The 69,318-nt window shown below is 40.6% G+C and overlaps 7 protein-coding genes across 14 annotated transcripts in view; 6 read left to right on the top strand and 1 right to left on the bottom strand.

Moving 5' to 3' along the window:
* The window catches only part of LOC115682202 (uncharacterized), a 1,665-nt gene extending 1,467 nt beyond the window's left edge, over positions 1-198 (top strand). Inside the window, exon 3 of the mRNA XM_030606355.1 lies at positions 1-198. This exon is cut by the window's left edge and continues 18 nt beyond it. Coding sequence (XP_030462215.1) covers positions 1-198 — 198 coding nt within the window.
* Positions 199-18,040: 17,842 nt separating this feature from the next.
* LOC115664799 (uncharacterized) lies at positions 18,041-20,315 on the top strand. The gene is made up of 4 exons (XM_030586687.2): positions 18,041-18,916; positions 19,021-19,089; positions 19,224-19,391; positions 20,217-20,315. The coding sequence occupies exons 1-4, from the start codon at positions 18,041-18,043 to the stop codon at positions 20,313-20,315; spliced, it is 1,212 nt and encodes a 403-aa protein (XP_030442547.2).
* A 3,102-nt stretch (positions 20,316-23,417) lies between these two features.
* LOC115665639 (actin-depolymerizing factor 2-like) lies at positions 23,418-25,829 on the top strand. The gene is made up of 3 exons (XM_030587487.2): positions 23,418-23,557; positions 25,030-25,295; positions 25,377-25,829. Exons 1-3 carry the CDS (start codon positions 23,555-23,557, stop codon positions 25,525-25,527), a joined length of 420 nt encoding a protein of 139 aa, XP_030443347.1. The 5' UTR covers positions 23,418-23,554; the 3' UTR covers positions 25,528-25,829.
* On the top strand, positions 23,432-29,263 carry LOC115665640 (actin-depolymerizing factor 2-like). Of its 3 annotated transcripts, XM_030587492.2 has the most exons (4): positions 27,186-27,264; positions 28,032-28,095; positions 28,542-28,807; positions 28,887-29,263. In XM_030587492.2, exons 3-4 carry the CDS (start codon positions 28,560-28,562, stop codon positions 29,035-29,037), a joined length of 399 nt encoding a protein of 132 aa, XP_030443352.1. In that variant the 5' UTR covers positions 27,186-27,264; positions 28,032-28,095; positions 28,542-28,559; the 3' UTR covers positions 29,038-29,263. The 3 variants fall into 3 exon arrangements, with proteins under 3 accessions (XP_030443351.1, XP_030443349.1, XP_030443352.1); XM_030587491.2 differs by lacking the exons at positions 27,186-27,264; positions 28,032-28,095 and adding an exon at positions 23,432-23,557; XM_030587489.2 differs by lacking the exon at positions 28,032-28,095 and having other exon boundaries at positions 27,113-27,264.
* Positions 29,264-48,027: 18,764 nt separating this feature from the next.
* On the top strand, positions 48,028-51,128 carry LOC115682147 (uncharacterized). Of its 4 annotated transcripts, none has more exons than XM_056313425.1 (4): positions 48,028-48,206; positions 49,396-49,501; positions 50,021-50,354; positions 50,453-51,128. In XM_056313425.1, the coding sequence occupies exons 2-4, from the start codon at positions 49,464-49,466 to the stop codon at positions 51,011-51,013; spliced, it is 933 nt and encodes a 310-aa protein (XP_056169400.1). In that variant the 5' UTR covers positions 48,028-48,206; positions 49,396-49,463; the 3' UTR covers positions 51,014-51,128. The 4 variants fall into 4 exon arrangements, with proteins under 4 accessions (XP_056169400.1, XP_056169401.1, XP_030462151.1 ...); XM_056313426.1 differs by having other exon boundaries at positions 48,029-48,206; positions 49,396-49,455; XM_030606291.2 differs by lacking the exon at positions 49,396-49,501 and having other exon boundaries at positions 48,029-48,206; positions 50,026-50,354.
* A 6,279-nt stretch (positions 51,129-57,407) lies between these two features.
* On the top strand, positions 57,408-61,504 carry LOC115682152 (pentatricopeptide repeat-containing protein At2g39620). Of its 2 annotated transcripts, XM_056312990.1 has the most exons (3): positions 57,659-57,793; positions 57,940-60,901; positions 60,988-61,504. In XM_056312990.1, the coding sequence occupies exon 2, from the start codon at positions 58,008-58,010 to the stop codon at positions 60,087-60,089; it is 2,082 nt and encodes a 693-aa protein (XP_056168965.1). In that variant the 5' UTR covers positions 57,659-57,793; positions 57,940-58,007; the 3' UTR covers positions 60,090-60,901; positions 60,988-61,504. The 2 variants fall into 2 exon arrangements, with proteins under 2 accessions (XP_030462156.1, XP_056168965.1); XM_030606296.2 differs by having other exon boundaries at positions 57,408-60,901.
* A 648-nt stretch (positions 61,505-62,152) lies between these two features.
* On the bottom strand, positions 62,153-68,321 carry LOC115682225 (elongator complex protein 1). 2 transcript variants are annotated; one of them, XM_030606380.2, is made up of 5 exons: positions 68,079-68,321; positions 66,973-67,306; positions 63,575-66,629; positions 62,765-62,866; positions 62,153-62,670 (listed from the first exon to the last, which is right to left on the bottom strand). In XM_030606380.2, exons 1-5 carry the CDS (start codon positions 68,235-68,237, stop codon positions 62,355-62,357), a joined length of 3,966 nt encoding a protein of 1,321 aa, XP_030462240.1. In that variant the 5' UTR covers positions 68,238-68,321; the 3' UTR covers positions 62,153-62,354. The 2 variants fall into 2 exon arrangements, with proteins under 2 accessions (XP_030462240.1, XP_030462241.1); XM_030606381.2 differs by lacking the exon at positions 68,079-68,321 and having other exon boundaries at positions 66,977-67,117.
* Positions 68,322-69,318: the final 997 nt, after the last annotated feature.

The raw sequence follows: 69,318 nt of genomic DNA, 5'->3' as shown, positions 1-69,318 counted from the left end.
TTTGAGCTCCATGCTGGAGGGAGGACGAAGCATCCGTATACTTACATCTACTTGGAGAATGGCAAGACCCTCTACGAAGTTTTTCAGGAGCTGAGGAACACCCCAGAGGATATGCTTTTTGATGCAATTCCTATCGTTGTCGGTTCCGCTTTTAATCGGCCAAATTTTCACCGTTGGAAAGGTCATTCTAATCTCTGACTCCTCTCCAGCGCCCCCTCCCTTCATTAAAATGTCGCACTTCAAGTTGTCGCTTTAATTTGCATATCATTGCCAAATCACGGTTCAGATGCATTTAGCAAGTCATTTAGTTTTGCAACCGTCCAAAAAATGCCAGTCTTGTCTGATTGAATGAAGAAGCGCATCAATCATATTGTTTAAAAATGTCGTCGATTATGTTCCATCAAAATCGACCCATCATAGGATAGGTTGGTGAGGGAAATCAGCCAAAGTAAATGTAAAAACAGAATGTTCACTCCTTTGATTTTTGGCACTAGTAGCATTGCAATTGACAAGCTATATCTTACGGATTTTTACTGTTCTCTCAGCATTATATTCAGCTGTCACCCTGGAGCTTCGGCAAATAATGCAAAGGACCTAATTCCATCAGCTAAGGGACATTAGAAAACTACCTGAAGAAGAATCTTGAGATAGACAGCAGTGCTCGAGGATGCTTGAACTTAATGCTTGCTTTGTACTTTATTGAACTATGTCGTCCAGTTTGAAAATTTTTAGCTTGAGACAATTCATTAAGGGACCTTTCTTCGCCATGAAGGAACAATACCTTTCAGTTGCTGTCAGGTTGAGTCGAGATGTTTCTGTTTTAAGACTTCATTGAACTGCAGGATTCTGACTGCTAGCTTTTGTTCATACTTTGATTGCATTTGTGAATCTGGGTTTGCTTTTGATTGTTTTAACGTGCACATCGGAGAGGGTGTTATATTCTGGTGTACATTAGCCTTTGCACCTAGTTCTGGATATTGTTTCTGGAGTTCTTTGTCAATTGTGGTGATGAGGGCGCTATCTGTTCAGTTTGGGTTCTTTTCTGGAGGCTCCCCAGCGCGAATAAAGGAAGGCTGTACTAGGATATGTTCAGGGGACAAAGAACATGGACAACTCCTGTGATTGAGATTGGAAATTTTAAGTTCTCTGAGGACAAAACAAACGTGGGAATAACATGGTGAAGGGGTTCTATTCTCGAATTTTAAGCCACTGGTTGTGACTACCGTGACATCCCGAATTTCGGCCCATTTTTGGGATTTATAAAACGTGTAATTCGTCAATGTGCTTATAGTAAAATCTTGCCCGGGAACTGATCACTCCCGGTTATTGTTTTAAATTTGAGATTTCGCTAGAATCGCATTCGATCGAATTTTGCCGTTATTTAGAGCCCAAACTTTGATGTCGAATTTCTCGGAGTTTCGGGACGAATTTAATTGGACGGTGTCGATATTATTGTGGCCAGCCTCGATATTACCCGGGATATGTGAAAAGTGAATTTTTGACCGGGTGCAAATTTGAACTAGTAGACCTCTCTTGAAGTAATTTGATTTAATTTGACATTTGTCTCTTATTATATTCTATGATTAATTTGAACCGGTAAATCGCTTTCAATTTTAAATATAGGTCATCGAATCGCAATAATTATTTAAATGGATGTTTATTTTTCTCTCTTTCTCTCTCTCCCCCTCCCTCTTTCTTTCTCTCTCTTCTTCCCCTCTGCCGCGCACGATGGCCCCCCCTGCACGTGTCCCTTCACGCTCATTTCCTCAGACCTTCTCTCTCTCCTCTCTCTTCTTCTCTCTCCTTTCTTCTCTCTCCTTTCTTCTTCTTCTTCCTTCTTCCTCCCGCAACTGCTTCTGCTTCTGCTTTTCCCTGCTCGCCCGACCCATCACTGTCGACCGCCTGAGCTCGCCTGGCCGCCGCGCGCCGCTGCCGTCGCCAGCCAGCTCGACCACCGCGCCGCAACGTCCGCCAGCCGCCGCCACCAACCTGCTGGTCTCTTCCTTCGCGCGCGCAGCAGCGAGCTCGCCACCGCTGCCCGTCGCGCCCGGCACTGTCCAGCCTCGCCTGGTCGTCGCCGCCGTCGTCCTAGCCGCACCGTGCCGCCCCGTCATCGCCGGTTCACCCCCTCTCCCTCAGCCCCAGTCTCTCTCTCTCTCTCTCTCTCTCGCCACCTCCACCCCCGGCTGATCATTTCCCCCCTCAGCCCGTCGCCGCCGTGTTGCCGTCGCCGTCGTCGCCGTCGTCGGTCACTGCCCCGGCCAGCCAGCCCAGCCGTGCCCGGGCTTGCCCAAGCCGTGGCCGGCCCGTTGCCCGCGCATCCTAGCCGCGCGCCCGCTCGCCCGTCCAGCCGGCCCATCGCCCGGCGCGTCGCCCGTCCAACCAGGCGCGTCGCCCGTCCAACTAGGCGCGTCGCCCGTCCGGTCGCCCGTGCGCCCCGGGCACGCCGCTCGGCCACCGCGCCCGCGCACCAGGCACGCCGATCGGCCACCGTGCCCGCGTTGGCCGGCCAGCGCGCCCGTTGGCCCGCGCCCGCGCCTAGTCTGGCACTGTTCACCCGGGCCATTTTAGGCTCGAGCCGATTTTCTCCGGGCCAAACTTAAGTAAGTGACCTCCTAATCCTTATTTAGGACTATGGGTATTTTTAGACTTTTTTTAGGATGTGATTAGTACCGGTTTAAGGGCTAAACGTGGATTATGGTCAATATTCGTATGTGCGTTTTTGTTAAATTAAATTGTGATAATTGTGGGGCTTAATTAGTAGTTAATTATGGTGGGTTAAGTATCCGTATTGTCGTGGCGTGTGTGGGAAATTTACGTGTGATTGTGGCCGGCTTGAATGTTGGAATCGTGAGCTTGTGAATTGGAATTGGGATGATTGTGGGTGCATGTTTGTGGCTATTGTTGGTGGGTCAATGATTGGCTTATCGTGGCATTTGTGAGTGGAATTGATAGCTGAATGTGACCGACTTGAAGGTCGGGTTGGTGGAATATTGTGATGAGCATGCCTTGAGTTCGATTGGTACGACTTGTGTGAATGGCGAATTGTGTGGTGATGCATGTGCATGAGAAAAGCCCGGATTGATCGGAGGGCTGCCAACCTGAGGCGTGATTGCGCGGGTGTAGCGAGAAAGGCATGACCAGACCTGAGGCGCAGGTTACGCGGGTCATTGGAAGGGGAAAAATGTCCTGAGGCGTGGTTACGCGGGACCGAGCCCGGCTTGATCTAAGGGCTGAGCCTGAGGCGCAGTGGCGCGGGTTGTGAGATTGGGCCTGAGGCGCAGTGGCGCGGGCAGTGTGAGAGGACCTGGGAGGTCGTGGAAAGTTGTTCGACCACGCATGCGAGTGGAGTGTGATTGAATTGATTGAACTGATTGGACTGGCTGATTGAATGTGTGATTGAATTGGTTGGATTGATTAAGTGCCAGTGTGGTTAGCGTTTGATTGATTGTGATATGTTATTAAGTTAGTATTATTGTCTTGTCGCGTTTAACTAACGTGCAGAGCATGCGTTTGATGGCGAGGTAAGTACAATGACGTGAATTCTCTGTGTTGAGGGTTAGATTGCTTGTACGACTTGTTTGGGTACGCATTGGCCTACGTGGGGTTTAGGGTGTTGCTTATTGAGACTCGTTCTCACGGTTATTATATAACCACTTTCAGATCCGCGACCGTGATCGATTCGAAGATGCCGCCAGAGTACTACAGGGATTGAAGAATAGATCAAATTTACCCTGTCTTTTGAGTACCCTTTTGTAGAGAAGATAAGCTTGTCAACCACCGCCCCCTTTTGAAAAGCGTGGTTTGAAATTACTAGCCCAGTTTATCGTTCTGTAATAATGACTACTTTATGATGTTTTGGAATTATTGTTTTGCGCTATCCTTTCGTCATCATATTAGTTGTCTGGGTTGTTTTATTTCGCTTCCGCTTGCATAGTTCGTTTCGATCGGCGACGCGTCCTGGGACGTCGCGTTCAATTCGACCATGGACGGGATGTAGCGGGCTTGGTGGGGTCCGGGGCGTGACAACTATATAGCATAGAAGTCCCGGGTAGGCTGTGGAGCATTTCCGTTGGGAGGGAAGAAGAAGAGAGCGAGTAATCGGGTTTGGCAGAGAGTTAGCAAACCCTTTTTTGAGAGTTTCTTATTCTTTTTGCTGTGTGAAAAATGGAATTTGTCCCAGCTAAGATCTTTAGCCCCAGAAGCTGACGCAGATCAGCATAATGATCCCACTTGAAGGGTTTACCGAACTGAAATTTTCTGCTGCTCTGCACAAGAAAGTGGCAAAGTGTATTTCACAGAATTTTGTGATTAGAAGAGAATTCACAAGTGTTCTATCATATCGAGGGGCATAATTACGGGAATCCGTCTGTTAGGATTTGGCAACCGAAACTTTGAAAGGTCACAGAGATATTGAAGGCCATATCTAAGAAATATTGAAAAGCAAATTCAAAGGGTAGTGTTATCTTATTATGGAATGAAAAGATCGTGAAATATTAATGGCATTAAAAATGTTCCAATTTTAATACTTCCTGTAAAATTCCAAATGCATGAATACACACATGACAAAACTGTCCTTACTTTTCAAAAGACCTAAAAAAAAAAACATGAACTTCAAATTTAGGGATACGTGAAGTTGTCCATCCTGGCAAATTGATGACATCGGTTTGGAGCACTAACATTTGGTTTTGGGGGCAAAAAGAATTCGGTTCACTAACCCTGGCTCTTTCAATTTGGGGCTCCTCATTTTTTTCTTTCTCGTTGAAACAAACGAGTTCTTGATTGAAAAAACTAAAATTTAATACAACAAAAAACCTCAAATCGATATATCAAGGGAAAAGTGTCAATTTAGTCCTAAACCTTTTGCATTAGTGCCAATTTAGTCCTAAACCTTTTTTTGGTGCCAAGTCAGTACTAAACCTTTTGGATTGGTGCCAATTTAGTCCTAAACCTTTTTTTGGTGCCAATTAAGTCCTAAACCTTTTAAATTGGTGCCAATTCAGTCCTAAACCTTTTGTTTTTATGCCAATTTAGTCCTTCCGATCAATTTTGAATGGAATTTACCGACGTGGACACCTGTCGGCCGGCGGCCGGTCACCGGCGCCGACGTGGCGCTGACGTGGACAACTTTAATAATATTTTAATATTTTTTTGAATTTTTATTTTTTTTCCTTTTTTTTCTTTTTTTTCCACTTTTTTTTTTTGTCCCTCCTTCCTCTGGCTCGCCGGCCACTGGCAAGGGAGGCGGCCTCGCCCGGCGAGGGCGAGTCGGGCCTCGCCGGCCACTGGCGAGGCTCGAGCCCTCGCCGGAGGCCGCGGCGAGGGCTCGAGCCTCGCCATGGTCTGGCGAGGCCCGACCTCGCCGGATCTAGCGAGGTCGAGCCTCACCCGACCATGGCGAGGCTCGCCCTCGCCACGGCCTCCGGCGAGGGCTCGAGCCTCGCCTTGGTCGGGCGAGGCTCGACCTCGCCGGTGGCCGGCGAGGCCCGACCTCGCCGGATCTCGGCGAGGTTGAGCCTCGCCGGAGGCCGCGGCGAGGCGAGCCTCGCCATGGTCGGGCGAGGCCGGGCCTCGCCCGATCCGGCGAGGTCGCCGGACGAGGCTCGTCCTCGCCAGATCCGGCGAGGTCGGGCCTTGCCCGATCATGGCGAGGCTCGCCCTCGCCGCGGCCTCCGGCGAGGGCTCGAGCCTCGCCAGTGGCCGGCGAGGCCCGACCTCGCCGGATCTGGCGAGGTCGAGCCTCGCCCGACCAAGGCGAGGCTCGCCCTCACCGGGCGAGGCCGCCGCCCTCGCCAGTGGCCGGCGAGGTCGAGCTCGCCGGCCTCTGGCCTCTGGCCGGTCGCCGGTCCGGCGACCGGCCAGAGGAAGGAGGGGGGACCAAAAAAAAAAGTGGAAAAAAAATAAAAATTCAAAAAAATATTATTAAAGTTGTCCACGTCAGCGCCAGTGACCGGCCGCCGGCCGGCAGGAGTCCATATCGGCAAATTCCGGTTAAAATTGACCGGAAGGACTAAATTGGCACAAAAACAAAAGGTTTAGGACTGAATTGGCACCAATTTAAAAGATTTAGGACTTAATTGGCACCAAAAAAAGGTTTAGGACTAAATTGGCACCAATGCAAAAGGTTTAGGACTGAATTGGCACCAAAAAAAGGTTTAGGACTAAATTGGCACTAATGCAAAAGGTTTAGGACTTTTTTGGCACTTTTCCCGATATATCAATGACACATTTACCCGAAGCTAATCAGTACACCAGTGTCACATTTAACCAATTTAATTATTATGTCACAAAAACTCCCAAACTGGTACACCTATACCACATTTACTCCAAACGAGTGCACTCATGCCATATTTACCGCCCAAAAATCTCAATTTTACCACAATTTGGGGTAAATGTGGCAAGAGTATATCAGCTTGAAATTTTTTAAGACACAAATATTATTTTGGGGTAAATATATTGCACGGTTGTATAAATTTTGAAGTATTTGTGACACGAAAATTAGTTTGGAGTAAATGTGGCATAGGTATATTAGTTTGGGATTTTTTTGCGGTTTTATCCCAAAAACTAAAATTTAATGCCATTTCCTATTCGTGATGAACAACATCATTTCGCTTACCAACATGTCTATTCTACGCGTTAATGTCGTTAGTAACGTTTTGATATTAGCTTACATAAATGAAGAACATAACAATGAGCCTTTCTGTCCCATTAGTAAACTTTCAGGCATTTTTTTCAGGATCCTTCAAAATGTTGGGATATTTTTCAGATTCCCAAAATATCCACGCTTTAATTACTTATTTGGTCCTTTTTTTTTCTTTTGTTATTCTGTTTTGGCCAACAATATTTTATTTTTTTCAGTTAAGCTTTTCCACTTTGAAAATCCTATCAAGTGAAAATTTTAGGGTGCATATGGCAACGATTCTGTGCCCGAGAATTGATTATGCTAAAAAATGATTCTTTTTAATTCCGTGCCCGAGAACAATTTCTAAACATTTGAAGGCATTTGGTAACTACCCAAAATTCATATTATTGGAATAGAAAAAGAACAGAAATGCATTTGGTAACTACACAAAATTTCTTTTTATTAATAATATTTTGAATTTTTTAATATTTATTTCTTTTTTTTCCTTTTTTTTCTTTGTTTCCCTATCACGCCCCGACCATCAAGGGCACGACACCCTCTACTGGTCAATTCATGCGACATCCCAGGGTATCGCCGACCTCAAACCTATTCCGAACCCCTAACGCTAGCCCCTACGCCCCTTACTCGGCGTCCATTCTGAGTCCGACTCCTCGTCTTCTGAATCCGAGCTCTCCTGAACGGTTTGTTCCTCGGAAGACTCCGGCTCTGCCTCAATCTTAATCGGGTGATTGATGTCACTCGACTCAGCTAGAGCTCCATTCTGATACTCCTCAGCTAGTACATCGAAGAAATTGTACTCAGGCACGAAATTGGGATCCATATATCGCTCATATGGGAGAATATACTCTGGTTCCTCCTCAGGCTGCTCAGACTCGTCAGGCTCGTTCTCAGATTTTATCTCGGGCTCCACTTCCTCTGGTTCCTCTTCCTCTGGTTCCTCTTCGGGGATTGGTTCTAAGTCTATGTCCATCGGGTCATCTTCCGCTTGCGATGCTTCGGGCTCGGGTTCATGCTCCGCCTCTGAAGATCCTTGTGCTGCGGATGCTGGGTGCAACCCAGACTGAACTAAACTAGTCTCCACACTGGTCAACTCTCCATCTATAGGGGGTATGGCAGATGGGTCCCAATCCCCAACTAAGTCAAACGGAACATCAAAACCCCTGACAGGCCCGAACTCATCCCCGACCTGATCCCGGAAGAACCAAGCAGTATAAACATGGGATTCCCAAAGAGGTAGTCCTACTTCTACAAAAACGGTTGTGGTTTGCTTGATCCAGGTCATACCATCTCCCATAGGAAATTCTGCAACCTCATACTCGGTGTGCACTTGTACCCCAAAACGTTCTGGTGGTGGTGGCGGTGGGTTCATGGCTCAGGTCGGGGTTCTGAAAATTGTTGGTTAAAATAACCGTGAGACTACATCTCAGTAAGTACACCCCTAAACCCCACCTAGGCTACCACGTACCTCCAGATAATCACACAAAACACAATCACACACATACCATTATCACATAGCAGGCACATCATTACAATCACAAGCATGCACAATTCTCATGTCATGCACTCATTCCATTCTCATTATCTCTTTTCCCACATGCCTCGCCAGTGACCTGCGTTACCGTACACGCCTCAGGTACACTGCGACCTCTTTTCACAACACTTCCGGGCCCGCGTAAACGTACACGCCTCAGGCCATGCTTCTTGCCCGCGTTGAAATACACGCCTCAGGCTCAACATCTACCACCTACTGCGCAACCCGCGTTGAAGTACACGCCTCAGGCTGGCAGTCTTCCGGTAATACCGGGCATCGTCCCGCGTAAACGTACACGCCTCAGGACGGCACAATTTCCACGAACTCATGTCATACCACATCCACTTTTTTATTTATGCACATGCTTAACAAATATTTACCACACTCAATTGGCCAATCACACGTGGCCCGTGCACGCATCAATTCATTCACAATACATGCTCACTCAGCATTTGACACGGCCAATTTTAACAATTAAATCAATCTGGCCCAAGCGTGCACCCAACAAGCATATTCAATCATTTAATTAGACAACCACGTACTCAATTTTATCACCGCAATTCAATCACAGTTCAAACACACAGTAAACGCACAATTTGCCATTTTTCTCCAACCAAATGGCGTCAAATCAATTCCGACCCTTCACGGCACTTTCTCACAATTAATTGCCGGTTCTAAAAATCCAACTTGCGTCCCGAACGGCCCATCACAGCCCATGGAACAATCACTCACAGCCACTGTTGTCCTTGAAATTTCCATTAAAAAAATTTCCGAAATCACTCCAAGGCCCGCCAATTGGTTGTACACCTAATCCGTGCAATTCCATACCCAACTAAACCCGATTTCCACAACAATTAACCGTCGATACCCAATATCCTAAATCGGGTTTAGGGCGCGACTTACCGAGTTCTAGGCTAAAGCGGCTAGAACGGAAAGCGGTGGCAAAATAACCGGGGAACGGCGGCGAACGGCTTAGCACGGCGGATGGCAAGCGGCGGCGGTCTTCCTTGGCCGACCAGCCCACGGCCAAAGAGAGAATCGGGAGGGAGAGAGAACGGCGTGAGGGTCGGGGACGGCTCGGCGGCGCAGTACGGCGGCGGTGACTCGCGGGCGTACGGACGGTGGCGTGGCGCGGCGGCGCGGCATGGCGGGAGGGAGAGAGATGGCCGGAGAGGGGGGGGAGATGCTCACGGTGGGGGACCGAATGAGGGGAGAGAGGAGAGAGAGAAAGAGATATACTTGGACCAACTCTGATCAATGTGGCTATTTACCATCCTACCCCTCTCTCACAAACTAAATCGACGGCTCAGATTCTATCTTATCTTGAAACCGACGGCCGAGATCGAATCCTACCAAAAATATCCAAGGGTATTTTAGGAATTTCATAAAATTCCAAGGGCAAAATTGTCCAATCCAAAAAGTTAGGGCAAAATGACCAAAATGCCCTTGCCCAATATAACTAACCCTTTATAAGTCCTTAGGGGCAAAATGGTCACTTTCTTCATTTCTCATCGAAATCCAATTTTCCGAAGGAATCGGGACCATCCAAAATTGTACGTTCCATCCGCAACGTCGTCCAAACGTCTCGTTGTGACTTCCAAATTTTTCCGATGTCCAATTTGGGCTAAATTAAATAATCAAATTTTATTAAACGCAACTCGAGCGTTTCTCAAACTAACGGGCGGCTTGTTGGGGAAATTCCAATATTCGACTCGTGACTGACAATAATTCAAGTCACGTGCAAGTTCATCCGGTTCGTGACGACTTCGGTTGTCATTAAAATCGTGAGGATCAATTACTAGATCTGAGGGGCACGATTGTTTGGTATAGGTTCAGGATCATTCGTTAAGTCATTTCGTGGTCCGGCGGAATCACCCGCGATCCACTACTATGACAGTGGCGAGCTGACCCCTGACTATCCTTGGATCGGCCAACAGTGATTCAAAATATCACCTCGACGATTTTATGGTCGAAAGTCCATTCACGATCGAATTTTCTTTAGTCGTACGAATTTATTTCCCTACTGGTTAGTATCCCAGGAATGATCAGTTCCGGGTGAGAACCAACTGCGAGTACATTCATAAAACTCAGTATTTTATAAATCCCAAATGGACTAATTTTCAGGATGTCACATTCCCTTCCCTTCCTTAGCCATGGCCGGTCGCCGGTGCAGGCGATCGGCCATAGGCCAAGGCCGGCGAGGGCGTCGCAGCCCTCGCCGCCGCCCTTCCGTGTCGCGACGGTGAGGTCGGCCTCGCCTTGGCGGGCGAGGCTCGACCTCGCTCGGATCGCCGAGGTCGAGCCTGCGCCCGGCCAAGGCGAGGCCGACCTTGCCGTCGCGACCCATCTCCCTCGTCGTCACCTAGGTTGCGACGGCGAGGTCGGCCTCGCCTTGGCTGAGTGAGGCTCGACCTCGTCGGCCCTGGCCTGTAGCCAGTCGCCGGTGGCCGGCCGACGGCAGGCCAGGAAGAAAAAGAACAACAAACCAATAAGGAAGAAGAACAAACCAAGAAGGAAGAAAAAAACCAAGAAAAATAAAAAATGGAAAAATTGTTCCCAGAATCAAGAAACTACTTTTTTTTGCTTCTTGATTTTGTTCCAAAACTGATTCTATGAATAATTTTTTGCAAATTTTGGCTCAGGAACAGAAAATTTAACAAACGGATTTCTATTCCCAAACTGATTCTAGGAACAAAAAAACAGAAATTTTCACTGTTTTGGCAACTTGCTAAACGGGCTTTAGCAACAACACTAGAGCTTTACATTTAAAATATGTTCTCCCTACAATACTGGACACCCAGGTCTGTCACATTAGCGAGAGTGACGGAGCCATACCCTGCTCATTTTCCTATTTATTGTGTGATTAGACTTTGAAACCGCACCAATATATGAGGATTGCTTGGAGCAATTAATTGCTCCATCAGGGGAGAATTGCTCTTGCCTTCTCTCCTGCCAGCAAAAGATGTACAATATCCAAGACCCGAATCTATACATTTTTTCCATTAGCTCGACTACTTCATACTCGTTTCTTGTTGTCGTGTGAAGCAGGACTATTGTGACTAAGTGGAGACGATGAACATGAGTCCCCATTTCCATGGCAAAAGACGTGCCAAGCTTCTGAGAGCACCACTATGCAAAAGAGTGCACAGGGCTTTTTTAGAGCGCCTCCTGGCAAAGGGCACACTGGGCTTGTGAGAGAACCACCGGGCGAAAGAGTGTACACGGCTTTGGAGAGCATCGACTGGCAAAGGGACGGGATGGTTCGGGCATCTTAGAGCACCATCGGGCAAAATAGGGACATACACGACTTTGAAGAGCACATCCTCGTGGATTACATAAAAAAAAAAAAAAACTGAAATCCTTTATTGATATGGTTGCTTGATTAGTCTTAAGAAAACACATCTAGTAAAATGAATCCATACGAAGATTGATGTCTGTGAGGGTAAGAAAATTTTACTCACTCAGATGATCCTACCCTAACTTCCATTTTGCCCCAATGTAGAGTGGTTCTTGGCAGGGTTCATTTTGGAAAATATCCTCCATTTTTAAGGCTCAAATGGACTGGCAAAGGTTTGTTTGCAATGATTGGAGGTAGAAAAACAAGATCCGCGCCTGTTTAGGAACGACTGAAACATTCTTAATGATAAAGGAAGAAGACGTGGAAGACAAAGAAGTACATATGTGAGTCATGGGAAGAGAAATGCCATCACCCACAGTGAGTTGTTGTGAGCATGTATAAAGAGTGACATTGGTAAGGCAACTATATTATCAGTAATATGATGGATATAGCATCGGAGTCAAAGAATCAGCTGGAAGAAACATGAGCAAAGAGAGATTGAGGCGGAAGAACAGAGGGGTATTAGACTATAGGTAGTGGTAAAGAGCTATAATATGCTTGTGGAGATATAGATAGAGCACGATATTGAGGTGGGTAAGTTGGAGTATGATAATGGTTTTGTGGAGCATGTACAACATAATGAGCTTGAGGAGGAAGTATGGCCACAAATTAGAATTATATTGTTTAAGGCAAGTGCAAATATGACAAAAGGGAGCTCCACGGCGATGACCCTTTCTACTTGGGGACGGATACGTGATCAGCGATGGCAAGGTGGGTAGAAGACTGGCAGATGGCGAGCCACAGGTGGGTGTTGATTGGCGCAACTATAAGCCCGAAAATTGCTAATTTTGCCTTGAATGTGTGCAAAAGTTTTTGATGTACCATAGACAACAAATGCAACCGGTGGTGGCTCACCGGCACCGAAAGACGAAAGCTATAGATGGCTCTCATGAGACAGTAATAAATAGTGTAGCTCATTTATGGAGAAAGTAGAGGACTGGGTATGAGTCGAAATAGCCAAGAGGGCAATGGCCAAAGTGAAGTATTCTAAACCTAGATCATGGAAAAGGTAGGTTTAGTATTCTCTAGCATAAATAGTTTCCACAATAGCTAGCAATTTATCAATAATCTGGATAGCCTCCTGTATACATTCACCCACACTCCTATTGCCTTTTCTCATGAATCAGAATTGCATATGGACGGAAGAGCAGCAAGCACTGGAATGAAAAGCGTATGCTTTGGCCAGGTAGGACCAAACTGATGCAGAAGTTTTGTGGCTAGTTAGTTGTCCTACATTGGGAGTTATCGCTGTATGTAGAAAGATGGATAGGTTGATCTCGAATGCGCCAGGCTTCGTAGTCGAGGTTGGGAGTGAGTATGTTTTGGCCAAGATTTTGTGGGTTTGATTGAGAAAGATGGATAGGTTGTGCTGGTTTGATGCCATCTACTATGGAATTTAGTTCAACGGCTTAAAAATATGGTAGGATCCATATGCACCAAATCACATAATTAGTTCTATCTAGATGTTCTCCGAAGGATGAAAAAGAGAGAACACCGGAAATAGTAGCTATAGGAGTTGTGAAAGTGGTGGTGTTTCTAGTGGTATGCTAGTGTTGTTGATTGGTAGTTTGCTCGGATGAGGATGAATTTGAGTTATTCATATTTGGATCAATGGGCTTTCGCCTTTTTCTGCACTAATACCAAGATGGAAATAGGGACTACCGCCAGAGAGAAAAGAGAAGGAGGACAGTCACAATGAATAATATGCAGAAAACAAAGAGAACATATAAGAATTGTATATTTTGATTTCTTTATCGTGGGGAAAAGAACACCACATGTGCCATAACTTTCGTACGGCGCTCACTTGAATACTTCAACTTTTTTTTGATCAATTGAATGCCATAACTTATATACAGCGTCACTTGAGTGTCCTAAAAAAAAATTTTATCATTTAAGTGCCACATAACTTTTCAATAGATTACTTTAGTGTAATAACTTTTTAGAAAAATTCACCACAAGTGCTATGCCATGTCGGATTTCTGGCACTTACGTGAACATTTTTAAAACAATTTAACATTTAAGTGATTGATTGAAAGTTATGGCACTCAAGTAAACGTTTTTTTAGATGTTATGGCACTTAAGTTATCGAAAAAAAAAATTATTGCATTTAAGTGATCGTCGTACGAAAATTATGACACTTGAAGTGTTCTTATCCCCTTAATATTGAAGATAAAATTGATTAATTAAGAATCATATCATCAACTGAGAATTATTATTTCCCAATGCATGTCTAATACAATATCAACCAATTAGTTTGCATTTCAATCACGAGTGCACAAGAGCAAAGGGAATTGTTTTTTGATAAAGTACTGCATCGATGTAAACTCAAACATGAATTCGTTAGACCCAATTCAAAGTCCAAAACAAAACATTGAGTGACTAGACGAGAAAGAAAATGGACATATGTCTAAGTCTTATTTGGCGAAATGTTTGAGCCCCACACACTCCCAAGAGGTATGTAGACCTAATCATGGATTTGGGTAGAACCTATGCATGAGCTCCCAGTGATCACCTCCAACGGGACGATAGTCTGGTATAGCGGTTATTTTGCATCCTCTAGACATTCACCAAAAAATAATAATAATAATAATAATAACCAGTTTGGCTTCACAAGCCAAATCTGGAGACCGACAAAAGGAAACCACCGTCACCCCCTTGGATGAGAGTCATGAGATGTCAAAAAATTTCTTTATGAATCTTTACATCAAATCTAATAAACATCCCGCTTTTCCTGTTAAATTATCCTGTATCTATAAATTTATTACTGTTAAAGTATATCACTCACTCTATTAAATTAGTACTTTCAAATAATCAATCTGTTTGTTTTTACTACTCGTGATTACGGCAAGAGTGCAATGTCCATTTACATATCAATAGAATGATTTAATAATTGGCAATTATGTTATTAATACATAACTCAAAGTCATTCAAAAGTAATGCAGAATTTCATCTATAAATGTTTTTAAAACTTTTTAATAGAAAATTTATTAAGTACTCCAACTTCTATATAAGCTTCTCATAGATTAATTGTTTTGGACAAGGTTTCCCGAAGTTCTCCGGAGAAGTGCTCTCTCGTCTTCGAGGGAAAGAAATCATAGCACCCCTAATTCAAATTGACTCGAAAACTACCCTCACAAATACACAGGGAATTAAAAGGTTTCACGCTTTTGGTGCAGCTTCCTCTTTCATTATTACCTTCTTTACCTATTCTCATAATTAAGACTAATCGTGAAAAAATCTGGTAGTAATTAAATATAACTTACATGTACGCGCATGATGAAAGGCATTAATTATGGGGTCAGATTCTGTTCCAATATCTTCACACATGATGAAAGGCGCGTAAGCATACCATCCATAACCCCTCATTTTGTTTTCTGCCATATTTGGAAGGCAATCTAGATTGGACTTATCTATTTTTCAAGAATATACTCCAAATATGTCCATCTGCGCTGATCATAGCTTGCAAAAAAATTCCGCATAAAGAATTTCTTTGAAAGACACTTGTTTCTTAAACTCGTTCTAGAAATTTCTTTAACGAGTTCTACTAAAAAATAATGATGTTCACACGAAAATTCAAAAAAAAATGTTGACTCATCGTATCATAGGCTCCCCTTCTTACGATGCTAAATGTAATTGATTCAATTACTCATCGGTTGTGTTGTAATATAAAATAATCATACGATTCATCTCATGATTCGTTATGAAATTTACTTTGCCAATAATTCAATAATACCAGCTCTACATCCTACGAGGCATAGCTAAGCTAGTGCACATTTGGTACATAATTTGGCTCCAAGAATGGAGAGAGTAGGCCTGCATAATTAGGCGTGTATTACCAAGTTATGAAGTTTGCGAATGGAAATTGCATAGATGGTAATGCAATAACTCTTAGACCTTGCCATTAGTAATTTAACAGAGTCATACTTTTAACGTGTCTTTCACATACATTTTCCTCATCACAAGAGTACTTGCCCTAATCTCTCTGTCAAGGAAAAAAAAAAGTCCCGCCGGCAACAACTCTGATTAATTTCCGGCTAAGGTACTTCACTCTATGCACCATATCATTTTTATTGCATATGTCTGCTTTTTTCTTCTCTTTTTCCTTCGAAAAGACGTGAAATATCTGGAGTATGCCAACTTGTACGTGTGTGCGCCAATGTGCACGCATATATGGAGACTGAACCTTTTTGAAAGCTTTGAAATTCATTACCACCGTCTTTGGCTTCGTCTTTCAATGTCACCACAACATGTCTCTCTCCATAAATCAGTTTTTGTATGTTCTTTGATTAAGGTTTTAATCTTTGTATGTGTTTGCGTGTTTTTTTTTTTTCATTTTATTGATAGGCTATTGTTGTTCTTTCTCGTCGAGTAGATCTACATGTTCTGTTTGAAATTCCATAAATGAGGGTAAAGTTTTGATTTTTTGGTGGTTGACGCAGTGTAGTTCGAGCTCGAGGTGACAAAAAGGTGACCTTGCTTTTGCTCGCAAAACTTCCAAGCAAGAAAAATGGTAGTGATCTTTGAGCCGTCAGTGAATATTTTCTCTTGCAAACTTACTCTTGAATTCTGTTATTTTGCTGTTACGTATATTTGGCGTTGAGAGTCTTCCTTGTGGATCCAAGGATCTATACTATTGATCTTTCTTTTCCCTTCCGGCTCAACTATTTTATCGTGGCTATGTATACTTACTCAAGATTTTGAAGCATTAGGCTCATGATATGCAGTTCATCTAGCTCTGTGAAATACTACTGAAATGGAATACTTGAATTGTCTTGTGACACTTAAGCTTACTATGACGTAATTGCATCGCATGACCCGTGCCTTGTCTATTTGCAATTTTATTCGTAATTGTAATTAATGCTGTCGGTTTATTAAAAACTTACCGGAAGTTTAGCTTACTACAGTTTTGTCATCACGTGACTTGAGGGTAGGAAACCGTAATTCGAACCAAGTCGGAACCGTAAAAAGAATATCATCTAAGATCCCGAGCAATTGCTTTTGCACATTACTAGATCTGAAGAGATGCCTACGACTTCTTCCCCTACGAAACTAAATCTTAAGATTCCTCTTTAAGGCCTATGAGACTTTATTCAGCTCCTTTATCTTCTGTGGTATGTCCTAGAATAAAAGATTATGTCTTGATTACATTAATAAACAAGTACAGATGCCAATTTTATGCCCGCCTCTGATAGTTCATGTGTCTAACTAACTTGAACAGACGCTAGATGGAAGCGCAATGATGAAAGCCAAGCTATTTTGAGGAGTGCAAAGATATCTAATAAGGATTTTGTTAACGGTTTCCAAAGGACACTTAGCTTGTTTTGGAGAGATAAGGAGGATTTTTCCTTCTTTATCACATCGAAATTTTGTTGTGATGTGCAGATTTGTCGCACTTTACTAGTTTCAAGTTTCCTGAAAATATGAACTAACTATACATAGTTGGCTTAATTTGGAACCTAGAACATTTGTTAACGAGATACCTTTGACAATTGATCGAAGTCGTGCGCCGTGTTTCAAAGAGTTTTAAGAATGACGACTTTTGCTGCCATTTCACATATGATAGTCATATCCATACTTACATTCAATTTTTCTCCCGTCTAATCTTGGTAATGGTTTCGAAGGAAGACAGCAGCTTCTCAAGAAACTCTTTATTAGGGATTTCTTGAAGAGAAAATGAGCTTTCACTTTCGACATCAAGCTCCGGAATGCAATTAAAATGAAAATGAGTAAAGCTATCCTTGAGAAAACAAACATCTCACTTCAAGAATGTCTTTCCGTTATTTCCTTAATCACAACAAGGCATATGTGTGTGTGAAGCTTGTAATTTGGCATGTTGATGTGCTGTAGCCAGTATAAATGTGCTTTTGTAGTCCATATAAATATTAACTATCAGAGACTGTATATTTTTTTTTTATGTGGACAGTCCAGCTACTTGATTATACTACCATAAGCGACAGTTTGTTCTGTGAAATTGCTGTAGTTGCCCTTACACTATCATGAGGGCCTTATGTCAATGCAGCAATTTACATCCTATGCATGAGTTAATGTTTTTCATTCTGCTAGGTAAAGTATACTTTTTTCGCTTGCAGTTCTTGCTCCTCTTACTTTTAAGATACTTAGATTCTGCTTGCATCAATTAGTCATCTGTCCCACTAAATAAAATTATTCATTTATTTTCTAGACCTTCGAGCGTGAACTTTTTCCAACGACAAAGGACAACGGATCCAACAAATATGCTGGACTGAGCTATTATACTCCAAGAGTATATTATCTGAAGCGTGTCTATCCGTGGTTAACGGATGTAACTCGTCCCGGAATATGGAGTAACAAGAAACAAGCAGTTGAAGCTGCAATCAACAGGCCAGATTTTATGCACCGGAGTGCTTATCCATTAGCCTCCAATTATCCGTTAATTCCGGGCCACGTTCAATTAGGTGAACTTGTATCGAGGCCTTCGCAATTTCTGTACATGGTTGATTCATCACTTGGTGCCGGTGGTATGAGTGTGGGATGGAAGGATTTCAAGAACGCACGTCAAGGTGATGCCTCACCGCACTCTCACCATCTTTGCGAAATCCTGAAGGCAAAAGTCAATCAAGTTCATGATTCTGAAAATGTCGTGTCTGCACAAATAAGCAACTTTTTGAGAAAGGCCGATGACGGAAGATTGTTGAGGACTGCTGGCTATAACAAGTACTATGGCAGCTTCTTGTCTTTAAGTCGTCCACCTCAGATTAAGGATGGGAGTAACACACCGATAGATGTGATTCACAATAAAGGATTGGACCTACGTCTCACCTTAGGTCGCAACTACGAGGAAAACATTGTTGATGAAGAACCTAACCATGCATCTGGCATGACCATTGCTTATAACAGGGCGATTGTAGACTATCCAAAATATGCTCATTTGTCAGGAGCAACTAGCCAGACGAACATTATTGAGTTGAATGCTCATCAGAGTAACATGTCGGTGTATGTAGTTCGCAACGGTGGATGCAATGCGCATCGAACCTTAGGTTGCAATGATAAGCACAAAGGAAAAGCCATTGTTTTTGGAGGAGTAAAGGTCACTGCCAATGACGAGGCAATGATAGACAATCAGAACTTTGCTCAATCTTCTGAGGCAACTAGTCGAGTGGGCACAATTGAGCCTAATGCTCATCCTTCTCCAGAGAGAAATTCAAATCTGACGGGCAATACAAAAAAACCAAAAGCTTTCCAAGGAGAGAAGCCAAAGGTGACGGGTGAGCCTCACCCTAATGCATATTTGTTGTCCGTCCCTAATCTATTATCAACTGGAATATTTGATGGTGCTCCGGTGAAGTACATTTTGAGGAGGCGTAATGTAAGTTCTTTCTCGTATCGTTATTTTTTAAGTCTCTTTAAAGATTTGTTTCTTCTTAATTTTTATGGTCCTTTAATTGACATTTGATGTACGGAATTCCACAGATAATGCTTCGTGGTGCTATAAGAGGGGAGAAGATTCTTTGCGGCTGCAATGAATGCAACAACTCTAAAGTAAGCAACTGATTGTACTTTGATTTTTTTCTTTTTCTGTTTGGTCCTGAAGAGATTTAAAAGGGAGAAATAGAAGAGGACCGGATGAATTTAAGTTCCGCAAAGTAACTCATCTTTTATGTTGAACGGTGCAGCATGTTAGTTCCTACATATTTGAGCTCCATGCTGGAGGGAGGACGAAGCATCCGTATAATTGCATCTATTTGGAGAATGGCAAGACCGTCTACAAAGTTTTTCAGGAGCTGAGGGACACACCAGAAGATGTGCTTTTTGATGCAATTCCTATCATCGCCGGTTCCGCTGTTAGTCGGCTACACTTTCATCTTTGGAAAGGTCATTCTAATCTCCGACTCATCTCCAGCGCCCCCTCCCTTGATTAAAATGTCGCACTTTAAGTTGTCGCTATAATTTGTATATAGTTGCTAGATAGATCAGTTCAGATGCATTTAGAAAGTCATTTAGTTTTGGGACGGTCCAAAAAACACCTGTTGTTTTGTCTGATTGAATGCAGAAGCGCATCAATCATATTGTTTCAAAATGTGGTCAATTATGTTCTATCAAAATTGGCCTATCATAGGATAGGCGAGTTAGTGAAATTTGCCGAAGAAAATGTAAAAGCAGAATGCTCACACCTTTGTTTTTTAGCACTAGTAGTATTGTAAATGACAAGCTGTATCGTACGGATTTTTACTGTTCTCTCAACATCATATTCAGCTGCCACCCTGGCGCTTCGGCAAAACAACGCAAAGGACCAAGTTCCATCAGCTTAAGGACATTAGCAAACTACCTGAAGAAGAATCTTGAGGTGGACAGTAGTGCTCGAGGATGCTTGAACGTAATGCTTGCTTTGTACTTTATTGAACTAAATCGTCCAGTTTGAAAGTTTTTAGCTTGAGACAACTCATTAAGGGACCTTTCTCCGCCGTGAAGGAATATTACCTTTCAGTTTCTGTCAGGTTGAGTCGAGGTGTTTCTGTTTCAAGACTTGAGTGAACTGTCAGGATTCTGACAGTTAGCTTTTGTTTATGCTTTGATTGCATTTGTGAATCTGGGTTTGCCTTTGATTGTTTAAATGTGCACGTCGGAGAGGATGTTATATTCTGGTGTACATTGGCCTTTGTATCTAGCTCTGGATATGGTTTCTGGAGTTCTTCGTCAATTGTGGTGATGTGGGTGCTTATCTGTTCAGTTTGAGTTCTTTTCTGGAGGCTCCCGAGCGCGAATAAAGGAATTCTGTACTAAGATATGCTCAGGAGACAAAGAACATGGACAACTCCTGAGATTGAGATTGGAAGTTTTAAGTTCTCCGGGGACACAACAAATATGGGCAATAACATGGTCAAGGGGTTCTATTCTCGAATTCGAAGCCAGTGGCTGTGACTATAGCATAGAAGTCCCGGGTGGGCTTTCGAGCATTTCGGTAGGGAGGGAAGAAGGAGAGAGCGAGGAAACGGGTAATCCGGTACGGCAGAGACTTAGTACAACCCTTTGTTGAGAGTTTCTTACTCTTAATGCTGTGTGTAAAATGGAGAAACTTTGTCCTAGCTAAGATTGTTACCCCTAAAAGCTTATGCAAATCAGCATAATGATCCCACTTGAGAGGCGTGAAGAACTTGAAAGTCGCAACTCTCTGCACAGGAAAGTGGCACAACACATTTCACAGAGTTTTGTGATTAGAAGAGCCCTGATAAAACTTTCGACTTTCTTGGGGGCACTAATAGAAATACTCGGAAACCGGCGGGCGTCCTTTGAAAAACCTCAAGTTCATACATTCACCCCTGTATCCTTATGCTATTTACTGACTGCATTTCCTAGATAAGGGCATTTACATTACCCATATCTTCGTGGAATCACCTGAGGAGATTTGCCAATTTATCTGATGGGATTTGGGACTGAGCCAGGCTGCCCACGATGGGTTGACCCAGCCCACGACCAATTCAAATGCTCCAGTTACAAGCCCTCCTCCCACTTTTGCAAAGTCGTGCAACTTTCCACAAGAACATGCACAGTGCCCCTCTGTGTGCGTTGGTGACGAGACCAAAAAGAGGAGATTCTCGGCAAATTGAAACAGACAGGTGCTCCATGATATCGAGGGGCGCACTTACCCGCGCGATTACACCTTCGACCGATGCAGATACGCCGGGATTACGTGGAGCAATTTCGATTTATGGGGCTCGAGGTACGGTTCCACAAAACCCGTCATTTCTTAGGATGTCCAAAGACCCGAAATCTATGCCTTTTTCGGGTACTCGAGACCATGGGTATTTAGCTCGACTAGATCATACTCGTATCTAGTTGACATGCGAAGCAGGACTGTTGTGACTTGAGTAGAGAAGATGAACATGAGTCCCCTGTTCCCAGCTAAAAAGACAGGTTGTCATTTTCAGAGACAGCTCAATTTGCCTAAAGTGTTCAATAAAAAGATGGTTTTCCGTACTGGTCCAACGAAAGAACCATGCGAGCATCGACTAGACTAGTATTTGCTAAAAAATTTAGAGGGAAAATTCCAATTAAGAACCCGGAGTCAAATTCTAAAAAAGGGGTCCAAAGTGAAAATTGTGTCAAATAAGGACCTGAAGTGCTCAATCAGTCTCAAATAAGGATCCGAAGTGCCCAAAATGTCTCAAATAAGGACCTGGTCCCCGGCCGGCCAAAATACCTGCCAGCCGGCGAGAAAGTTATTGTTTGGGCACCGGAACAGTAACTTTTTAATTTTTTTATTATTTTCTTTCTTTTTTCCTTTTCTGTTTTTGTTCTTTTCCTTTTCCTTTTCTTTTATTTTCTTCCTCTGCCAGCCATAGCAGGGGCCGGCAGAGGTAGCCGGCCTCAGGCGAGGCCGCCCTCACTGGCGTCGGGCGAGGGCCGCCCTTGCTCTGGGCCGGGCGAGGTCGCCCTCGTCTCGGGCCGGGCGAGGCCAGCCTCGCGGCTGGCTGGGCGAGGCCGGCCGCCAGATCCGGGCGAGGCCGTCCTCGCCTAGCCCAGTAAAGGTGGCCTCGCTCGAGGCCGACGACTCACCGGCCGGCTATGGCCGGCGGAGGAAGAAAATAAAAAATAACAAAAAAAAGGGAAAAGGAAAAGAACAAAAACAGAAAAGGAAAAAAGAAAGAAATTAATAAAAAAAAATTAAAAAGTTACTGTTCTGGTGCCGGAACAGTAACTTTCTGCCGGCCGGGGACCCATGTCCTTATTTGAGACATTTTGGGCACTTCGAGTCCTTATTTGAGACTGATTGAGCACTTCAGTCCCTTATTTGACACAATGTTCACTTTGCACCCCTTTTTGAGAATTTGACCCCATTTGGGTCCTTAATTGAAATTTTCCCAAATTTAGAACTAATTAACGGTTCATGAATTTTTTTTATTGCATATTAAGAAAATCGAATGTTTCTTTTAAAACTTTCAAATTATGTTGAAATGATTTATTTCCATGAACCAAAGTGGTTTTTTTTTTGTAGGTGTGGATTTTTTACTTTTTTTCGTTTGTTTTTTTGGATCTTGGATTGTGCGTATTTTAACTTCTTTTTTTTTTGTAAAATATTTGAGAAAAAAATTGATCGTACAATGACATGTCACAAATAATATTTTCATCATTTTTTTATTATTTCATTTAACTTTTTTTGGCAGACAGTGGAAAAGTTACTCTCAACAAAAGTCCAAAAAACCAGGATGGAGTTAGAAAATGTGTAATTGCTTTTATTTTCTATTGTAAATGACAAACTGAAAACGTCTTTCACAATGGCTTAATATCCAAACAAAAAAAGCATTCAATTTTGGGTCCAACCCCAATTTTGCCCCAAACATTTTTGTTTGAAAAATTGACAAATTTTTACTATAATCCCAAATCTGCCCTGCGTGCAAAAATCGCCACTTAGCTCCTTCAAAATATCGTCACATCGTGGCCAATTAGGGATTTATTACGAGGACCTGCGTTTTCATCAACACTCTCGCCTTCGCTTGGAAAAATAGCGAAACTCCTAATGTGGATAATCATGAAGAAACAAATGGCGATATTTGGACGCGGGATAGAGTAAAAAAGTTGACAAGAGCCGATAAAGATTCAAGGCAGAATTGAGATTAGAAAGTTATAATTAGAGGATTTCTTTTAGGAAATTGGGCCCTTTCGCGCCCTGTTTTTTTTTTTGGTCCAATGGCCTTTCACACTTTGAAAAGCACCGGGACTCGCAAGGGACAAGGGAGACCCAGCCAACCCCCCACGATATTTGTCGACCGGGACCCGGCCCGCTAAGGGCAAAGACGTCTTTTCAACTTGGCCCACGGGAATATTATTTCTTTTTTCTTTTTAATCGCATTAAGGTTTACGTATGATCCCATAAACCAAAAATAAATAGAAAAATCCTTCCTTCCTTCAGCGATCCACCTCTCTCTCTCTCTTCTCTCTCTCTTCCGATCCCTAGATTTTCTCTGGTTCTTCCCCTCGCTCCTCGGCGCTCGATTTCCCCGGCGAGATGGTAAGAGTGCCTCCGTACTCCTCCTTGATTTTTCTGGTTTCCTCCGATTTCTCTGCGCGTTCTTCTGTTGCGGGTTCCGTGCCGAATGAGCTGCGGGGTCGCTGGATGCTGGGTTTCCTCCGATTTCCGCGCGATGTCGTTGTAGATTTGGTCCGTAATCGGTGGTTTTCTGGCCCGATCTGAGCTCGATTTGGTGGGTCGAGGCGATCGGCCTTGGTGGGTACCCGTCCGATGCGGCTGATTTCCCCCCCCAACGCGCGTCGTGCTTCGGGGGGTTTCTTGCTTGATCTGTCGTTCTGGGAGTGCTCACGAGCTGTTTGATGATGTGTCGCTCACATGCGGAACGTCCGGGACTCTCTCTGTCCCTCGGGTCGTGTTGCTTTGTGGTGTTTAGTGTGAACTTTTTCCTCTTTGGGTTTCTTTGGAAGCCTAAAAAAAGGCCCGTGAAAGCAAAAAATTTCTTGAACGGTAATTGAGGGGTGAAAAGTTGTGCCAATTTTTGAAATGTCTAGGACTGTGGCGACTTCGGGGAACCGTAGTAGATCCTCTGGTTATTATTTGAAAAAGAAATGTTCAAAACGAAGAACTAAACCAATAGCAGAACATTGGAAGGGAATGATCGACGGTAAAAGCTTCTTTGGTGTTTGAGATTAACTTTGAGATTGTGCCATAACATTAACAGCGTGTATCGTGTCTAAGAAAACTGAATTTAGCGATAGTGAGTGTGGAAAAGGCGGTCCATCTGCATGGGAAAATGAACAATGGGAAAACAATGGAGCTAGTTGGAATGCCTGCTTAGCCCCCTTAATCGACACTCAATTTATCTTCTTGATCCACACTCAATTTATCTGCACTTACAAATGCTTACAAGTTTGGTTATAAAACCTGATTGCACTTGTTCTGGTCGTTAGCTATCTCGTGTGCTTTTGATATGGCCCGACAAGCGCCGTGGCTTTGAGCGGTTCAATCTTTGCCTTATTTGGACAAAATGCCATCTCACCTTTCCGTGTGCTGGATGATTTCTTACTTATTGGTTCTTAAAACTGGCTACTGTAAATTTGGTAGCACGCACTCTTCCTTTGGTCTATCATTCATTGAAGGGAACTTTTGTGTTTTAAGTGGGTGGTGTGTCAATCTGTTTATGTAGCATTTGGTATTTGATCCTTTTTATTCGACCATGAGGGATAGTCTTACAATCTAAACACTATCACAAATTGCCGTTAGATTTCAAGATGAGGGAGCTGTTGCTAGCAGAGTGGGAAGTTGACTTATGTTAAAATGGTGCTAAAGAGGTCTTGGTCTTCTTTTCTTCATGTTAAAAATGAAAGAGTAAATTGCCCATTGTCGATTAGATCTATTGTGTGAAAGTCATTCAAAGGTAAGCTCAATTGTGTTGATGTATGTTTTGGTGTCATAATGTGGTTCCACTTGATTGATTTTCTGTCTAATCTCTAGCATCTATTTGTTTTTAGGCGAACGCAGCTTCTGGTATGGCAGTGCATGATGATTGCAAGTTGAAGTTCTTAGAGTTGAAGGCAAAAAGGACATACCGTTTCATAGTATATAAGATTGAAGAGAAGCAAAAGCAAGTGATCGTTGAAAAACTTGGAGAACCTGCAAATAGTTATGAAGATTTTACTGCGAGCCTTCCTGCTGATGAGTGCAGATATGCTGTGTATGACTTTGATTTTATGACTGAAGAGAATGTTCCAAAGAGCAGGATTATCTTCATTGCCTGGTAATAGCTTGCGTTTGTACTCGTCAAACTCTTTTTTTGTTTGTTTTGCTTTTCTTTAACCCATTTTCACTTTTTGTGCAGGTCTCCTGATACTTCGAAAGTGAGAAACAAGATGATTTACGCAAGTTCTAAGGACAGGTTCAAGAGAGAGTTGGATGGTATCCAGATTGAGTTGCAGGCTACCGATCCAACTGAAATGGGCCTAGATGTGATTAAGAGCCGCTCCAGTTGAATGTAAAGTTTCCATATGCAACCCAGGCTCTTCATACCATTTCGGTTTCCATATGTGCCATATTCACATCCCTCAGGGACACTTGGGACATAGGACTCGCAGTTATTTTACGTATTGGCTTGTCAAAGAAGTCTTCCATCGAAAGCGCTAGTTGATGCGCAGGATCATTATATGTTGTAATGGTTGCTGTTTTCGGGATTGCGACATTCATCGTTGTATGTTGTGGTTTTATGGAGTGTATAGACTCCAGTGTTTGCCAATTGTGTCTCTCTTCCCTAAGTGGATACGAGTAGTTTTCTAAATATCTAGCTCCTTTGCATGTCCTGATGATGAGTTGTGTTTCTGTGATGGATGTTCATGCTTAACCTTAAGCTTGAACCTGTAGCAATCATAGCATAACTTCTGGGGTTGAATGGAGCTACTGTGTTGCTTCATAATATTCTCGGGATTCTCTATATTCGATCCTCCGTATGTTTCCTTTGGCAAACATTCGCTTCTTTGTGCTAATACATGCAAGTATTCCCCCTCGTGGGGGGTAAGGATTTGTTCTTGTAGCTTTTTTGTGGTGGACGACATGGTCTCCATCGTGCTGTCTACGTCAGTGTCTCTTTGAAGCTTTTAATGGTCACGCGTTCTTGCAGCTTACTTGCAAGGGTATACGTACTGGACATTATGGAAAAATCAGCTTGATCTTGGGATCCTCTCTCTCTCTCTCTCTCTCTCTCTCTCTCTCTCTCTCTCTCTCTCTCTGGCTTTTGTAACTTCTTGGCTGTGCCAAAGTTGCCTAACTCTTAAATAATTAGTCACGTTGACAATAATTTATGTCTAAATATTTATACGGATAACGGAAAATGAATGATTTGAAAAAAAATTTCAAAAATGATCAATTGTATTTTTTTAAATAATTAGTTAATAAAAATGTTTTCATTATCGAAAATAATTTATATCTAGAAATTTTTATGAACGATAAAAATATTTTTCGTTCATTATTTCTATAAGTGATATAAGTGACTTTTTTCAAGAAGATGTTTTCTCTTTTTTTTTTTCCGTGAAACAAATTGAATGTTGGATCCAGTTTCAACCTACATAATCTAAAATAGAATACAATCACAAGAACGTCGACCATCAACATGTGATTATCTCTCTCTTCATAGGCACGCACACTTGCATATGTATACACATACAAGGGATGACAAATTTGGACACCACCCAGAGCTTTGCGAGATGGTCGCGTTCATTTGGAGGCGAACGCCATTGTCGGTGGCGGCGACAATCGTCCCCATAGACTTGGAAAGGACCAAATTATTTTCCAATATAATCTCTTATATTTTGGCGATATTTTCAAACTTTTTATCGATAACCAAATATAAAGTTCCGTTTTTTTCTTAGAACTTTTCAATGCATTATCTAAGATTATGTCATAAATTAAGATAAATCGGGTATTAAGTAACGGCTCAAATAAGTTGGACATGGGGGAACCCTCGAGATAAGAAGAAGAAGACCACATCAAAACACAGTAAAAAGAAACCCGTTTTGACCAGTCAGTCGCCGCCCTGCCTTTGTCAATCCAGACCGGTCCACCGTGAGGGCAAAGAGGTCTACCCCTCGACAAACTCCGCAGCCTATCCCTTTCCATCCCCTCTTTTTCTCTCTCTCTCTCTCCTCTCGAGCCCTAGATTTCCTCCACCGTCTTCCTCCCTCACTTCTGGTTCTCTGCTCTGCTTCCCAGGCGAAATGGTGAGTCGTCTGTACCTCCGTCCGAAGGACTCGCGATCTCGGTCGTTGTCCCCGTCGCTCCGGTGGCGTTTTCTTCGTGTTTTATGCTGTTATTCTCTTGAGTAATGTTTGTTGATGATCCGATGTTTTTGGGAATGGATTTGAGTCTTGAGTTGGGAAATTTGGGGCGATGGATCTTTGGTATGGCGCTGATTTCGACGTTCCCTTTTGGTCTGGGGTTCGATGTATCTGATCTCTCGTGACGTCGTCGGTTTCTTGTTTGGTTTTTGTCTAAATGATGGATGGTCGAGTGGTCACTGATGAATACGATGAGTTTGAACAGATTTTTAAGTGCCCACAGCAGGGGGCAACTTTGAGGAAGGAAATTTTAAGAAGATCTGTTAGTGTAGACCGTCTTCTCTGGTATTCTAGTTTGAAAAATGCCGAAAATTGTAATTGAAAGCAAGGCCAAAGCATGTGAAAGTGAATGCTATGGTTGGTAAGATTTCCTTTTAAGAGCTATACCATAGTGCAAATCTTTGATATCTTGTGAAGAATTATGGTAAGAACAGCGATCGCTTGAAAAGTTGGTTGATTGGATAGGTAAAAGAGAAAATCGATAGGAAACCAACAGAGCCATTTTGATGCCAGATTAGCAAATTTTTATGTGGGCAGATACTTCTTTCTGAACCAACTAAGGTTATCAGAATTTACGCATGTTTGGACCTTCCACTGAAGACTCTCAGATTTCGCCGATTCTTGTCTTTGACTATCTCGTGTGCTTTCAGTATGCACAAGCGCCATGGATTTGAGCAGCTGAGTTCACTGCATTGTTTTCGGACAATATGAAAGGTCGCTTTTTTCGTGGGCTGCCTATATCATTTCTTGCTTTCCTTAGTTTATAGCTAGCTGCTCTTTTTGTTTGCTTGGGCATTCCTTGATGAGTCCTTTTAATCTGCAAATTGGGCTTGGATGCATCTTTTGTTGGAGCATTTGGTATTTGATCCTTGATTTGATACTAACCAATGATGAGTCGCCACCAAATACTCAGCATGAGGGAGCAGCTCAGCAGTTAGTATTGTAGTGTAAATACTTCTATGTTGAGAATGGGTGTAGACATATAGGATGTTGAGAATGGAAGAGGCACTTCATGGGAGACGGATTGCTTTCTGTCTTTCTCTGGATTACTTTTGGACTAGGAGTAGGATTCCATTGTCAAGTATTGCTCAACTGTATTATTACATAATGTTGTCACCTCTGTTCATATTGTTTTGCTTGTGGCAACTATGTACTTCTAGGCAAACGCAGCTTCAGGTATGGCAGTGCATGATGATTGCAAGTTGAAGTTCTTAGAGTTGAAGGCGAAAAGGACATACCGTTTCATAGTATATAAGATTGAAGAGAAGCAAAAGCAAGTGATCGTTGAAAAACTTGGAGAACCTGCAAATAGTTATGAAGATTTCACTGCAAGCCTTCCTGCTGATGAGTGCAGATATGCTGTGTATGACTTTGATTTTATGACTGCAGAGAATGTTCCAAAGAGCAGGATTATCTTCATTGCCTGGTAATAGTTGGCAACTGCTCCCATCAATAACTTTTGCTCTCGTTTTTCATTTCTTAACTAATTTTCATTTTGTATGAAGGTCCCCTGACACTTCTAAAGTGAGGAACAAGATGATATATGCAAGCTCCAAGGACAGATTCAAGAGAGAGTTGGATGGTATCCAGATTGAGTTGCAGGCTACTGATCCGACAGAGATGGGCCTTGACGTTATTAGGAGCCGCTCCACTTAAATGGAAAGTTTTATATGCAATGAAGGTTCTTAACACCATTTGTGTCCTATATGTGTCATATTTACATCTTCCGGGACCTAGGACTTGCAGTTACTTTATCTATTGGCTTGTCATCTGAAATTTATCGAAGAAGTTTTCATCTCAAGCATCGGATGATGCTCCAGATCCTCTTATGCGATTGTAATGGTGACTTTTTTGTTTGGGATTGCAACACATACAGTTTTTATGTGATGTTTATGGCGTGTAAGGCTCTACTTGCTTGCCAATTTTCTCTCTTTTATCCCCTGGTTATGGCTAGTTTACCTGACAAAGCAAAGAACAAATTCATGTAGTTCTAGTTGTGGGTTGTCGTCATTGGATGAACGGCAATAATTTACCACAAATCTGCTCCTTGATTTTACATGTGGACAAACCTGTAGCAATTTAGCATCCTCCGGAATTTGATTTGAGCTACTTCATAACTACAGGATGTCATTGGAGTTATCCTTAATGTTCATGATTTGGAATGGGCACCCAATCGTATGTTTATGAGAAATATACAAACTGCCGGTGTTTCCCACTTCGGGAGGAAAGGACTCGTAGTTCTAGTAGCAGGTGCAATTATTCCCATTGCTTTGTTTTCATGGGTATGAAACTTTGCTGATGGTCCAAGTGACAGAAAGTTTTCTGTATCTGCGGGTTCTGAATCCCATGCTTACAAGTCACTCTTTAGCTTCCGGCCATTAGAGCAATTATGATCCGGAGGAGCTCCAGCATGTGACAATAGCACATGTTCTTGCAAAGCTAATATAGAGCAGTCATTGTCTATGGAGGTCCAGTGATCTTTTATTGTAAACGCTCAGATGTTTCAGAGTTGCTACCATTTGTGTGTACGACGGAACGCGCATGCGTTTTGCTTTCCTTGAGGTCTTGTGCTGCTAATATTTTTAGTGGTCCTATCTAGTGCCTCCTTTGATTCCATCAACAAGAAATCCATTAATAGATTCACATTTCTAGCATTCGCATTCCGTGTAATTGTATTCATTTTCAATTGGTTGGATGGCTAGAAAATTTAACATAGGAATATATCTCAATCATTGATGGGAAAAAGTCACAAAAAAAATCCCAAATTATGCCTACCGTCTTTTTTTTTACATCAAAAACCTCAAATTATACTTACTGTGGTACATTTATTCTAAATTTCTTCTTATAACATAAAAAAAATTTCAAATTTGTATTTATGTGACATATTTACCCTCCATAAAGGTTCCGTCAGATGATTTTTCAGTCAAAATATCATTTTTATTTCACTTAAGCCACTTAGCTGTCATGTCAACACTATTTGCTCTTTAGCGTCTACGTAGGTAGATTTTTAACAGTTTTTATCAACAGAATTTTGACAGATGGTAAATGTGTTACACAGATATAGGTTTGCAATTTTTGATGCCACAGAAAAAAGTTTAGGGTAAATATGTCGCAATTGACATAGTTTAGGATTTTTGGTGGTTTTTGCCCAACGTTGATCACTGATCGGCTGAACCAGATTTAAGTCGGACTTTTATTTCTCTTATACCCAAATCACTGATCGGCTGAGATGTGTCTTTCTTTCTCTTGTAAATTTCTTGCCTTTTGTTCTCTCTTCCCACAGTCTGCTTCTCTACCCAACTTAGCCTCATACACAAAAGCGGTTACCCGCCACGGGTCGCCGCCACAAGCCAAAAGGCTGTGTGGTATCTCCTCACTCATTAAAGAGCGAATTATTCTAGGTAAGAGTATCTTTGTTCTTTCCCGTGATCGCAATGGCAGAAATGCTTTGAGAATGTACGACTCTCCTAGTCTCTCTTTTTTTATCTACCATAAAAGAAGGGGAAAAATGGGGAAAAATGCCAAAACAGTCCTAAACCTTTTGTATTAGTGTCAATTTAGTCCTAAACCTTTTGTATTAGTGTCAATTTAGTCCTAAATCTTTTTTTAGTGCCAATTCAGTCCTAAACCTTTTACATTAGTGCCAATTTAGTCTTAAACCTTTTTTTGGTGCCAATTAAGTCCTAAACCTTTTAAATTGATGCCAATTCAGTCCTAAATCTTTTGTTTTTGTGTCAATTTAGTCCTTCCGATCAATTTTGATCGGAATTTGCCGACGTGGACGCCTGCCGGCCGGCGGCCGGTCACCGGCGCTGACGTGGACAACTTTAATAATATTTTAATATTTTTTTGAATTTTTATTTTTTTTTCCTTTTTTTTTCTTTTTTTTTTCACTTTTGTTTTTGGTCCCCCCTCCTTCCTCTGGTCGGTCGCCGGTCTGGCGACAGGCCAGAGGCTAGAGGCCGGCGAGCTCGACCTCGCCAGCCACTGGCGAGGGTGGCGGCCTTGCCCGGCGAGGGCGAGCCTCGCCTTGGTCGGGCGAGGCTCGACCTCGCCAGATCCGGCGAGGTCAGGCCTCACCGGCCACTGGCAAGGGCGGCGGCCTCGCCCGGCGAGGGCAAGCCTCGCCTTGGTCGGGCGAGGCTCGACCTCGCCGCGGCCTCCGGCAAGGGCTCGAGCCTCGCCATGGTCGGGCAAGGTCTCTGGGCGAGGCTCGACCTCGCCAGATCCGGCGAGGCCGGGCCTCGCCCGACCAAGGCGAGGCTAGCCCTCGCCGGGCGAAGCCGCCACCCTCGCCAGTGGCCGGCGAGGTCAAGCTTGCCGGCCTCTGGCCGGTCGCCGGACCGGCGACTGGCCAAAGGAAGGAGGGGGGACAAAAAAAATGGAAAAAAAAAAAGAAAAAAAGGAAAAAAAAATAAAAATTCAAAAAAATATTAAAATATTATTAAAGTTGTCCACGTCGGTGCCGGTGACCGGCCGCCGGCCGGCAAGCGTCAACGTCGGCAAATTCCGGTCAAAATTGACCGGAAGGACTAAATTGGCACAAAAACAAAAGGTTTAGGACTGAATTGGCACCAATTAAAAAGGTTTAGGACTTAATTGACATCAAAAAAAGGTTTAGGACTAAATTGGCACCAATGCAAAAAGTTTAGGACTGAATTGGCACAAAAAAAAGATTTAGGACTAAATTGACACTAATGCAAAAGATTTAGGACTTTTTTTGGCACTTTTCCCGTAAAAGAAGCATTTCCCTACTTTTGCAAAAGTTGGATCGAACGAATAACACAATATCGTGTGTCTATGTGATGGGCAACTGGAAAGAGCAAAAGCCTCGGCCTCCCGGAGAGCTCGAAGGTGTATTATTGCTTTACAAATTGACTCTCTCACATACGTGGAGGACAATTAGATGCATTTCCATAGTTCTCGTTTTACCCTTAGAAGTTCAAAATTACATAAGAATGATGTATGAAAGTATTTTCCGATGCGAACTTTACACGTGTGGAAAGAACATTCTTGAAAAATAAAGAATTTTACTTCAAAGTTCTCTTTTTTACTTAAGTATTTTCAGAGTGCGTGCAACTTATGTTGAAACACTACGGTAGCTCCTAATTTCCATTATTCAACCAATGTGGGGACAAAGGTTGTTGGGAGATTCTCACACGTAATGGAAAAATTACTCGGTCAATCATAAACTTATGGTATGAATGTCAATTCAATACTAAACTTTTCGATTTTATCAATTTGGTCCTAAATCTTTGCGAGAAATTCCACTATAGACCTTTTGATCAATTTTCACCGGAAATCACTTACGTGACCGTCCACTCGGCGTACATGGCACATTGGCACATAAGCAATTTCTAACAAAAATTGGCTGGAATGACCACGTAAGAATTCCTCACAAAGGTTGAGGACTCAATTAGCAAAATCAAAAGTTTAAAACTGAATTGACATCCGTATAACAAGTATAGGACTAATTGGACAATTCCCCCCACTTATAATTGCTATAATATGAGATGCGAGCTTGGAAAAATTATTATATAACAATGTAAGCCAATAATTTTCCATGGGGAAAATTACTAAAAAAGTCTTAAATTTATTACAATTATGCAAATTTAGTCCTTAACATTTTTTTTAGCCAATTGAGTCATAAACATTTTGCATTTGTGCCAATTCAGTCCATCTGACAAATTTTGGCCGGCCGGTATTGATGTGGGCACCGGCCGCCGTAGGCCGTCCGGCACTAATGTGGGCGCCGGCCATCCGACCAAAGCTGACGCGGCAATTTTTTAATATTTGTAATATTTTTCATTAATTTTTTATTTTCTTTTTCTTTTTCCTTTTTTTCTTTTCTTTCTTTCTCTTTCTTTTTTTTTTTCATCTATCCTTCCTTGTACCTCTAGCCAATCATTGGAGGTCCAACGATCGGCCAGAACGAGGACCGGTGAGGACTCGCTGTTGCTGGGTGAGGCCGACCAGATCTGGCGAGGGCTCACCCAGCCATGGCGATGCCGACTTCGCTGTCACTAGGCGAGGCTCGCTGTGGCGACGGCGAGGTCGGGCTCACCATGGTTAAGCAAGCCCCTCCATGGTGAGGCCGACCTCGACAGTGGCCAACATGGTTGACGTCAACGGCCCTCCCTCTGGCCAGTATTGAAATGTTGTAATTTGCATGTAATCGGTGATTTCTAACTAATAACCAAACAGCACATACTCACAAACTCATTTCATATATATGTTATATTTGAGACTATACGTACAGATTGCAGGTGCACAAATTGAATACATGTTATACATTATATCATCCTTTTGGAAAAAGACCTATCATTAATTGACATACTTAATGCAAAGAACTCTCTCTCAACTATAGAGCTATAGATGATAGATTTATTCAATTGATTATGAACAAAAAAAAAAGAAAATCATAATAGAAACAACGTTGCCTGATTTGGTAGCGGTTACATAGGAAGCATTGCCATTTCCAAAATGAAGGTTTTCTAATATTAGGGAGTCGTGGACATGTTCATGGAGGAATCTTAGAACTTAGTAACGTTTCTCATTTATGAAATGCAAAAACTTGCACTTTCTTCCGTGTGCACCCAAAACTTTATAAATAAATTCTTTATTATAATTTTCGGGAAAAGAACTCTAGAAGTGTCATAATTTTTGTACAACACTCACTTTAATGCTAAAACTTTTCGTCGAATGTATCACTTAAAAAAAAACGATCACCTAAATGTCAATTTCAATTTGGGACGCCGGAAATCCGACATGACAATATTTTAACATGTCTTCCTATCGATTTGGCTCGCCGGCATGTCCAGTCAGCATTAATAGCTCTAAATGACATTGTTTAACACATGATTGCCCCCAAATTGGACCTCTTCTTGAAACCCTAACCTCGCGTTAGATGATTTGGCGAAAAATTCAGCCTCTTCTTGAAACCCTAACCTGTCGTTAGATGATTTGGTGAAAAATTCAGCCTCTTCTTGAAACCCTAACCTCACAACTATGGATTTGAGGCAAAATTAGTAACTGAAACTTGCAATAGAGGTCTGCTACTTTATTTGTGTGATTTTTTCTTCCCGAAATTGCAATTTTTACAGTGGGGTTTTGAGGATGGATAGTAACAAACAGCCTTGATGAAGGTGCAGACGTTGGAAAAAAGAAATATAGCAAGAATACGTTCAAATTAAGAGAACGAGGGACAACTAATTGGTGGTAGTGATGACAGTGCTGAGGGACATGACGGCAAGGTAGACGATCGGCAAGGAGATGGAGTTGGGGGAGAGGAGGAGGACGACGTTGCCCTTGTGAATGCCTATGGCAGAGAGGCAGAAGGCGAAAGAGTCGACATAGTGCCAGAGCTCGCAAAAGAGGACGTAGAGGCTGGAGTGTTAGAAATTAAACCAAATGTGTTAGTACTTGTTTCCTTTTTGAGTCTGTTCGTATTTCCATATTTTGATAGATATTGTGAAATATTATTTCTAGTTATATTTTAGGAAAGTTTCCTAAGTCAATTAGATTTCCTAATTAGAATAGGTTTCCTAGAAAGAGGTTTCCTATTTCGAATCAAACGATGGTCTATATATAATCTATTTCTCTTATAATTGAGATATGCAATAGAAAGACGCGAATTGCGATTGTTTCACCTTCAAAAATTCCTTTCATCAAATCAATATTGTTGCCGCGCCTCTGACGCTCAACAAATTGATATCAGAGCTTACGGTTCGTGATCATAGCCTCAACGAACAATCAGCTTCCTCTTCAATACCCTCGTCTTACCAAAGAAAATTATGGTAACTGGGCTGTTAGAATGAAAGCTCTACTCGGCGCCTACGGTGTGTGGGAATTTGTTAACACTGGCTATGATGAGCCAGAGGATGAAGCCACGTTGAACCAAAACCAGAGGAATGCTTTGGAGAAGGTTCGAACGAAAGATCAATATGCCATGTCGATCATCTATCAAGCATTAGATGATTCCATGTTCGAAAAAGTTTCGAACGCCACTACCGCTAAAGAGGCATGGGAGATTCTTCAAAACACACATCAAGGAGTTCAGAAAGTTCAGAAGATTCACCTTCAAACCTTGAGAGGCGAATTCGAGGTAATTCGTATGAAAGAATCTGAATCGATTGCTTATTATTTCACGAGAATTTTGGCAATTGTTAATCAGATGAAAAGAAAAGGAGAAGAAATTTCCGATGTTCGTGTTGTTGAGAAAATACTTCGGTCCTTAGACAAGAAGTATGATTATATTGCGGTTGCAATCGAAGAATCCAAAGACTTGGATGCCATGACGGTCGATGAACTTATGGGTTCATTACAAGCCCATGAAGAAAGGTTTAGAAAGAAAAAGATTGAACCGGTGGAGGAAGTTCTCCAAACACAGTTGACCATACGAGATGAAAAGGAGCAAAGACGAGATCCCGTACAAAATCGCGGGACAAATCAAGATCGTGATTGAGGTCGTGGCCGAGGTCACTTTCGAGGAAGAGGTCGTGGACGAAGCAGAGGAGATCCTGCTCGAAGTGATGGAGGATACCAGTACCAAAGAGGTGTTCGTGGAAGAGGAAAGAACTCGACAAGCCAATGGTATGATAAATCTAAAATCCGATGTTATCATTGCAATAAACTTGGCCATTATGCTTCTAACTGCTGGAATAAAGAAAGTAGCAGACCAGACGAAAAGGCGAACTTGGTAAATAATGATGATCAAGTTCTCTTATTGGCATTCAAAGAAGATGAAGAAGGTCAAAGTGATACGTGGTATTTGGATACCGGCGCAAGTAATCACATGTGTGGGAGAAAGGAGATGTTTGCCGAGTTAGATGAGACAATTAAAGGGAATGTCTCATTCGGTGATAACTCTAAAATTCTTGTTGAAGGGAAAGGTACAATTTTGATTCGCTTAAAGAATGGTGCATGTCAGTTTATTACTAATGTTTATTATGTTCCAAAAATGTCAAGCAATATCTTGAGTTTGGGACAACTTCTGGAGAAAGGTTATACTGTTCATATGAGAGATCTTAATCTTATGTTGAGAGATTGAAATAATAAATTGATTGCAAATGTGAAGATGTCGAAGAACAGGATGTTTATTCTTAATATAAAGAGTGAGATGTCTCGATGTCTAAAGACGTGTGTAGATGATCCTTCATGGTTGTGGCATTTGAGGTTTGGCCATCTCAATTTTGGCGGACTTAATTTGCTTTCTCGCAAGAAGATGGTTTATGGCTTACCACATATTGATCATCCCGATCAATTATGTGAAGGGTGTGTTATCGGCAAGCATTCCAGAACTAGCTTTCCGAAGGAGGCGACTTATCGAGCGAAGAAGCCGCTTGAGTTGATTCATTCTGATTTGTGTAACCCGATCAATCCTCACTCATATGGTAATCATCGATATTTTGTTACTTTTATTGATGATTTTACTCGGAAAACTTGGGTGTATTTTTTGAAAGAAAAGACAGAAGTGTTTGATATTTTCAAACAATTCAAGAACCTGGCTGAAAAGGAAAGCGGCTATTTTATCAAGGCTTTGAGGACTGATCGTGGTGGAGAATTCACCTCAGCCATATTCAACAAATTCTGTGAAAATCATGGTATTCGGCGTTTCTTGACGGCCCCGTATTCTCCTCAACAAAACGGTGTGGCTGAACGGAAAAATAGAACCATTCTTGATATGGTTCGAAGCATGTTGAAGAGCAAAAATTTGTCCAAGGAACTTTGGGCAGAAGCTGTTTCGTGTGCCGTCTATCTTCAAAATAGATGTCCAACATATGGACTTGAAGGCGTAACTCCACAAGAGGCATGGACCGGGAGAACACCAAGTGTTTCGCACTTGAGAATTTTTGGGAGCATTGCATATGCTTATGTCCCGGATCAAAAAAGATCGAAACTTGAAGACAAGAGCAAAAAGCTCATCTTTATCGGGTAGGACTCATCATCCAAAGCCTATCGATTATTTGATCCTAACACTTTGAAAGTGTATGTAAGTAGAGATGTCAAGTTCAATGAAGATGGAATGTGGGAAGAAAATCTAAAAGAAGAAGCGAATGTTCGTGATGATTCCGATCAAACGGAGTTGAAAGATCAACCTTCACCTTCTTCTCCAACATCTTATTCAAGTTCATCAACACCATCCTCTTCAAATAGTGTCGATGAACCGCTAGTGCCAAGATCAAGAAGATTGTCTGAAATTTACGAAGCTACCGAAGAGCTTCATCTTATATGTCTTCTTGCAGATTATGAACCACTTGCTTATGATGATGCGGCCAAAGAAGAAAAGTGGAGGAAAGCCATGAACGAAGAAATTGAAGCCATCGAGAAAAATCAAACATGGGAGCTTGCTAATCTTCCGAAGGACAAGAAATCAATTGGTGTTAAATGGGTGTACAAGGCCAAGAAGAATGAGAAAGGTGAAGTAACAAGATACAAAGCTAGATTAGTAGCGAAGGGGTACAAGCAAAAAGCCGGAATCGACTATGATGAAGTTTTTGCTCCTGTCATCCGCAAGAAAACGATTAGATTGATTATTTCCATTGCTGCTCAAAATAATTGGCGAATTTATCAAACGGATGTCGAATCAGCATTCTTGAATGGCATCCTTGAAGAAGAAATTTATGTCGAACAACCCGAGGGGTTTGTTGTGAAAGGTTATGAAGGCAAAGTGCTAAGGTTGAAGAAAGCTCTATATGGGCTTAAACAAGCATCGAGAGCATGGAATTCCAGAATTGATGCATATTTCAAGGCGAATGGATTCTCTCAATGTCCATACGAGTATGCACTCTATTTGAAGCAAGAAAAAGGGGATATTCTACTCGCCTATTTATATGTTGATGATCTTGTTTTTACAGGAAATAATTCGGCGATGATTGATGCTTTTAAGGCATCGATGTTGAAAGAATTTGAGATGACTGATAATGGTCTCATGAATTATTTCCTTGGTATCGAAGTGAAGCAAAGTGCCGATGGGATTTTTATTTCCCAAAAAGGATATGCAGAAAATATCCTTGAAAAATTCAACATGAAGAACTATATGCCGGTCAATACACCAATGGAGTGTGGAACCAAGCTTTCGAAGTTTGATAATGGTGCCGATGTTGATTCAACATATTATAGAAGCTTGATTGGAAGTTTGAGATACTTGACATGCACGAGACCGGATATTATGTATAGTGTTGAAATTGTTAGTCGATACATGGAGAAGCCGAAATCATCTCATCTTAAAGCTGCAAAGAGAATACTTCGGTACATCAAAGGTACTATTTCTCATGGTTTACACTATTATTGCTCTGAATCTTTCAAACTTAGAGCTTATTCGGATAGTGATTATGGTGGAGATATCGACGATCGAAAAAGCACCACGGGATTTGTATTTTTCTTGTGCGACACTGCTTTCACGTGGTCATCAAAGAAGCAATCAAGTGTTACTCTGTCGACATGTGAAGCTGAATATGTAGCTGCATCTTCATGCGTTTGTCATGCAATATGGTTGAGAAGACTACTCAAAGATATTCTTATGGAGCAGAAGAAAGCAACGGAGATTTTTGTTGATAATGTTTCTGCTATTGCTTTGGCGAAAAATCCAGTTTTTCATGAACGAAGTAAACATATCGATGTTCGATATCACTTCATCCAAGAACAGGTTAAAGAGAATGAAGTTGAAGTATTGCATGTGAAGACCGGAGATCAAGTAGCAGATATTTTTACTAAACCTCTCAAGATCGATGCTTTTCGAAAGTTCAAGAGCCTGCTTGGAATGATCGATGGAAGAGAATTTGGTTTAGGGGGGAGTATTAGAAATTAAACCAAATTTGTTAGTACTTGTTTCCTTTTTGAGTCTGTTCGTATTTCCATATTTTGATAGATATTGTGAGATATTGTTTCTAGTTATATTTTACGAAAGTTTCCTAAGTCAATTAGATTTCCTAATTAGAATAGGTTTCCTAGAAAGAGGTTTCCTATTTCGAATCAAACTATGGTCTATATATAGTCTATTTCTCTTGTAATTGAGATATGCAATAGAAAAACGCGAATTGCGATTGTTTCACCTTCAAAATTTTTTTTCATCAAATCAATATTGTTGCCGCGCCTCTGACGCTCAACACGGAGGAGGCGTCGATGAAAGGGATGGAGCCGCAGTGGAAACATGAGTAGATGAAGGTGGTGATGTCGAGGAAGAGATTAGGAAGAGGAGAATGGATTGCGGTTGCTATAGAAGGTGGAGTTGGAGCTGTGGAAACATGTTTTAGGGTAGATTTGGAGTGGGTAGGTCTCTATTGAAGATGAATTCTCACTTCTTGAGAGTTTAAGTTGTTGGTTGTTTGTCCGTAAAACAAAAAAAAATAGTGTTTTTCCTTATCCCCCGTACGAAAGTTTTGATTGTGTAGGCCACTATATTAGCGTGGATATATTCTGCTTGTCCAATTGAAGACGATGGGTTGTGGCTAGATCATACAATACTCGCGTGCGGTGCGCACTCGCTAATCATAATTAGTGTGTGATTGTTCGTAATAGAGTAGCAGCTATTTTTTTTTAATTTCAAATTTCATTATTTTGTCTAACGGTTATTAGGCGTTGTTACAACCTTTGAAAGAATTGTGTCTAGCCGGACATAACTAATTCATCTTTGGAAGGTTATGTTTTTCGGACATAACTCCTTCATCTTTGAAAGGTTGTACTTGTTCAAAGATTATTTTTTCAGAATTTATAAAATTCGGAATAATAAAAAATAATAAAAATAATATTTTATTTTATTATTATTTTAATCCGAATTTTTATTATGTCTTTTGACAATGCAACTTCTCCCGAAAGGTTGCATTCGCTTCAAAAAAACTGAAGTATATGTTCATATTTTTCAAGTCTTTTTTCACTAACTTTTGATACTTTTTTCTTAAAAAAAAAAATCATACAGCCATCTTTTCCAATTGTTTCTCTTGAGATATCTTGGAGAAATACCAAAATTGCTATCTGGTATTCTCATTGAGACTTTGTTGTATCTTGAAGGATTTTTTACAGTAACTACTAGCAACGTTGTGGGGCAAATGATTCCTTAAATAGAGTGTTTTCACGCTTCAAAGTCTATTTCCATTTTCTTCCCGTTCCCTTTTTTTTTGTTTTTGGTCGGACTTCCCGTTCCGTTTGACGTGTACATTTTTTCCCAACATAAGATTCAAGCCAAGCGATCTCAGTCTCTGTTATGGGATTAGAGAGAGAAGAGAGAACGACAGAGAGAGTGAGTTTTAAGGCCAGGTCATTGTCCATGTTGGACTTCCTTTTTCTTATAAGAAAGCTACATAGGCATTAAAATTTCATTAAAAAAAAGCCACGCGGAAAATTACTGAAAATTGTCACAAAGACACTTAAGTGATAAATTTTTTCTCTGATTTGGCACTTAAGTAATCCAACGAAAAATTTTGGCACCAAAATGAGCACCGAAGTGTCATCTTCCGTTATAATTTCTCATTGATAGAAAAAGGAAATAAGCACTACAACAAAACACCCTGAGATGATAACTTTCCGCGATCGAAAAGATCGAGAATGGTATATGTTTTTTGAGTGATTTTCACTAGCTATTGCTCGATAAGTTTAGGGTTTCATTTTAAACACCAAAGCTTGTAATTGTGTGATTTTTCGTGTCTATTGGTTTGTGCGTTTTGCGTTCATCATAATTTGCTCGATGTATTGTCCTTCCCGGCTATTTGCACTTTGTGCATGTTAGTTTGGCTAAGCTCAATCGATGGATCATGGCATTTGTGGATGTTCACGCTCAATAATTTATCTCGGGTTGCTCTGCATGTTCTTATCATTTTTTTCCGACACTCCCTTGGTGCTTCCAAAAATATTTTCACTGCTTGGAAATGCATTTATAATTATTTTCGTATTTGCAATATTAATTTTGTTTTAGGTTATATTTGTTTCGCGTAAAATGAATAATTTAGAAAATATTTTCCTACAAATTATTGTTTATATCACTTAAAAAAATTAGCCAATATTAAAAAAATTTATTATCGATAACAATTTATGTCTAAATATTTGTATAGACGATGAAAATATTTTTCGTTTATTTATTTTTATCGACGTTTAACATCTTTAGGCCAAACCGCAACGCTAAGGGGAGTTATGACTAGTATCTGAAGATGTGTTTTGTTATGTAGATTTTGACGAACACACTTTAAGATTTTTTGGAACTTACACTTTGTTCAATAATTGATATCCTTAAGTTTGTACTTGTAGTTAATTATGCAAGTGAATTTTCTATTTTTTTTTTGGGGGCCATAAATGCTGTCCTAATTATTGCATCTTAATTGTTTGCCTAAGGAGACCAACTATCAAATTTATCCAAAACTAATTTTTTGATCACGAAAAATCCTAAACTGGTACACGTGTGACAGATTTACCCTAAACTAATTTTTTGATCACCAAAAATTCCAAACTGGTACATTTGTGATAAATTTATCTTCCGTTAAATTGGATTAATATCACGGAAAACCACAAATTGATACACATGTGACAGATGGAGGGTTAAACCCCAAACTAGTACACCCATCAACTACAACATATCATCCAACTCAAAAATCTGACGATAAAATTTAACATAAGCTTATAAAGGGTAAATTTATCACAGGTGTACCAATTTATGATTTTTTGTGATCAAAAAATTAATTTAGAATAAATTTATTATAAGTGTACCAGTTTGAGATTTTTCGTGATATTAACCATATTCAAAATGTGGCACATGTATCTAATAAGCCAGAGTTTCTAGGTAATAATCTCATAATTACTTGTTGTTCGCTGTTTTTACATTTATTGCCCAACCTGCATTCTCAAGACTCTGCAAAACTCAAAAAAGAACTACCCATTGATTGAATCCGACCTATTTTCCTGCTCCGCTGAATCATTCAAAAGTGGCAAAGTGGAAAATCGTTCTTCTGCCAAAGTTTATGCTCTTTTGAATATTGTCCTTGTAGTGAACAATCAAAATTTGACCTCAAAATCAGTTGCGTATTCTAAATTTAGAGGAATACTGTTACTTCCCGAAGGGTCACTTAGAGCATATTGTTTTAAGATTTTGCGTCCAGACGGTTGGATGAACGCAAAAAGAAGCCACAGGTGATCAAAGTGTTTAAAGTGTAGGAGCAAAGTACATCCACCGTGTTGCTTGCCAGCCTCAAGGCTTCTAGCGCCGGTGTAAAATTGACAGCGGTAGCAACTTGCTCACTAGTCTCAAACCTTACTAGTTACTCAAACCTTACCAGTTATTTTTCATAATTAGCATGAATTAGTGTTTATTCTTGTATGCCATGACTTTGTTATAAGGAAAGCATAAGAAAAATTATATTTGGTGCCAAATTCTAGGTTCAATGCGTTGGTCACCACAAGCGAAAGTTTTATAAGTACTTGTTCCGTTGGGAACCTCAAATGAATGAGTTGAGGGTATTTATAGTCAGAGATATGAAATGGTTGTTAAATAGGATCTTGCCATGTGGAGATCCACAATTACTAAATCAATGGACTATGTTTTCACACATGTCATTGTAGAAACATTCGAAGTTAAAGCCAACAGTCAAAATTCTCATGCTCAGCACCAAAGGCGACGGCGTCGGTCCTCCCCGGATCTGGGCGATGGTCCAGCAATCTCTAATTTATTTTTAGTATAAAAATTTAACGCATAAATTTTGCTCCAAGGTGTTAAATATAATATTCCAATCTTGCAAACATTAAGTACATATTTGTAAGCGGTAGAGATAATGCAGTTAATCTTTCCTCTCCTCTTGCTTGCATGAAATATCACCGATTGGATTTTAGCCTTTAAAAAGATCCAAGCAATAGGTGAAAATGACTCAAAAACCGTATACCATTCTCGTTCTTGTCTGTCGCAAAAAGTTTGTCATCTTAGGGCGTTTTTTCTTGTAGAGTTTATTTCCATTTTCTATCAATGAGAAATTATAAAAGAAAATGACATTAAAAATACGGCGCTCACTTTGGGGGAAAAGTGCCAAAAAAGTCCTAAACCTTTTGCATTAGTGCCAATTTAGTCCTAAACCTTTTTTTGGTGCCAATTCAGTCCTAAACCTTTTGCATTGGTGCCAATTTAGTCCTAAACCTTTTTTTTGTGTCAATTAAGTCCTAAACCTTTTAAATTGGTGCCAATTCAGTCCTAAACCTTTTGTTTTTGTGCCAATTTAGTCCTTCCGGCCAATTTAGACCGGAATTTGCCTACGTGGACGCCTGCCGGCCGGCGGCCGGTCACCGGCGCCGACGTGGCGCCGACGTGGACAACTTTAATATTTTTTTAATATTTTTTTGAATTTTTATTTTTTTCCTTTTTTTTCTTTTCTTTTTCCACTTTTTTTTTTGGTTTCTTCTTCATCTGGCCGGTCGCCGGTCCGGCGACCGGCCAGAGGCCAGTGGCCGACGAGCTCGACCTCGCCGGCCACCGGGGAGGGCGGCCTCGCCCGGCGAGGCCGAGCCTCGCCATGGTCGGGCGAGGCTCGACCTCGCCGGATCCGGCAAGGTCGAGCCTCGCCCGCCGCCGGCGAGGCCCGACCTCGCCGGATCCGGCGAGGTCGGGCCTCGCCCGATCATGGCGAGGCTCGAGCCCTCGCCGGAGGCTGCGGCGAGGGCGAGCCTCGCCCGACCATGGCGAGGCCCGACCTCGCCGGAGGCCGCGGCGAGGGCGAGCCTCGCCCGACCAAGGCAAGGCTCGAGCCCTCGCCGGAGGTCGCGGCGAGGGCGAGCCTCGCCATGGTCGGGCGAGGCCCGACCTCGCCGGATCCGCGACGACGCTCGACCTCGCCGGATCCGGCGAGGTCGGGCCTCGCCCGACCATGGCGAGGCTCGCCCTCGCCGCGGCCTCCGGCGAGGGCTCGAGCCTGCCTTGTCGGGCGAGGCCCGACCTCGCCGGATCCGGCGAGGTCGACGCTCGACCTCGCCGGATCCGGCGAGGTCGGGCCTCGCCCGATCATGGCGAGGCTCGCCCTCGCCGCGGCCTCCGGCGAGGGCTCGAGCCTCGCCCGACCAAGGCGAGGCTCGCCCTCGCCAGAGACCGGTCGCCGGACCGGCGACCGGCCAGACGAAGGAGGGAGAGACAAAAAAAAAGTGGAAAAAAAAAGAAAAAAAAGGAAAAAAATAAAAATTCAAAAAAATATTAAAAAAATATTAAAGTTGTCCACGTCGGCGCCGGTGACCGGCCGCCGACCGGCAGGCATCCACGTAGGCAAATTCCGGTCTAAATTGGCCGGAAGGACTAAATTGGCACAAAAACAAAAGGTTTAGGACTGAATTGGCACCAATTTAAAAGGTTTAGGACTTAATTGGCACCAAAAAAAGGTTTAGGACTAAATTGGCACCAATGCAAAAGGTTTAGGACTGAATTGGCACCAAAAAAAGGTTTAGGACTAAATTGGCACTAATGCAAAAGGTTTAGGACTTTTTTGGCACTTTTCCCCTTACTTTGGTGTCAAAATTTTTCGTCAGATCACTTCAGTGTTAAATAAAAGAAAATACTATTATTTAAGTGCCTTCAACAACAAATTTCGATAATTCGTTCCACATGGCTTTTTTTAATGAAATTTTAATATCCATGTGGCTTTCTTGTAAATAAATAAAAAATGAAGTCCAATATGAACGATGACCTGGCCTTAAAACTCATTCTTTTTCCGGTTCTTTCTTCTCTCTAATCCCATAACAGAGATCGAAATCGCTTGGCTTGAATCTTAAACCCTCAGGGAGTAAGGATTCATCTTCAATGGCGACCAACCCACCCCAAATCTACCCCAAAAGTTGTGTCCATAGCTCCAACTCCACCTTTTACAGCAAGCACAACCCATTCTCCCCTCCCTAACCTCTCCCTCGACATCACCACCTTCATCTCCTCTTGTTCCCACCGCAGCTCCATCCCCAAAAGTTGTTTCCACAGCTCGATCAACTCCCTCGCCTCTTGCTTCTTCGCCATAGGCATCCGCAAGGGTGCCGTTGTCCTCTTCGTCTCCCTTAACTCCATCTCCTTTCCCGTTATCTACCTTGCCATCATGTCCCTCAACACCGTCATCACTACCACCAATTAGTTGTCCCTCGTTCTCATAATTTGAACATATTCTTGCTATATTTTTCTTTCCCAGCACCTATATCTTCATCACGGCTCTTTATTACTATCCATCCTCAAAATCCCACTGCAAAAATTGAAATTTCGGTGAGATAAAATCACACAAATGAAGTAGCAAACCTCTATTGCAAGTTTCAGTTACTGATTTTGCTCCAAATCCGTGGTTGTGAGGTTAGGATTTGAGGAAGAGAGTTGGAGAGACTCGTGGTCGTGGTCGTGGTCCGTGGACTGATGATGGCCGAGCGCAAGTGTTTCATGGGTGTCGACTGAACAAATAACAAAGAAATAATCATCATGGATAACAAGTGTTCCATCTCCTTCATTGGATCAGGTAAGGTCTATTCAATAATTAAAAAAAAAAAAAAGGAGCATCAATGCACTCTCCTCTAATTTCTATCGGCAAAATGTTCAATAAGCAAATGAGCAAATAAAGATATATATATATATATATATATATATATATATATATCCTACCAAAAAAAAAAGAGATATATGCGACTATTTATCAGTTATCGCATACTTTGTTTTTTATTAGAAGTTTCGCGAAGAATTCCGTACTACTAACGTATATTATATCTATGGAGCACTTAATCCTGCTAATCATAAGATGCCATTATTTTTCTCTAGACTTTTGTGAAAGCTTATTTTTTAAATAAAAGAGAACACAAAAGCATCTAAATTTCAAAAGTACTTTATAATTTAAACTCGATCTTGTGTGCGAGATTACTTCCAAATGCATTCTTGTTTTTTTGTTTATTTCGAATTTGGAGTGAATTGGTTTATTGTGATAAAAAAATTCAATTACAAGGGTATGTTATGTCCTAGGTATTACAGCAGAAACACAAATTAAGGAAATTCAACAAGAATTTAATCTTAATACTCTATACTTTATAATTCAACTTTAAAAATTCCCTAATTTAAATCTTGCCACCACATAACTAATCTTGGCTAAGTTTACTCTACAGTTAGTACAAAAATTTAGACTTGCTTGCGCATCAATTTATATGCCGCCTGTTATTAGAGGATAAACTCATGGAACTCTCCCATACACCAATGACGTATGAACTTATCCAAAAGGAGACCACTAAACCGCACTTCAGATTTCTTTTTGTTAATCACAGTTACTTCCAACATATAAGCTCCATTCGTTTCACGAAAAATAATTTTCAGAAAATCGTTTTTCAGATTTTTTGGCATTCGGTTCACGAAAAATAAACTAGTCAAGGAACACATTTCTCGCCAATGTAAAAAAAACCTTCAAAAATGAGGAAAATGTTTAGCTTATTTCACCTCACTTTCTTTCACCAAACACATTTTAATTTTTCTTTTCTTTTATTTTCTTTCTTTTTTTGAAAAACTAATTTTAATTATTTTTTTATTTCTTTTCTTTATTTTTTGTTTTCTTCCTCCTCGGGCAGCGACATCCGGCCACAAGCAAAGCTTGGCCTCTCTTGAGCCTCGCCAGCCTTGAGCGAGGCCGAGCATCGCCGAATCTGGCGTGGCCTTGCTCGAGGCTGGCAAGGCTCAAGAGAGGCCAAGCCTTGCTAGATATAGTGAGGCTAGGCTCGGCCATGGAAAATATTAAAAATTATTAAAAGAAGTGCAACAAGGATTTTCCACATCGAACGACAGAAAATATTTTCCAGTTCATTTTCATGTTACGGCCGAACACCGAAAAATATTATCATTTTCCTGAAAAATGCCTTCCTGGAAAATATTTTTCAGATGGGTCACATTTTCCATAAAACGAACGGAGTTATGAATAAAAATTTTCCTTAAAAAGACTCATTGTTTCTAGAAAAGGCGGATTATCGGGGATTGTTAAAACTTCACGGCAAGATTACCGGATCTCTTCCTTTGAATAAAACGTGTCAATCTATTCAATTATGATTAACTCAATCATTTTATGAATTTCGAAAGCATAATAATTCAGCAAAATTCCTAAAACAATCGATTTTGTTCACCCCGTCCAGCTTACACTTAACCTTTTTATATGTGCATATAAATGTATAACTTCGTCACTTTTTCTAAAACATTAGGATACATGTCGGTCGACTTGCAATTTCCTTATTAAAAGAACCCAACTCGGGAAAGTTCTTAGAGTGAAAGGACCTATATAGTTCAACTTTAGCAGCGGGCCTTTGAGTCAAGAGTTCAAGGTTTTCAAATTGGAATATGCCTTAAATAACGCCCTTTTCATTCCTCTTCTTTTTCCCGGGCGATTGTAGGGATGGGACTAAAGAGACTTTTTGGTTACAGCCAACCATGAAGAGAGTTCAGAGTCGATCTATTATGGCAAATTCCTCGTTGGCCTGGCGCGACGAAATATTTGTCACTTGTTTATTTTAGCAATTATACTTCTGGAAGATTAAGGGTGTATTTAGGAACATTTTTATTTATTTATTTATTTATCCGGAACAGAAATCTGTTGATTTTTCTATTTTTCGAAATGGACTAGTGATGGAGGAATAGAGTTGAAATTGAAATAAAAAAAAATTAAAAAAATCCGAAATACAAAAAGAGAAACATATCTTCTTTCTTCTAACGCCAGCCTCCTCCCCTGTTTCTCGTACTCTTCTTCTTTCCTCTTCGCTCGCACGGCGCAGCCGCCCTTCCTCGCCGCAGGAAACACTCGCCGCCATCGTCGGTCCTCTCTCGGCCCTCCCGCTTCCACCCGCGGCCCCGGCAACCCAGCTCGAAGCGACGGTTTTTCAGGGTACCATTTCGTTTCTCGCTCCTCAAAGTTTCGGCCTTTCTGGGTTTTGTTTTTCTGCTGCGCGTCTCTGATTTTCCTTTTCTTCGTGCTCCGCTTTGGTGGGTTGCATCGAGCTCATTGTGTAATGGCTGTGGATTAGGTTTCGGGTCTTGTGTATTTTTCTTCTTTGAGTTCTTTGCTGTAACTTGCCGGAGTTTCCAGAACTACGACTGGGTATGGTTGAATGTTTTGTGCTTTTTTAGGGCACGGAAACCTTAATTTGTGCTGAACGATTGACATTATGAACGGGTGTTTGAATTTGACGTTTCTCTGTATTACTTCTCTTGGGTTTGTTTATTCACTGCCTATTGTTGAGAGAAATGCTGACCATACGTGTAGCTAGAACTGCTGCTGTGTCGTCCCCGTTTCAGGACAGTTTATGATGGATATGTCTTCTAGTTCGTGCATTGTGGACTGTACAGACTTCTGTTATTTCACTTCGCGCGAGAGGAATTGAACAAAAAGTTACGGTTTGAGAAAAGATGCTGCTTTTTGGGTGGATGGTTTGAGTAGTGTAGTGTAGTGTATTGTGGAAATAAATTTAAGCAACTAAGAGGTGTCATGTTAACAAAACAGTCCAACTGAAGTCAGAAGAGCCAACACTTGTCTTATGGAAGAGAGTTGATGGATGTATTGGCTTAATCTTGGGTTAAGGCATATCGATTCTTAGGAAACATGGATAGTGAAGGTATATTATGGAGTTATATTTGAGAAGTAATATGGGATAACAAGAGCTAATCTTTGTGGAAAGATTTTGTGGAGCCAACCTCATATGATGAAGGCTTGCCAAGTTGAGTTTATTTTAGTGATAACAACTTTAGTCCTTTGGCCAAAAAGAGAGAAAAAAACTAGTAGTCTATATGATGGTTTCATTTGATTACATAAATCACAGTAAAATGTGACAGTGGAGACCTTTTCCAATAGTTTTGCACTTGACGAGTCAAATGGGAGGTAAAATAGTTCTGGTTAAGCTTTTGTAAGGTTCTCATGTTTGAAGGTAGGAAAAAATGTTGTACAAAGGCATGAAAGTTGAATATGTCAATGTCATGTGTTTCAAGACATAAGGGGCGGAGACTTTGCATTTGCTGCTCTTTTATCAAGTACTTCTAGCTGCATCTAACATTGTCAAAGGACCATTTCTTCTCGTTAGGTGCTTGAGTGGATTTGGGTGAGGATCTGTGGCTGAGGGGCAAGGTGGAAGTAAATTTAAGTACGCAAATGCCTTTTATACCTACTTGTGAGGCATTTGGTGCCAAGTAATTAGCCCCAATCAACTTTGTTACTTTTTGTTTGAAAAGTAAATACGGTCTGAATAATTATGTATTCCCTTTGAATGTTCTACCCAATATGGTTAACTCTCTATACTTGATTGTGCATCTTTATTAGACTTTTTGTAAAGTTAATACTTTGATAGCAACAGTTGTATCATGAGGACTTATACTGAATTTGCAAGTTGATGTTTTACCTTTATTCTGGAAATAGGATCTTGATTGGATTAGCTTTACTCCCATTCTCCCATACAAAATTCCAATTTGCTCGGATATCTTGTAAAGTAGGTCTAACTTAGTAATGGTCTTACTCCGTTTTGTTGGTTGTTATCATGACCTACTCTTCCACTCTTGGTCTGTGGAAGTAATTATTGCAGGATATTATGTTATACAAGATTTGTGTCATATATTTTCTGCATTCTTTCTCTATATTTAATGCAGTATTTCATGTAATTCCTACATGACTTTGTTATGATTTAATGCATGGCTCATATGATGCTCGACTAGTCAAGGTTATATGGCATCTCAGAAAGAGGCTTTCATCGCAAAGTGGACCGAGCCTTTAACCAACCTGTATATAAGTTTGTTGGTAGAAGAGGTCAAAAAGGGAAATCGCACCTCTTCTACTTTCAACAAAGCAGGGTGGAATAACATTCGAGCTGAATTCAATAAACGGACAGTACTCCAATATAACCTAGTACAATTGAAGAACAAGGTGAACAAATTGAAAAAACAGTATTGTAGTTTCAGGAAGCTTCTTTCACAATCTGGATTTGCCTGGGATAACATAAATAAAACAGTCGTTGTCGATGATCCAAGTATATGGGAACCTCACATCAAGGTATCATTTATCTTTTGGTCATTTTGAGATCATTATAGATGTAAGTTTTAAGAGGTTTGATTATGTTGTTGATGTATGTCATCATTGTGAAATTGCAGGATAATAGAGAGTGGGCAAAATTCAAGAAGGATGGGTTACCTCAGTATCCCGAGCTATGTATTGTATTTGGGGATACATATGCTACTGGAGAGCATGCAGTAGGAAATGCTGAAAATTTGATGATGTCAGAGGAAGATGACTATGGTGGTAGTGATCCAGAGGACTTCAGTGAACACTACATTGATGAGGGAGTCTTTACATCTGACAATACTTCTGCTTTAGGTCATGACAAGCACAAATTGGATAGGACTCCAAATACCAAGAGGAGAAGAAAGAGTAACTCATATAATATTGCTAGCACCTGCAAAGCCATACAAGAGATGATCAAATGTAGGGCAAGTCAATATGTGAGTTGCTCTGCCACCTCACAAGTCACACCACCACCTGTAGACCCCTTCTCCGTTTCTGCTGTGATTGATGTCCTAGTTAGCATGCCTGAGTTGGAGCAGAATCTTTATAACAAAGCAGTGGAACGAGCATGTATTAGTGCCACATGGAGGGAGGCTTTCATCAAATCGCCCACTGAAAGGAGAAATGGACTTCTCCGATATCTTAAGTAGGTGTTGGGAAATGTAATGTGGATTGCGTAGGATTTTTTGTTTCATTTTACTTTATGACTTATGTTATTGGTTTTTATTTGGTTTTTAAAGATATTCATGTTGAGACTTTTGTATTTGTGTGGTTGTGGTGGCATGGGTATGATGTTTTGCGTGGGATTTTTATGTTTGGTTTACTTTCACTCTACGACTTATGTTATTGGTTGTAATTAGGTTTTTTTTCCAGATATTTATATTGATGTTATTGTATTTGTGTGATAGCATAGGTAATGTGGAAGGGGGACCGAGTAGTTTGTCAAATGGGCAGGTAGTACCAGTTGTGCTTGGATGCATTTGATCTTGACATAATGATAGTATGGTTGTGCAATATTACATTGACATGTGAAATTTATTTTCATGTACGCTGGGTGGAAGGTTGTGCCAACAATTGTCGAGTCCTCTTGGTAGCACTCCTCCAGCATCCAATATTTACTGTCTATAAAAAATAATTTTCTATAGTATAATGTGCTGGTCTATTTGATCATCATTAAATAAATCTCTTTATGAATTTGAAAGCATGTTATTTCAAAAAAAATTCTATAAACAATGAAATACATTTTTAATATTTTCTACATGCATGCTAAATTTAAATTTTCTTTCAACCATGTTTCATTACTAAACAAATATTGTTACATTAGACATTTTATCTAAATATTATAATTAAATACCACTATTTCTCTTTTGACTTTTGTGAAAGTTTTATCTGTTAGATTAAAGAAAATACTTGAGAATTTAAATTTCAAAAGTACTTTATGATTTAAAATTGATCTAGTGAGTAAGTTTACTTTTGCTTTTGGTAGGATGTACAAGTTTACTTAAAATGACTCTTTTTTGAATTTGTATTAAGCCTGTTTTTTATTATAAAGGAATTCAATTACAAGGGAATGTGTATGTCGTAGGTATTACTGCAACAGCACAAATCAAGAAAATTCAATAAGATTTCTTAATTTGAATACTCTATACTGGATATTTCAACTTAAAAGTTTCTTAATTTAAATTTTGCCATCATATGACCAACACTGGTTAAGTTTACTCAACGGTCATTACCAAATATAAGACTAGCTTATGCATTAATTCGTCCGCAGCCTGTCCATAGAAGATAAACACATGGGCAACTCCCCTACAAACCGATGAAGTACAAACTCATCCACAAACGCACTCACTTATTTCTAGGGGTGAGCATCTGGTCCCGATTCTACCGGGATCTGTTCGTCTTTCAGTTTTTTGGCTCTCTCACACCTTTTTTCCCTTGTTTCTAACCAATGCACACGGTCTCACCATCCATTGCTTGCTCCCTCTCGCGTTCAAAGGGCCGCGCTCTCACCTATCTCTCTCGCTCTCACAATCTCATAGTCTCTCAGCATCCAATTCGCTCTCATAGTACCATTGCCTGCAGGTGAAATCGAAGCCTCATACAACCGGAAAACTCAATTCAACAAAGAGAAGACAAATGCTGTTGAAGATTTCAAAGGAGAAATTGAAGTTAGGGTTTGAATTTTTGGGTTTTGGAGATTCCAGTTTCGATTTTCTGTTATTCTCCAACATGATGTTGAGTAAGGTTTTGAGGTCGTGATTTGTCCGAGAATTTAGACTTGAAATGAACGAACTGAAATTACTCAAGTGATTTGTCCGCGCTCGGCGCACCCATCATCAATGAAATTTATCCCATCAAAAAATAAAGGAGTTTTAGTCAGAAGGCATGGTGCCGCTTTTGGTGTTAGAAGAGTATTTGCTATAAATTTCATTGTAAAATCAATGTATCATTTTAAGAGTATTAATGTGTGCGGGACGACATTTTGGCTGAAGTTGGGTGACCACTCGACGTCGAAGCCAACGAGCAGAGTGCTGCAGGACATGAGCCAAGAGAAGGCTATGGGAGGGGAGTGGGTGAATATAAAATGGTGTAACTGTGAATATGGTTTAAGTTAAATATCAATTTTCAAATGTCACAATTTTTTTACAAAATTAAGCAAAATTTAATATGGTGTAACTATGAATATAATTTTCATCTTATCGAAATTACTCCATATTTTCCTTTTGATTCACTAGTAAAAAGGTCTAAGTCCTAACGGTTATCAAAATATGTCATTTGTAGTTTATATGAAACTAGTGAAAGATATTTGCAAATGAAAGCCATTACATGATAAAAAGCTAATTACACTATAAATTGTTGCCGCTTGCCCGTCATTTGGAAAAGAGTGTTGGTGGCATGACCCTTACAAATATATCATATATTAAATGATAATTTCTTTTGATAATTCTTAAGCGACATGATTATTATCAAATAAATTTCGTCGAAAAATCAATGTATCATTCTAAGATTATTAATGTGTGTGGGAGATGACTATTAATTATTTTTAAAATTTTTATGGAAAATCTATACAACTTTAACACAAAAAGTATTTGTTAGAAGAGCAAAATCTCTTGCATTGCATTAGCCTTCTAACTAATACTCCACTATTCTTTAATTGCTTGTGCATTTCAAAAGTTCGAATTACAAGCTTTCCGTTGAAATAAAAATCGAGTCAACCACTCGGACTAAAAAGTTATAATCAAGTTCGGTCAAATTTGAATAAAAATATAATATTTTCCAAGCGGTGAAAATATTATCATAAGCTTCAAAAGAGGTTCATTAATCACGAAAAGGACATATGAAGCAACCCCAGATAAATTATAGAGCGTAAATATCAACACATGCCACGATCAATTGATTGAGCTTGGTATGCCTAACATGTGCAAAGTGTAAATAGCTAGTAAGTACAACACAATGAGCAAATTAACATGAACACATCGAACCTACAGTTTGGTGCCAAATATAGTTCTTCCTTGTGCTTTCTTATAACAAATTCATGACATACAAGAATAAACACCAATTGATGTTAATTATGAAAATAACTAGTAAGGTTTGAGACTAGCGAGCAACACATTTATACCGGCACTAGAAGCCTTGAGGCTGGCGAGCAATGGATGTACTCTGCTCTTGCACTCCAAGCTCATAACTATATAATTATATTGAAGTAATACACCGGTTCTCACAAAACAAAAGAAAATCCTTTTTTTCAAAACTCATTCCTTATTTTATTAGTTAATGATCTAGTGATTGGATCTCTATGCTTATTCTGATAAAAAATGAAATATTCAAATGATTTCTCATGGAATGACTATTCATCTATTGTATTTTCACGTAATTCTTTCTTCTAAAGAACCCATTTCAGTCACTTGGCACTTCGATCACTTGTTGCCTTCTTTTTACGTTGTCCAGGCACAAGATCTTAAAACAATCTATCTAAGTGTTTGTTTCCGAAGTAACTATCATTAACTAGCATCATTTGGATGTAACCCTTTAGGAGAAATTCATCGATTTGGTTAGATCAAATTTAGGTCTAAAATAAGAATACCCCTTATATATGATCTCCTATATATATCCACATATAGATACATTGACTTTATATTTCATACATCCACCTCGATTCCGATCTATTTAAAAATTACTATAATTTATTTACCCATATATTCATAAGAGATATGTTCGGCGGAAACCGCCATATTCTACTAGAAGTAACAATATTTCTCTAAATTGAGAATACACAACTGATTTTGAGTTCAAATTTTGATCCTTTGCTTCAAGGACTATTAAAAAGAGCAGAAGGTTTAGCAGAAGAACAATTTTCCACTTTGCCGCTTTTGAATGATTTGGGTGGAGCAGAGAATATGTCGGATTCAGTCAAGGGACAGTTCCTTTTCGAGTTTTGCAGAGTCTTGTTATTAGATACATGTGCCACATTTCAAATACAGTTACATATCCTACATTGCACATCTAGGAAAAGAAAAATCGAACTCCACATTCATAGTTGGTCTTCCAAGGTAAACAATTGACATGCAATCTATAATTGTGACAGCATTTATGGCCCTGGTAACAAAAAAAAAATAGAAAATTCATTTGCATAATTAACTACAAGTACAAACTTAAGGATATCATTTATTAAACAAAGTTTAAGTTCCACAAAATGCTAAAGTGTGTTCATCAAAATCTACATAACAAAACACATCTTCAGATACTAGTCATATAACTCCCATCCTTGTGGTTTGGTCTAAAGATGTTAAATGTCGACAAAAAAGGTTTAAGGTATGGTGAGACTTAAAATAAAGTGAGATAGATGAGAAGAAAGAGTGAATCTTCCAAATCAAATGTTTTCCTATAGTGTATAGCTAACTCAAGACGGTAGATTGACAAACGAGTCATAGTAACAAATATACCTTGATATGTGTACTTTTGTTGGTGTTACCATTGGAATAATACTTTGTTCAGGTTTGCATTTTTGTTGGACAAGACACAAATTCTTTTATCTGGTTTTTTTATGAGAAATAAGGTTCCAAAACCATATTCACTTATCAAAACCAAGTTACGGCAAAAGTCATGCAAATAGTGTTTTCGAATATACAACATTATTTATGCACTTTGCACATTGAGAAAAATGTTAATCAAAACATGTCACATCTCTATCACAAGTCAAGGTTTTTTTTTTTTGTTCGAATATCACAAGTCGAGGTTTAAGGATAAGTATTTCTCAAAAATCATGCATAGATGTCTCTACTTGGAAGAAAATGGAGGAGTTGGATATTGGCTTAAGAGGTTATATGACTCGATATATAAATAGAGTTTAGCTTTTGGTCGTGATACTTTTTTTGTGTGGTATTAGACCACTTTTAGCTTCTATTGAATCGAGAAATGGATATGATTGTCTATCTTTTTTATTTGATATAATATTAACTCAAAGGAGTGGGAGAAACGATAATTTCTTCCAAAAAACACGAACTAAGATATTGACCCTTGTAATTTCCACCACATGAACAACTAAAATACATGAGAGAAAGTGAAGATCAAGATGATTGCAGATTTCGTGGGAAGCCCTAATTGCAGGTTTTGAATAACGACATATTAACTCATGCTGCTTCGTTGTATACTAGTTCAATTGTTTTTATTAAGTTTTATGGTAAGTTTTATGGAGAATTTTTGCAAAGACTTTTCGAATCGGAATTCAGGCACTCCTTTGGATGGGTTGGTTTATGAATACACCGAAAGTGTAAGAGGAGTCAAAGTAAACATTTTATCGAAATTAATTCGTAGATTTTTCAGTTTCTTATGAATGCAAACTATTTGAATCAAAAGGGTGGACCTGTCATCGTTCCTTACACTCGTTGAATAGGAACACCAGTTTCAAGTATTCCATCTTCTTATATTTTGAAAAGACGGACTAAAGATGCTAAGAAAGAGATTTTAAAAAATCTTGTGTGGTGATGAGTTTTGGAGTCGAAAATGAATGTACGACAAGAATAGCGACAAAGAACTTAAATACAATAGGCTAAAATTTCATCATATTAATTTAGTGTGGTATTGACAGTTTTTTTTTTGTTTAAAATGTGTTAGTGTAGGTGATGCTAGCAATAAATGGATTTATTAAAAAAAAAGTTATCTTTCAATATATTTTTGTTGCTTCCATTTATAAATTTAAATGTGCTAGGAAATAATTCCACACTTCAAATTGTAAAACCTATTCATTAGTAAAATGTTTTATTTTTCAATATGCAGATTTGAATTTGATTTAATTGTAAATCAAATGGCCTAATTTTAGGATACTTTCGTAATTATATTCACAAGAAGAGATATATGCTTAAAATGTATTTTGAAATATTTTTATCTTTATTTTTATTATAAACTCCATGAGAGATTAAATTTGTAGGGTAGTAAATCAGTAAATGAAAACTTAGTTGCTGATTCCATGAAACTTGTATTTAGATTTTAGTTATCGGTGGTAGATTAATTCTAAAATAATAAAGATTGTGCAAAATTTTGAAAAATTGTTAATAATTTGAGAGGGAAGTAAAAGCGACTAGGATGAACAGGGTGACTAGGAAATTTTGAAGATGATTTGTCAAACGCAGTTTGAGAAATAATTTTTGGGGCTAAACTATTTTGGGAATTACTTTATGGCTAATTTATGTGATAAATGTATTGGACGTCCCAAAACTTGTCGCAAAAGTATAATTAAGTACTAAAACTTTTAAAAAGTGTAATCAAATGCTAAAACTTATCGAATTGGTGCAATCAAGTCCTTCCGTTAATTACACTAACAAGTTTTAGGATTTGATTACACTTCTTGAAAGTTTTAGGACTCGATTGCAATTTCGGGACAAGTTTTAAGACTTCATTGCACTTTTTAAAAATTTTAGGACACGACTTCGCGACAAGTTTAGGACTTTATTACACTCTTTGAAAGTTTTAGAATTTAATTTCACTTTAATCACGAATTTTAGAACTTATGACTTTTTTTTTTTTTTGGTCGAAGAACTTATCACTTCGCAAGTTATTCAATACACGCACTGAACTTGCCTTCTCTCCGGCAACTGATCAAGAAACTCCCCTTACGTACAACACACCTACATGCGCAAGAACACCTACATTCGTCTGCTGTCTTCATGCAAGAACCTGCGCTCTCTCCTCCAAGCACACGCGCGCATAGTAATCGCAGGCCTCGGCCAAGACGCCTCCACGACCACCCACCTCATAAACTCCTACTCTTCGCTTCAAAGATGCGACCTTGCTCGCTCCGTCCTCGACACCGCGCCGGCTCCGAGCGTCGTGTCGTGGAACTCCATGATAAGAGCTTATACGAGGTCGAGCCGACACCGGGAGGCTCTGAAGATGTACCGTTCGATGGCGGGCAGGGGCTTGGAACCGGACGGGTATACTTTCACTTTTGTTTTGAAAGCTTGTGCGGGTGCTCCGGATTTGCAAGAGGGTGCTTTGATCCGCCGTGAAGTCTGTCGCAGAGGGCTGGAGAGTGATGTGTTTATATGCACTGGTCTGATAGTTATGTATTGTAAAGCAGGGGATTTGGAGAGTGCACGAGAAATATTTGATAAATTGCCTGTGAGAGACGTTGTCGCCTGGAACTCAATGATCGCCGGGCTATCACATGGCTCGGACCCTCTTGAGGCTTTGGCACTTTTTAAGAGAATGCAGCTGACAGGAGTGGTTCCCCAGTCGGTCAGCCTGTTGAATGTGTTTCCAGCTGTTTCGAGATTGGCGGATGTTGATTCGTGCAGATGTATGCATGCCTATGGGATTAGGATGGATTTTGGCTCGGAATTTTCGAATGCTTTGATTGACACATATGCAAAGTGTGGGGATGTAGAGTCAGCTCGCCTGGTTTTTGACCTTATTCGTACTCCAGATGATGTTTCATGGAGTACTATGATGGCGGGTTATGCTCATAATGGATGTTTCTCTGAGGTTTTGGGTTTATATGACAACATGAAAGCAATAGATCTTCAGATGAATAAGGTCTCGGTCATAAGTGCTCTATTAGCTGCAGGAGAGATTAAAGATTTAGAGAAGGGGAAAGAGATACATCAGTTTGCCAAAAAACAAGCTATCGATGTGGATGTTCTTGTTGCTACTCCAATAATAACCATGTATGCAAAGTGTGGAGAGTTGGAGAAAGCTGAAAAATTGCTTAAGGGGCTCCCAGAAAGGGATCTAGTTGCTTGGTCTGCACTCATTGCCGTTCTTGTCCAATCTGGTTATCCTAAAAAGGCATTATCCGTACTTCAAGATATGGAGAACGAAAACATGAAACCAAATAAGGTAACTCTGATCAGTATCCTCCCAGCCTGTGCTGAACTATCTTCTCTGAGATTAGGCAAGAGCATACACTGTTATGCCATCAAGGCTGATGTTGATTCTGACTTTTCAATGGGAACAGCCTTACTGTCCATGTATGCTAAATGTGGACATTTTAGCTATGCACACATTCTATTTGACACCGTGCAATATAAAGATGTTGTGACATGGAATGCTTTGATAAATGGGTACTCTCAGAATGGTGAAGTGGACCAAGCAATTGAAATATACCATAAACTGCAGTTTTCTGGTTTGCACCCAGATGCGGGAACTATGGTGGGTTTGATACCAGCTTGTGCCCTCCTGAATGATCTCAAGCAAGGAACTTCTGTTCATGCTCTGATTATTAAGAGTGGGTTTGATTCTGATTGCCATGTTAATAGTGCACTCATTGACATGTATTCCAAGTGTGGCAATTTTCCCTCAGCATTGTACTTGTTTAACAGACTGGATTTCATTAGGGACAAGGTATCTTGGAATATAATGATTGCCGCATTCACACAGAATGGAGATGCCAAGAAAGCTTTATCTGCATTTCGCCAGATGAGATTGGAGAACCATCAGCCAAATTTAGTTACCTATGCGAGCATCCTTCCTGCAGCAGCATACTTGGCAGCCCTGAGAGAAGGGATGAGTTATCATTCTTGCATCATCAAAATGGGGTTTCTGTCATATACTGTGGTTGGCAATAGTCTCATTGACATGTATGCTAAGTGTGGCAAGATTGATTTATCTAAGAGATGTTTCGATGAGATGGAAAACAAGGACACAGTCTCCTGGAATTCTATGCTGGCAGGATGTGCAGTACATGGTCAAGGGGACCATGCCGTTGCACTCTTCTTGCTGATGCGAAAAAACCACATAGAAGTTGATTCTGTGTCCTATGTCAATGTTTTGTCTGCTTGCAGACATGCGGGTTTAATAGAAGAAGGAAAGAAAATTTTCCATACCATGCAAGAAGAATGTAGGATTCAGCCAGATGCGGAACATTACGCATGCATGGTAGATTTGCTAGGCCGAGCTGGCTTATTTGATGAAACATTGTGTCTGATTGAGAAAATGCCAATGGAACCTGATGCTGGAGTCTGGGGAGCCTTACTGGGAGCCAGCATGATGTATTCTAATGTGAAGTTGGGCGAAGTTGCATTGAAGCATCTCGCTGAAATTGAGCCTGGGAACCCAACACACTCTGTAGTTTTGTCAAACATGTATGCTCAATCTGGTAGGTGGGCAGATGCAGGAAAGAGCAGGTTAAATTTGAAAGACACCGGGATGAAGAAAACCCCTGGTTGTAGCTGGTTTGCAGTGAAAAACAGGATTCACACGTTTATAACGGGGGACTCAAATCAGCCCTAATACAAGAAAATGCAACTTTTGTGGAACAATTTACTTGAGAAAATGGAAAATTTGGGGTTTTATTCCTGACAGGAGCTGTGTCTAGCAGAATTTGGCGGAAGAGGATAAATAACAGTTCCTTCACAATCATAGTGAAAGACTAGCCATAACTTTTGCCCTTCCAAATACAGAACCTGGATCAACAGTGAAGAATCTTCGTATATGTGTAGACTGCCATTGCTACAGCTATCAAATACATTGCAAAATTTACAATTCGCAAAATCATTGTGCGAGATGCCACCCGTTTGCATCACTTTGGGGAGGGCATCTGCTCGTGTGGGGCATCTGTAGCATAATGCTTAAAAAGAAGAATGAGTGGGGACAGTGACCACAGATTAATCCAGCATTACAAGAATTTTGGATTGGAGTAGCAAGAACACCGATCTGTCAGCTGCATAATCTTGTTTGGGGAGGAAGTGAAACTTACGATCCTATAAATTCTCTCCCCTCATTCTTGTCTTCAAAGCCGACGATATGCTTGGCGCTAGGGCTGGAGATCCCGTTGATCCACAGAATTGTTATTTTTTAGGATCATATGTAATTTGCACCGTGAATGTAAAGGAAAGGCATCATGTTCTTTGCATACTCCTTTCCCACTGCGTGTATATTTTCCAGTGCTCATACTGGAGCAGTCTGACACACGAGATTATGATGCAATTTGATGAAACAACAGAATGCGGTGGTAGAATGATAGCGGCAAGGAAGGAGCAGCAGTGAAGATAGAGATGAACGCAAGGCTGCTAATTGACTGGTGCAAGGACATTATGCCAAGGGTAAGCATTAAAGCTTATAGATGAGCTCAAGATGCATAGGTAAATGGAGCAAATATCTCCAATTTCTTTCTGTTGGCTGCTGATAGGAAGGAAGATAAGATAGAGGCGATGAAGGCAGCGGCAGAGCAACAAGGAAGGACCTGCAAGAAAGACACCAGAGGTGGAGCACCGACTACGATGAACAGTGGTTGGCAGGCTGCGGCTGAGTGAGATTGAGAGAGAAGAGGGCGTACCTATGGGTTTTTTGATGCAAGTGTCCCACTTACCTATGTTCAAATTTTAAAAAAGCTCACTCATCAGAGGTCTGTTGATAGATTGGAGCTCACTAATTACGTACTCGATCATGTTCATGAGTTACTCTGAGTCAAAGTGTTAATAAATTCAAGCTCGCTCACGGCTGCTGGAACAGCCTGAACTCGAGGACGAAAAATTGCTTAGCTTGTAATTCACCTATGCCCACAGCTTTGACTGGCGAAAACGTAGGCCACTAACAGGATGCTCTTGCCCGAGCATCTTTTTGCCAGTGTGCAAAGCAAATCTTGTTGTCGAATCAGTGACAGCCATTACTTGTATCGTGAACTGATAGAGAAGGTTGCCTATGAACAGGCTATGCAGGAATTGATACGGTGAGAGCTACATATAAGCAAATAAAAGTTTTGCCTTAAGTAAGAGTGCTTTTAAAATGGTCTATCTTACAACGCGAGTGTCATTGTTGATGAAATTTCTGGAGCAAGTCCAGAAATTGGACTCAGAAATTAAGTGTCATGAAAATAAATCTCCAAAAAGGATAGACATATCAAAGAGGTATGTCGGGCAGGTTTGGGTTGGACCTTAGTAGAAAAAATTTTCCTTACTGTAAGGAAAATTTAGGCGCAACCAACTTATTAGGGATAGCTCGGAAACTTGTATTCTTTGCACACTTCATGAATAATTGATTAGTTACAATAAATTAGAATAACTTGTTTGTCATCCAACCACTATTAAGTTGAACAATAATCTTACAGAAACTAAAAGGCTAAAATAAGACAAATCTAATTAGAGGTACGGACAGCACGTCGTTTTCGTCAATGGAATTTCTTAAACCAAAACTGAAATCCTAACTACACATGACATATCTATAAGCTTTTGATCCAGACATTCTAACCCGTAACATCTGGGTAGGCTCTCTTTGGATAGGCTTGAAGCTTCTAAGGCTTACCCACAATGTTTGAAGCTTACTATTCTCTAAAGGGCACGGCTAAATCCACAGCATAAATAACTGCTTTTACAGCTTATTTACTGGCGAGACTGCATTACCCCTAGAAAACAACAGATTTCTATGGTGGTGGGAAACAGCCAAATTCACAAAGAAGAATAAATTTGGTGGTGCGCATTTCCGGATTGAACTCAACTATCCTGTTTAAACAATCTACCCGTTGTAATACAAGGTAAGCATGCTCTAAACAAGCATCTTTCAAGGAGAGACGAAGACCTTGCAACGCCAGGATAGAGCCTCTGAATCTTGCAATTCAACCCTTGCTTTATGGAAGTAACGGTCCAAAGTTTGCTCTCTCTCATCCATGACATCAGTGGACATTGTACCTTCAGCTAGTTTGACTGCAGCTATTTGGGACAATTGAAAATTTTCTCCTGTGCGTTGCAACTTCCTAGCAATTTCTTGCTCGCCTAGCATCACCAGGCAAATTAGCAGAGACCGCAGCTCACGCATAGCTCCATTGGTTAAAGACATGCCCTTCAGATGCTCTACCAGGGCCATTTCCTCGCCAGGGCTGAGACGTGAAACACATCATAGACCCATTATTTTGTGACCAAAAAGAAGCAAATAAAAAACGAAAGTAGTGAGAAAACTTAAAGCGGAAATACCTTCCAGGTCGAATCTTCCCTCTGTTTCTCTGTCGCCTTGATTCTCTTGCTTTGGTACCAGCAGAAGAGCTGACGATGGAAGCAGTGGAGCCTGTCCTTGTCCTGCTCATGAGCCAATCAAGAGCTCAATAAAACGAAACATAAGCAACCAGAGCATAATATTCAGATAAATGTGGAACTTAAAGGAATGAAACTTGAGTTCCCATCAGAGAATGGAAAAACCGGTGCAGAGAGTTCACATAATAAAAATGCATATCACGCCACCAGTGTCAGTTCAAACTCCCGCATTAGGAAATGGACAAGCCATGCAGAACAACAGGAAAGAAAAGAATACAAAGCAAACAGTGTCACTTCCGACCCTCCATGCACATTTGAATATGGGAGAAGAAAACATTTACATCAGGAAGTAAAGACAACCAACTTACAAAATTCATTATGCAGTGGAACTATCAAAGTTTTAGATAATATCACACTAAGCAGGATATTGCAAAAGGTGGGTCACAGCAGGATATACGCAAGAGACACTAACAAAAAGTAAGCCACTGTATGCCACCATAAGATGCATCCTAAGGACCGATCGCGACCAAAAGAAAAAAAAAATGACCAATCCCAGAATAAAATACAATATCTAGTCAATATTCAAAATGTACATCCCTAATGCAAGCAGAAGCAAGTACTAGTAACAATTTAAAAATATAATATAAGCGGAAAAAGTCCATAATATTTAAGAGAAACTTTAGTTGTCTGGAACAAGCTATGAAAGCATGATGGATCCAAAAGCAACACAAAGTAAGGACACAAAGGTCATACCCTCTGGTGTAAGCACTCATTCCACTGAAGTTACTGCTAGCTTCGGAAGCGGTATCATCGTCAAGATCGGCCATTGATCGTTCATCTGACTGGAGTTTTGCTGCAAGAAGTAATCTTCTCTGCCGAACAGCCAAGTATCGGGTTAAATACTTCCCAACTTTTTCCAAGCCTTCTTCATACTCACTTATGAGTGAGCCCCCACATTCAAGAGATGCATTCCTGATTTCAGAGATTAAATCCTCTCTCCTGTGCAAAAAAGAGATCCTTAAAGCGTCCTCCCACTCCCTTGCAGTAATTAATAAACCCACCCCAGATTTCACATCTGCACAATACTCCAAAGCGATTTTCGCAGCTTCACCCGGTTTCCCTATTGCTTGGAGTTCTTCACAGAGCTCATGAGCCAGTTGCACAGTCTCATCTTTTCCCAATTTTAAAAGACCAGCAACTGCAAGCACACCAGACCAACTACCAGATGAGCGGTAAGCCTTCAAAGCCTTTTCTAAGTTGGAACAGCATAAATAAGTGGTTGCAGCATGCTCGAAACATTTCAAATCATTGAGATGATCACCCCAGGCCTCAAGCACTTGATTCCTCTTATTAGGATCAGTAGTCAGTTGCAGTCCCAAAGGGAAAAGCTGAGGATTTTTCTTTATAAGGTTCATAAAATCAATATAATGAGCATCTCCAGCCGAAGCAATGTGCTTAAGAGCATTCTCATACCTCTTCAACTTAAGGTCAATAGTATAATGCATTAAGACAGCAGGCATGCGTTGCAGTTCTTGAAGGAAAGGAAGAAATTCCTTGGGATCTTTCTGGGAGTTCAGCGCCACCATGGCAGCAAGATTTAGATCATAAAGTCCCAGAGCAGCTTCAAAAACTGCCTCAGAATCTGATAACCAGAGCAGATGCTTTAAAGCTTCTTCAGCTGAAGGTAAAGATATTCTTCTTGGGTCATCAGAACCTGACAATTCCAACTCACGAATGACTTTTACTCTCTCAAGAGCTTCCTCAAGAGCAGGAGGATCACTTCGTGCTAAAGTGGTCAATATGCAAAGCTCCCGTGCAGGACTTTCGGGTAGTTTTCCTTGAATAGCAGTTCTTATCGCAAGAAAGACTGAAAAGACCTTGTTATCGGGATCAAAGCCCTTCAGTTCTCTGGCCCCCTCATTTTTGGTCTCGTTTGTGTAAGGTAAAGCTACATAATTCTTGTATAGCCTCTCTGTAACATTTTCTTTCTTTATGGCACAAATGAACTCAGTTAAGTGATTCAAATTGTTGACCTGCTTGACAAATTCTGGAGCATATTGGACAAATGTTTGCCAGCCACAGTGGTCAATGATAACATTGAAGTCTATTCTATGCCGCCTCACCATATACAGTGCATCTCTAAAACGCTGCTCAGCCAATGCATTGACAATAGAAGCTAAAACCAACTTTCTAGGGTAAATACATTCGAGATTTCCTCGAGTTGTCTGTAGTAAAACTGCAGCTTCATCTCCATGCAAGACACCGATAATCTTGGCTCCTCTCTCCCATATATTTATGTATTTCCTGTTTTCTTCATCCCGTCTCTTGTTACCAGCACGAAGAAAATTGTCATACTTTGACTCCACATCTCCATGTAATACATCGCTAGTATCAACAATAAAAAGCAGATCTTGTTTGGTAGCAAAAATCAAGTGTGTGATCACTTGGTCCCCACGATTTGAGTAAAATGAGAAACTGCTGCAGTTATTGCACAAAATCTTCCCGCTAACTTGTAGCCTTCCCATGTCATCAAGTCCAAAAAGCAAAGATTCTGAAGAACAGCCACCAATAGGAACAAGACTCATCCATGGGCAAGATGACAAAAAGTTAAAATCACACCGTTTCATAGCTCCTCCTTGTACACATGTTTTCGATGTGTATTTAAACATATTTCCACCATCAAACTGGATGACTGCCGAAGACTGCTTGGCAGGATCTGAAGCAATGGAAATAACTGGTCTTTGTAAAGGAATTCCATGAATAATTTTTGCATGCCAGCCTGAACATGTCATTAAGCTCGGGACATGATCTTCAGAACAAGCAAGCTCAATTTCTTCCAGATGGTAACCAGAGAGCCCATTTTGACCATGACACTTACCATGACTGACACCATAATGAGACACGCTGAGGAGAGTGTGTGAATCCAACCAGATAAGATGTAGTAAGGATCCAAATAATGTTTCAGATAAACATGATTCAGCACTGTATTCCTTGCCCTCTAGTTCTTCCCAAGCATCGATTTGCGGAAGCTCTAGAATACACAAACAACCATTCGACAAACCAACAGCTAACAAGTTTCTTGAACTTTTGAATTGAACAGCAACATCCCGAACTGCGGATGGAAATTTAATGCCGAATAAGTACATTGGAGGTGGCAAAAGAGATATACAAAGAGGGGTTACATGTATCCTAGATCCATCCACAACAAATGCTGTCGAGTTCTCTGTGACAGCTGTATTCCAGCAAAAGTTGTAAGTAGTGCTCCTGCCACTCAGAGTCCAGCATATCAACTGCAACGGTTTTGTTGGATGCCACATGAACTTCAATCCTTCTTGGCTCGGGTATCTAATTTCTTGTTTTAAATACCAATGGTTGTTGCAGCAGTACCAGATCCTAACAGAGTCATAGTTTTCACATCTAACAACGGTGACAAGGAGGTCTGAATTGCAATTCCACTTCAACATCACTACTGTCGCATCCATCCGATCATCAATACTAAATGAGCTCCTCTCCAATCCATTTCTTTCGAACAAAACTAACAGTGGACACTCATTGTCCTTCTTCCTGTCATAAACAGCAGCAATTTTAGCCCCACTAGGCATCCAATCCATGACACTTCCAATGAAGGCCTTCATATCAGAAGCAGCATGTGCTGACCCCGAGTCTCGTTCCCAAACCTTAAGCCTCTTATGAGAAGAAGGAGGAGAAGGAGAATTGCAGGACTCGCTCAGTGTTGCAAAGTACTTCCCATCACCTCGCCAACAGATTGAACTTTCAAGCATTTGTCCAGAGGAAATGGTGTGTTCAACTGAAATCAGGGGGAAAGATGTCAACTCAGATTAAGCAAGGTCCAGCATAAATAAAAGAAAACATTTACTTCTAGCTATCGCATCAAAGTAAGAAGAACAATAATGATCGAATTAAAAGCAAAATCATTGCGTCTTTTTTTTTTTTTTTGAGGCAGGTAGGTAGTACTGCATCTGCTCATTACGGTCCAAGAGCAGTTGTGGACTAACCCATTACCAGGTGAAATTTTGCTCTTTCAAGAACAAATAAGGACACTGCTCGAAAGGAATTGCACAAAACCAAAACCTAAAGTATGCCCAGAACAGAATAATAATGGACCACGGATAATGGATAAAGGTCCTTACGTACGTCAACCCCTTCAGGAGAATCCTCCAACGAAGTTTCATGCAATAAATCCCAATCATGCGTCATCACTAGTAGCTGCCCAAAACCAGTGACTATTCCAAGCAGATCTCCGTCCGGACTGGGTGAAATGCAAGAGACACCACCGTCCACTCTACCCACAACGTCCGTTGTGCTTGCGTCCACACTATGTAGAATGATTAATCCATTCAATGTACCCAATATCAGAGCTTCTTTCTCCATTAGATAATCAAAGGAAGTAATGCGGTCCCCTGGCTCCAAATCAATAATATTGACTTCTGCCGGTAGAGAGGTACTTGTCCATGCTTCGTCATTCTGGCACAATCACTTTAGATTAGAAAGAAAGAGGGATGACCAATGTAAAAAGAGTAAACTTCATTTCTCTGCACTCAATGTACTCAATTTGCGTTTGCCCAAATTCCCTTCAACATGAATCGAAAACTATCCCAGAAAACACCAAGTCCTTACTAAAAACCACTAAGTGGAAGCTCAAGAACTTATGATTCCAAAGCTAACGACCTCATCGAAGAAAAAGCCAAGAATAAGAAACTACTTGGAATTCAGATGCAGAATGCTTCGAAATCATCAAAATATCACCTTTGGACCGTGCAGTAATCTCAAAGGCTATATATTTACGATCCCCAAAAAGAGTTTACTAAATTGAATAAAAAGAAGTAAAAACCAGAAAGATGCATAAATAACATCACAACAGTGAGATTAAGGTTCAAATTCTCGATGCAATGGCAAATATGAATGATTTGAACTTTTATCAGCAAATTGAATACACAACTCCTGAAATTCTCTTACGTACCTTTTTTTTCTCAGAACAAGAAGAGAGATATGAAAGCGATAGATAGCGCAAAAATCAGAATAAAAAGAAAAGCGCCCACTGTCTTCAAACAAAACAAGCTCCCTCCTCAAATCCCTCGATATGACACAGCTCAGAAACCTACGCAGGTCAGTAAATGTTCAAATTCCCAACTCAAACGATCACAAAAGAATCGCTCCGCTTCCTGTCGGCCTAATCCCTCGCCGTTAACCGATAGAACCGCGCAGCTGCGTCCATTAGCCGGCAAGAGAGCCTTACCTGAAACGAAGAGAGGTGAGCGGTGTAGATGCGATTCCCCGAGGAAGCGAAGAACAACCGGTCGCGCTCGATGTCGATGGCGGAGAACAGGATCGCTTCTTCCTCGGACCGGAGGCCGAGATGCAGAGTGACCTCTGAGTACAGCTTCAGATTCTTCATGTTGAGCTACGATTCGGTGAAGGAGGGGAAGAAGAAGAAGAAGAAGAAGCTGAGGGCGAAACGGAGAGCGACACAGGTGAAGGGACTAAAACTCGGTGCTCACGGTTTCACGGGGTTTAGCAGGAAATACGCTGATGGATAGGGTTTTGCGGGGTTCTTCATTTTCAATAAAGAAATGAAATTATTAAAAAAGCCAAAAGCAAAAAAATATATAATAACAATCATAAAATATACTATAATCCATCCATCAATTATCTAAGGGAAAATTACACGAATCATCTCTGAACTTTAATTCAATATATAATTTCGTTTATAAACTTTTAATGTGTACAATGACGTCCCTAAACTTTGGCCCTACGTGTAATATCGTTCATAAACTTTTAGGTCTCTAAACTATTATTAAATATTCAACGTAGTTCTTTCATTTGCTCGAACGACAAATCGAACGTTATTTAATGATGTGGATTATTATATACTGAGTTGGATTTTAAAATATGATGAGTTTGTATGTCCATCGTTTTATCCATCTGCGTTAGAATAGGAAAAACAAATTAAGGACTTCAAATATGCAGCATAGAATTTTTTTGTATAATTTGAGATAAATATCTTACGTTGACTATTCATGTATAACAATTTTTTGCTCATCGAATTGGAAGCCACGTAGTAAATTCCGTTAACTTCAATTAATGGAAAGACAACATTAAAGATTTTCACAGTATAGGAACTAGATTAAATATTTATCAATAGTAAATTAAAAAAATTATGGATGATATTGCACAGTGGACCAAAATTCAATGACAGCATTGAAGAAATAAAAGGTTCGAGGAAGATATTGCACATTGAACAAAATTCAAGGACCATTTGTATCATTTTCCCATTATCTAAAAAATTATGAAATTCTACTTTTCCAAGGAAGAATCGCTCAATTTTAATACTACACTCCTAAAAAGAATATATATATATATAATTCGATCGTAGGCGAGCCACGAGATTGAGTCGATTATAGGGCTGCGTTGATGTTGTCCAAAGTGGAAGTGAAAAGAAGGAAAAAAGAAAAAGAAGGTTTAAATAGAAAATATGC

The sequence above is a fragment of the Syzygium oleosum genome, unplaced genomic scaffold, assembly GCF_021117445.2.
Source record: "Syzygium oleosum isolate NSW1041296 unplaced genomic scaffold, Sole_v2.1 Sole_v2.07, whole genome shotgun sequence".
Lineage (NCBI taxonomy): Eukaryota > Viridiplantae > Streptophyta > Magnoliopsida > Myrtales > Myrtaceae > Syzygium > Syzygium oleosum.
The sequence above is the reverse complement of the archived record's forward strand: the minus strand, read 5'-3'. Positions and strand labels throughout refer to the sequence as shown.

What these genes read in the sequence shown, in the direction of transcription:
- LOC115682147 (XM_056313425.1), top strand. Translation starts at nt 49,464, where the DNA reads ATGCCTTTTATACCTACTTGTGAGGCATTTGGTGCCAA. An exon ending in TGTGAGGCATTTGGTGCCAA is followed by an intron (nt 49,502 to 50,020) that starts GTAATTAGCCCC and finishes ATGCTCGACTAG; the next exon opens with TCAAGGTTATATGGCATCTC. An exon ending in TATGGGAACCTCACATCAAG is followed by an intron (nt 50,355 to 50,452) that starts GTATCATTTATC and finishes GTGAAATTGCAG; the next exon opens with GATAATAGAGAGTGGGCAAA.
- LOC115665639 (XM_030587487.2), top strand. An exon ending in AGGATTATCTTCATTGCCTG is followed by an intron (nt 25,296 to 25,376) that starts GTAATAGCTTGC and finishes CTTTTTGTGCAG; the next exon opens with GTCTCCTGATACTTCGAAAG.
- LOC115664799 (XM_030586687.2), top strand. Translation starts at nt 18,041, where the DNA reads ATGGTTGATTCATCACTTGGTGCCGGTGGTATGAGTGTGGGATGGAAG. An exon ending in ACATTTTGAGGAGGCGTAAT is followed by an intron (nt 18,917 to 19,020) that starts GTAAGTTCTTTC and finishes GGAATTCCACAG; the next exon opens with ATAATGCTTCGTGGTGCTAT. An exon ending in CTATCATCGCCGGTTCCGCT is followed by an intron (nt 19,392 to 20,216) that starts GTTAGTCGGCTA and finishes CTTTGTATCTAG; the next exon opens with CTCTGGATATGGTTTCTGGA.
- LOC115665640 (XM_030587491.2), top strand. An exon ending in AGGATTATCTTCATTGCCTG is followed by an intron (nt 28,808 to 28,886) that starts GTAATAGTTGGC and finishes TTTTGTATGAAG; the next exon opens with GTCCCCTGACACTTCTAAAG.
- LOC115682152 (XM_030606296.2), top strand. Translation starts at nt 57,492, where the DNA reads ATGCGCAAGAACACCTACATTCGTCTGCTGTCTTCATGCAAGAACCTG.
- LOC115682225 (XM_030606380.2), bottom strand. Translation starts at nt 68,237, where the DNA reads ATGAAGAATCTGAAGCTGTACTCAGAGGTCACTCTGCATCTCGGCCTC. An exon ending in CTCACCTCTCTTCGTTTCAG is followed by an intron (nt 67,307 to 68,078) that starts GTAAGGCTCTCT and finishes TGATTGTGCCAG; the next exon opens with AATGACGAAGCATGGACAAG. An exon ending in GGGAAGATTCGACCTGGAAG is followed by an intron (nt 62,671 to 62,764) that starts GTATTTCCGCTT and finishes TTCACGTCTCAG; the next exon opens with CCCTGGCGAGGAAATGGCCC.